The sequence below is a fragment of the Pithys albifrons genome, chromosome 6 (assembly GCF_047495875.1).
Source record: "Pithys albifrons albifrons isolate INPA30051 chromosome 6, PitAlb_v1, whole genome shotgun sequence".
Lineage (NCBI taxonomy): Eukaryota > Metazoa > Chordata > Aves > Passeriformes > Thamnophilidae > Pithys > Pithys albifrons.
The window spans coordinates 23,047,038-23,116,563 of NC_092463.1; the positions used below are offsets into that span (position 1 = coordinate 23,047,038).

The 69,526-nt window shown below is 44.6% G+C and overlaps 3 protein-coding genes across 7 annotated transcripts in view; 2 read left to right on the top strand and 1 right to left on the bottom strand.

The window, feature by feature from the left end:
• Positions 1-14,475: 14,475 nt before the first annotated feature.
• On the bottom strand, positions 14,476-23,813 carry GSTZ1 (glutathione S-transferase zeta 1). Of its 2 annotated transcripts, none has more exons than XM_071557768.1 (9): positions 23,704-23,813; positions 20,605-20,656; positions 19,961-20,028; positions 19,054-19,134; positions 18,465-18,590; positions 17,860-17,935; positions 16,936-16,988; positions 15,609-15,658; positions 14,476-14,853 (listed from the first exon to the last, which is right to left on the bottom strand). In XM_071557768.1, exons 1-9 carry the CDS (start codon positions 23,731-23,733, stop codon positions 14,727-14,729), a joined length of 663 nt encoding a protein of 220 aa, XP_071413869.1. In that variant the 5' UTR covers positions 23,734-23,813; the 3' UTR covers positions 14,476-14,726. The 2 variants fall into 2 exon arrangements, with proteins under 2 accessions (XP_071413869.1, XP_071413870.1); XM_071557769.1 differs by lacking the exon at positions 23,704-23,813 and adding an exon at positions 21,198-21,337.
• Positions 23,232-51,752, top strand: POMT2 (protein O-mannosyltransferase 2). 4 transcript variants are annotated; one of them, XR_011698015.1, is made up of 22 exons: positions 23,667-24,018; positions 24,616-24,700; positions 25,490-25,594; positions 26,737-26,845; positions 27,718-27,826; positions 29,473-29,632; positions 32,232-32,338; positions 33,269-33,351; positions 34,460-34,569; positions 36,560-36,626; positions 37,435-37,507; positions 38,966-39,044; positions 39,720-39,871; positions 41,521-41,612; positions 42,630-42,706; positions 43,821-43,892; positions 44,032-44,091; positions 44,298-44,403; positions 45,373-45,513; positions 46,084-46,198; positions 46,780-48,311; positions 48,700-51,752. XR_011698015.1 is itself a non-coding variant. In XM_071557764.1 (21 exons), the coding sequence occupies exons 2-21, from the start codon at positions 24,641-24,643 to the stop codon at positions 46,883-46,885; spliced, it is 1,983 nt and encodes a 660-aa protein (XP_071413865.1). In that variant the 5' UTR covers positions 23,232-23,337; positions 24,616-24,640; the 3' UTR covers positions 46,886-51,752. The 4 variants fall into 4 exon arrangements, 3 of the variants coding, with proteins under 3 accessions (XP_071413865.1, XP_071413864.1, XP_071413863.1); XM_071557764.1 differs by lacking the exon at positions 23,667-24,018 and adding an exon at positions 23,232-23,337 and having other exon boundaries at positions 46,780-51,752; XM_071557763.1 differs by having other exon boundaries at positions 23,660-24,018; positions 37,438-37,507; positions 46,780-51,752.
• Positions 51,753-63,135: 11,383 nt separating this feature from the next.
• Positions 63,136-69,526, top strand: part of NGB (neuroglobin) — a 6,575-nt gene continuing 184 nt past the window's right edge. The window contains exons 1-4 of the mRNA XM_071559410.1: positions 63,136-63,356; positions 64,729-64,840; positions 66,262-66,381; positions 67,543-69,526. The exon at positions 67,543-69,526 is cut by the window's right edge and continues 184 nt beyond it. Of these exons, the coding sequence (XP_071415511.1) occupies positions 63,250-63,356; positions 64,729-64,840; positions 66,262-66,381; positions 67,543-67,689 (486 nt within the window). The 5' untranslated portion in view covers positions 63,136-63,249 and the 3' untranslated portion in view covers positions 67,690-69,526. The remainder of the gene's footprint in view (positions 63,357-64,728; positions 64,841-66,261; positions 66,382-67,542) is intronic.

The following is a 69,526-nucleotide window of genomic DNA, read 5'->3' on the forward strand; positions in this document are numbered from 1 at the left end:
AAAGGATCCCCTTGCTTTCTAAACTCCTTTCTTGTGGGCAGTTTAGGTGTGGCTGTCTTCTTAGAGTCCAACTTAAGGCAGATAGAGTTGTCAAGACTACTGCTGGTGCCTGTTGCTCAAGCAGAAAAGTGGGAGGGGAAAGCACACTGTCACACTAGACACTAAACAGACGAGGATGAAAAAGACCCTTTAGTGTGACCACAGCATCAGTACTGCCCTACTCAATGATTGCTCTTGGTGCTTTGCTGTGAGATCTGCAGAGCCCTGTGTGCACTATCTGGCAGCTACTCCACTTTCTAAAGAGGATTTATTTATGATGAAGGGAACCAATATGTACATTAGTTATTCCAGAATTACTGATCCTCAACTGCACATCTTGTTGCAGGCTAGCAGGCTATCATCACTAAAACCTCTTCTCTTTATGTTGTGGTCTCCCTGTTGCTAACTCACAGTTACTTTTTTCTCCCATCTGTTGCTCATATTAATGTTTGAAATATATTTTGTCGTGTTGTAAAAAATTAGTAAGGCCTCCTTACAACCAATTTTGTTCACTCACTGACACATAAATAGTATGTCCCAGTATTCAAGCCATTAGTTAATGTTTTTTGTTAAGATAATTTGCACTGTAGATGGCCAACATACTGCTCAGTTCCTGCTTTCTGAAGAGTGGACCAACCTTTAATAAGGCTAAGGTCACTTTTTTGGAACTGTGTCCATCTACCTGGTCTCATTGACTTAAGCCAAATAGCAGCACTGAATGTGGAATGTTATCCCAATCGGTATGTGCCCAGTCGGCAATGAAGTGTGCCCACAGACAGGCCTGCTGCAGTAGAACTGAAAGCATTTGGGATGTGTTGTTCCACTGCTCAAGTTTACAAGAAGTACCCGGTATCTCTTATGACCATAAGATAATTTTAGGAATACTTCATCTGCAGGAAATGGAAGCTTCACGGTTGTACAGAATAATTCCTCCTTTTGTTTCTTTTCTTTAATTTCCACATTACACAAGTATGTTGTTTCTCAGGTATTCAGATAGCGCTAATTATCCAAGTGACAACTTCTCTTTGGAATGATAGTGTCTTTATTAATTTTCTGAGAAGTCCAATAGCTTGGCTGTGTAGCCAGTCATTAACAGCAGCCATTCCCATTCAAAAGCAAACCCATAGTTTGATACAAGACAGTCTGTAGCAAAAGAATTGTATAAAAATTAGCTGGTATAATTGTTTAGTTTTAATAATGGTAACAATCTCTTGGGTATTTTTTATGTCAGAGAAGATAATAAACTCTCCATTGTTTTCTCAGTTTTTTTGCTTTAGGTGTAATGTAGCAGCAGGAGTTTAAAATGCATGTGTTTTACTGAGGACGGAGACTTAAATTGCTTGAATCAGGGGTCACTGGTACTGATTACATTTAGTCGCATTCTTTGGAAGCCTGTAATACATGTTCTTATGAAAGGTTATTAGTGTCAGACATAGGCTTGTAGCAAATTAATGCCTGGGACCCATTTAATTCATGAACAAGTAAGACCAAAATGTGTAAAAGAGCTTAGTTGCCCAGCTTCAGGTGCTCAGGAAGCTGAGTTACTGTGCACTGAGTCTAGAAGGCAGCCACATTTGTTTCTTTGAAGCTTTACCCTGTGTGCTTGTCTCCTTGTAACTGTGTGTGCAGGTAACCTCCAACCATGGCCTGCACTCGGCCAGTTATCACAGTGATAACAGACCTGATGGGGTGGGTTTGAGGTGAACATTGTTACATATCTAGTTGCTGAGAGACTTACTCATTCTTGTGGGCAATTAGGGTAGAAAATGAATCTCTGGATGAGTTCACTTTTATCCCCACTGCTTATACCCTTCCTTCTTGTCTCACTACCCCTACTAAAGCCACTCTACAGAGAATTTATCACAAGGTGCCTTAGGAACAACGAGCATGTCTGAAGTAAGAGTCATAGGTCATTAATTCAAGGGATTTCTTCTCATTTCTCTGCCCATTTGGGTAGCAGGGAGGCATTTCCTAAGGTCAGGCAAGGAGAGGCCCTGTGGGCTGTGCCTGGAGATCTAAGGTGCTTATAGACTGCCTTGTTACTGTAATATGAATAGTCAATGGTATTGGAGTTTCCTGGCCCCATATGTTCTTTGTCTTTTAAAATCATATGCTGCTGTCAGATATCTAGGAAGACCAGAGGACTACTCCTTTTGATATTCTGATGTTCTAAACCCAAGGACCAGAGGAACACTACTCAGACATAGAAGAATGTTCCTTGTTGGCCATTCATAATTTTCTCTAAAAAGAGTGTTGGAATCCAGCATTGTGAGTGGTGTGTGGTTATGGATATTGAGACTGGATAAGAGACCAAAGCAACAAAGTTGTTTGTTTAGTTTTTTGATTTCTTCTACAAGTGTGAAAGAAAAGACTGCTTCTCCTTTTCTTGTATGTAGGAAGATATTTGATGTGGCAATGTCATGTAGATGAATGAGAACTTTCCTAACTGGCAGAATGAAAAACTGGCAACTGATTGTGTTAAATACATTGGCTAATTAGACTATGAAAGAAGCCAGTTTAGCAGGAGTCAAAATGCTAAGTCATTTATTTTAAAAAGTTGATTTGCACTAAACACAAATTAAATAAAGTTTTAGAAGGTACATAAAACTGCAAAGTTCAAATGTGTATTGCAAGGGGGAGAATTTTCTGTGGGGATATACCATATTTGCCTGGAAAGAGTCCATGACTACTTATTCTGAAACAACGGGGCTGTTGCAGCTCAAGATACAACATTAATGTCTCCAGGTGGATGGTGGATCTGACTCCTCTTGGCTTTTCTACATTCCATTCTGGGTTTTACATGATGCTTTCTCAAAAGCATCATACAAAAAATGTACCCTTTATTGGGCTGGGAGAGAGGAAGAATTTTGTGATTCATCAGTGAAGGTTATCTGTTTTAACCCCACCTGGACTGGTGAGTCAAGTCCCTTGGACTGGTAGCAGCTTGCCAGCCACAAAGGACCAGAGCTAAGGATGCCTTGGCAAGTAATGACCTTGAAGTTTAGGAGCTACATTTGGAAATTATAAATAGCTGGAGATGGTCTCCCTGCAACCTCCAGGGTGCTGTGGTGACTCTGCCCTCCTCAGAGGAAAGCAGGCTGCCCTCCACGCACAGCTCCAAGCCTCTAGCATAGTCCTTCAGTGGGGAGCTGGTCATACCTTTTTCAGACCTATGTTCTTGTGAACTGTGATGGTTGTCTGTCAGTCCTTATCTATGTGATGTGAATGTTTTTGATGTCCTGTGATTTCAAAATTGAGTGCTAACTGATTGCTTTTCATGGATTCCCAAGATGAGAGTTTTAAATAGGGAAGAGGATATTTGAACAAAATGCAGCACTGGACCTCTTGCCAAAGGGCATATATGAAGACTATATTTATAGTGTACTTTCCTTCTACACTTGGTTTGTATTGTTTATATTTGATGTGTTGTGGTTGATTTGTAATAACATATTGAAACTTATTCCCTTCAAATAAACTTTTTACTATACAACCAAGAAGTTTGTCTTCTATTTAAAACAAGTGAATATCTTGATATGAAAAACTGAACTACAGACTTTCCGATAAAACAAGAATACAATTAAACTTAGTTTTTCAAACAAAGTAGAGGCAAACACTTTGCAGTGTGCTGGACATTCTGGTTGCAAGTGGATAGAAAAATGCCCTTTTGTCAGCTGGTGATGACAGTTTCAGCCAGGAAACTTTTCATCTTGTTAAAATGATTAGCTGGGATATTTTTCTTCAAACTTCAAAAGAAATCTTAACATCTTAAAATTCTCTACAGTGCTTGAGATTGAACTGAATGCTTGAAGAACTGGAGAGGAAAAGCAAGTAGCCAAGCTTATATAATGGACAAGTATAGTTTGAATACTTTATATTCCAGTGGTTCATTAGTGGTACTTGTCACTTCCATTTGCAGAGATCCCCTACTACTTCAGCTTTCAATTTGAAGGACTAAAAAACATCACTTCAGTTACCAGATATTCCTGAAATTGTTTAGAGGAAAATGTTTGCCCTTCATAGCTCCTCATAGCTGCTTTGTTCATCAGTTTTATCATACTACAAAGATAATATTTACATGTACTGAAGCAAGCACTTTCTGTTCAAAATGAGGAATGATGCCTGCAGCCAGAGTAATCCTTTCTCACCTATCTCATTAGGAAGTTTGGCAGGACAAGTGCTGCAGAGGTTTAGTTCTCCCAGTTCTAGGGTGACATTTCCTTGGAGCACTTTTATTAAATAATTGATGGGCAGGAGCAATCATAAAGTATGTTGATCAAAGGGATGGATGATTCTGCAAAGTTAAAGATGTTTCATAGCATTTTCAGACCACCAAACAGAAATACTGCTATAGCTACTTGATTACCATGTACTTAATTACCACATATGGCCCAGAGGAAAGCTAAGAAAAATAAATGATACATTAGTTCTTCGTGCCCCACACTCTGTAATTTTTGTGGTTAGGCTGCAGCAGAAATGCTCTGATCAAGAGCGGCTCAGTGAAGGCCTTGCAGCAGACTTTGTTGGCTCTGCCAGGTAAACAACTCTTCCTTGTTTTAGCTGCACAAGGAGAATATTGTTCTTTGGCTGCTGAAGTCCTGTGATTGCTTTTAGTGGTGTTTGATTATCAATAGCAGTGTTCAGCTTATCAGAGCTACCTCTTATACAGGTGGTGTTGGATACACAGTGGAGTCTCTGTAGTAATACATACATGCACATGTAATTCCTGTCTAGGTATCTGCCAGCATCCTGCCTTCCTTTGATAGGAACCCTGACTGCAAAGCAAAATAAGCAAGGTTTGCATCTGCTCCTTTTCACGAAGGCTACAAGAAATGTGTACAGATAAGATCAGTTAGGAATTGTCCAGCAAATTATCCCACTCTGGGAAAGGAATGTGTGGTTTGGGCTCTAGAAACAGTGGTCAGGAGCACAAATCCTACGAGGAGCGGCTGAGAGAGCTGTGGTTGTTTAGCGTGGAGAAGAGGAAGTTCAGGGGAGCCCTTACTGCTTTCCACAACCCTCTGAGAGGAGGGTGTGGCCAGCTGGGGGGCTGACTCTTATCCCAGGGAACCAGTGACAAGAAGAGAGGACATGATGTTAAGCTGCATCAGGGAAGGTTCAGGTTGGACATTAGGAGGAATTTATTCACAGAATGTATGACTAGAAATTGCCCAGGCAGGTGGTGGAGTCACTGCCCCTGGAGCTGTTTTAAGGAAAGACTGGACATGGCATTTAGTGCCATGGCCTAGTTGACAGGGTGGTGTTCAGCCATAGGTTGGACTCGATGTTCTCAGAGGTCTTTTCCAGCCTGATTCTGTGATTTTGTTACGGGTATAATTTGGTACAAAGGCAACGGGTGGGCCCTGCATCGGGGGGCCAGCAGCCGGCCCTGCTCCTCTGACCTGCTCGCTAGGGCTGCCACCGGCACCGCCGTGCCCCTCTGCCTCTGCCTCTGCCTCTGCCTCTGCCCCTGCCCCTGCCCCTGCCCCTGCCCCTCTGCCCCTGCCCCTCTGCCCCTGCCCCTCTGCCCCTGCCCCGGGGCTCGGCCGCTCCCGGCGCGGCCGGGGCAGGGTGTGCCCCGCGGGTCCCTCCCCAGCTGTGCGGCCGGGGCCACCCCCCCCCGCGCCGCGGCGCTTTAATTGCCGGCCAGGGGGCCCGCCCTGCCCGCCGCGATGCTGCCCGCCCGCCGCCGGGGCTGGCCGGGGCCTCCGGGCCGCGCTCCGCAGGGCGGCCTCGCGTTCTACGTTCTGTGGGCTTTGAGGGAGCCGCCGCGGCGGCTCGGCAGGTGCGGCCCGCCCCTGTGCGGCTCCCCCGTGGCGCTCTCACGCCTTGCCTGGGCTCTAAAGCGGCCCCTGCCCGCACGGCTGCGCTGCCACAGCTCGTGGCGGCTCTCCCCAGTCTGCCGGTTATTCATTGCATCCTTAAGTAGCTTCATCTTTAAATGACACAAACCCTCTCCTTTTTGCCCTTTCCTGGCATACGTATATTTTTGGGTCTTTTCATATGTTTTTTTTTACCTTTCATTTACTCCTTGATGATTGTTGGTTTTTCCTCCACTTGCAGCCAGTCCAGCAGGATGGGTTTCCAGGCTTGGCTGCCCCTGCCATTGCCAAAGCAGCTGGTGGTGTTCAGCCTGGGAGACTGGAGCTGTTACTCTGCAGATACAAGCATCGCGGTGGATGTCCTGGTGTCCCCAGACATTGAACCACAGCGTCTGGGCATGCTGGAGCCCACGCGCAGGTCATGGCAGGAGCTGCTGGGGTCTCACAAAGGGCATCCTGGAAAAGCTTTCTGATTGCTGGAGCAGCCTGTGTCTGCTGGTGTTGTCCCAAAGCTGCTCAGGCGTGCTGGCCCTCCACCATGGTGTTTCTCTCTACTGATGCTTTCAGCTTCCTTTTCAGCACTGGATTTCTTTTGGCTTTGGGCTCTTACCATCTAGTGTTGGAGCAGGAATTTTGCCCTGGGCAGTGGCACTTGTGGGCTGAAAAACCATGGTCCCTTTTGCAGGTCTCTGGTGTGGGAAGATGGCTGGAGAATGGATATTTTCATGGCCTCATGGAAAGAGATGGACAGAGGCAACCGTGTGAGGCTTGTCCTGACTGTCAATGGACAGGTAAAAGAATTGGCATTCATCTCTCCTGCCTGGGATCCCACATATTGTCACTTTTGAGCCATGGAATTTCCTCTCCCATCCTTTTCCTTCTTTTTGCTACTTCAAGGTAGAGCTGACAAATGTGCATCTGTTAATGCATACCTGTGCTGAGCCCAAACCCTCTGTGGTGCTCCAGGCCTACCCTTTAAACATAGCTTTGCCAGAACACCTATGCTGCAGGAGACTGGCAGCAAAGAGCAGTTCACTTCCAGTTCCACTCTCTCCTGAGTCTTTGGTACTTACACAGTTGTTTTACCTTGTGCTGAAGCCCTTGGATTTAGCGTATTGCCATGCCTGGCTTTCCCTTTCTTTGTTTATTCTGTTGGTGTGGGAGATGAAATGTGGGCTATTCCATTGCAGGGAATCTGTCCCTTGGAAGATGTCTTTTTGCCCACCCTTTGTGGTTGGAGACAGTTGCTATGTCCTTTTATTTTGTCACTGTTTTCTGCCACAGCTGCTCCGAGGTGTCTGTAGCAGTACACCTTCCCACCCCTTCCTTGTCCCAGAGACCATGCAGTCACCAGTGCTTCCAGCAGATGACAGACCCATTGGCCAGGACCTGGAGGATCCTATTGTGGTATGTGTATCCTGGAGCCTTCCTCTTGGTATTTCACCCTCTCCTTAGTACCTTCTCCCTCACCAGTGGCCATTCAGTTGATGTCTAGAAGAAACACTTGGTGCTACTCTTTTAGTGAGACATGGCTAAGCAAGTTTTGGAGACAGAGGTTCACTTGTGCTAGAGAACAAGGTATTCTCCATTGAAATGCCTTTGGAAAGGTTGAAAGCAATGCTTGGTGGGATGATAGATCAGCCTGTTTCCTCCTGGTACAGAGGGCCTTTGTGCCTTTCCAGTTGCCTTGTTCAGCTGTGCCCCCCAGCCAGCAGTCTGAAAGCAGACCACAGCAGCAGGTGGTACGTGCATTGCTCAGCATCTGTTTGGCAGTGGATACTGTTGACATGCTGGCCTTCAGGATTCCATGGGAAGATGAGCCTAAAAACAAGCACTGCGTGAAACTAACCGCTGGCCCAGGAAGAGAGAATTCATAGTACCCTCAGATCTTATTCTTCAGAGCTGATTTGACTGGGACTCTTGTCACAGGTTAAGAGCCAGAGCTCAGAGGTGACTTCTAGAGCATTCAGGCCTGGGAGGAAGGATGTCCACACACAACTGAGGACACTGGTGATACCCTGTGCCCATAAGCCACCATCTGACAAAGTGGAATCCAGTGAGGCCTGGAGGAAGAGTCCTGTCCAAGGATCACCAAGAGTCTATTCCAAGAAGCCCAGGAAAGTTTTATTTGAACCCGCAGCATCTGAGAGAGATCTCGATGAAGAAGGTAAGTCTGGTAGCTTCCAGCATTGTTTTACAGGTCTTGTCTGAATGATCTGTCAATGCTGCTGGGCTGCAACTTTCCACTCCATTTTTCTGTACATCTCCAAGGCATGAGTGGCTTGTCTATCTTGGCTTGCAAATGCCGAGAATGTTCTTTATTCCAGGATCAACTGCTTGATGAATTTTTGCCTGTTAGGAAAAGGCCAGAAATAGAACATGGGATATTCTTAGTGCCAAAACTTTGTACCATGGTGTAATATGCGTATCTCTTCATACAACTACAAGTGTTTTATAAATGAAGGCAAATATCATTAGCCTTATGTTACAAAGGAGTAAACTGAGGCACAAGAAAGTTACCTAATGTGACATTCTATAATATCTCCATTAGTCTGTTTGTTCTACTAACAGCATACCACTTGGTCCACAGAAGACACTGCTTGTTTGGAAACAAAACCATAGGCTTCTGGAGTGTGAATTCAAAGTTACCTCCAGGATATGACCAAGTTTACATGTAAAAGTTTTATAATAACTCAGGGGTCCCCATGTGAAATGACTTACTGGGACTTGGCTTGCTTCTCATAAAGGCAAATATAACTCTATCCTTCCACTGCAGGCAGTGTGAGAAGGGGAAAATGAGTTTCCATCAGAGGGATAAAATGCAATGGTGACAGTATGATGGCAGTCAAAGGAAGTGTGCCTTGCCCTTACCTGTTTTTGGCATTTTTTTTGATGAGACTGTCTTCATGGTTCTTGGTCTTGCATCTTGTTTGTTGCAATGAGGTAGCTTTGTTTTGGGGGCTGGAGAAAGGAAGGTCAAAGGGCTCTTACACTGTGGAGCTGAGCACTTTCCATGATATGTCTGCTGGCTGCTTTCTTTATGAGGCCATGTCTGTGTTCCCTCTGCAGATCTGGCAGTGAAGGAGTTGCAAGGTGAGGATTTGGTTCCTGTACTGCAGTTTGTCTTTTCAATCACTTGATGATGCTATTCCTTCCTTTTAACCTCAGAAGCCTCTCATGCTTCGTCCTGTGTCCCCTCAGTGATGAAGAATAACAAGTAGGTTGTGTGTACATACTATTTCTCTCTATGCAATTGCCGTCATTGTAGGTACTTCTAGTACTGTCAGGGTCTCCAATATGATTCTCTAGCCCCTCTGAATCTCAGTAACACTTCTGGGTGCATAGGCTTTTGAGGAAAAGGGTAAGGTGTGGAATAAATTTTGATTAAAAGGTGTTATTTTAGCTTGTTCAGCCAAGTGCAGAGGCCTGGGAGAGGAAAGGAGGAGGAAGAGGGCAGCATGAAGAATATCTCTGGAAGCAGCTCCAGGGTTCTGATTCTTCTATCTTAGGCATAACAAGCTAAGCTGTCCCTGGGTAGCCCTCCCTCACAAGGAGCAACACAGGCGATAGCACAACTGGGATATTATTTCTGGGGATGGATAGTTAATGGACATCCACGTCTGTCTGAAGTGGCAGCTTTTTATGCATCTTACATCCAGCTACTCTTTGCTTGCAACGTCCCTCCTAGTACAGAAATTATCCCCCTGAGCTGACTGAAAATGTTCCTCAGGGAGCTATGTTTTTTGCCACCACAGAGGGAAGGGACTGGGGCCCTTGCCTTCCCATTTCTCCCCTCTAAGGATTCAGCTATCTTTTTGTCCCCTGCAGGGAAGGCAGTTGAGGGTGTCTCATCTCACTCTGCTCACAGCCCTGTGCTCTCTTCTCCTCAGGCAGTCCCAGCCCCCGGTGGTGCCATGCCATGTGCCTCAGTGACCTGGGCACAGCTGTTCTGATTGGTGGAGAAGGTGTCGATCAGCAGTCTTGCAAGGATGTGCTCTGGAAGCTGGAAATTGGTGGGGACTTTAAAGCTATCAAAGGCAATGGGGACAGTGGGACTCAAGGAAAACTCATGCAAATGGGAGGAGGCAACTGGGGGTCTGTGCATATGGAGTAAGCAGCAAAGGTGTCACATCTTCTAGCATGGTCACCAGGCTAAGCTGACAGCATAGAGTACCATGTGAGGCTCTGGGGGTGTATGTGAGAGACCTCTAGGAGCTAAGGTATAAGTTCTGGAAAAAGCTGGGAGACTTTTAAGGGGTAAAAGTGACAGTGCAGTTTGCAGTTTGTGTGTGGTGACTGGTGAAGTGTGAGATATAATTCCAGTGCCTTCTGTCTTTCTGCACCTCACTGGTCCTCTCTTTCACCCTGCTATTCCCCTTCATTCCTCACACAGAAACAATTCTGTATGAGTTCCCTCTAGCCATGAATCAAAGGCCAGAAGGAGATGAAGGGAGCAAGGTTTTGAGTAAAGATTTTGTGACATATTCTTTAAATCAAGTGCATTATTGAACTCCCACAGCATCTGTCTGATGTTGCTCCCACAGACAGTGATTTATGGTTTCCAGTGGGTTTCCAGCTAGAAAATGCCATGCCATCATGCTTGCATGGTCACACAGCTACCTACGACCCTGACACCAAGCGTATCTATGTCTTTGGGGGCATAAGGGAGGACAAAAACTACAGCAGCATCTACATTCTGGACACAGTCACCTGGAAGTGGCTCCTTGTGGCTGTGAGTACTGCATCTCTTCCAAGAGAAAAGCACAGGAGGGGGATGGATGGCAGGTTCTGCCTGAATATGGCAATGGATATGCCCATGTCCTTATTTCAGTGGTAGTCTTGGTCCACTGCTGCTACAGGTCAACTGAGATGCTTAGTTGGGTTTGACAGATAGAAGAAGGCTATGTTGAAATGTGCAAGCTCAACAGAAATCAGGAGCTATGCCTACAATGAATGAAGCAAGGTGAAAAAATGGTTGTGACAGGGGGAAAGCTCATGGGTGAGAGGTACTGTACAAGCAGCAGAGGGAAATGGCCTCTCATTCTATGTAGTACCATTGAGAGCAGCAGCAGAGGCTGAGGTGAAGAGCTAGTCTCAAAGCAGGGACTGCTCTGAGCACAGCAGAACTCTTGAGAAGAGGGCCCTGTCAGCAAGGTACTATCTGTCCCTTTCCTGGCTAAGGCACAAGGTAACTTTTACAGAGTAAGCCTGGATGAGATCTTTCTGTTCCATGACATCTTCTGAGGAAGCTGGTGTGGGAGATTGACTTCCTTCTCTTATCAGAGCATTCTAGTGGTGCAGAGCATGCAAACAATGCACTGTCTGCCTGTGCAGCAAAGATCTAGCTGGTGAGCCAATAAAATGGAAATCGAGACTTGCAAATTCACTGCATGTTGTGGGCCCCTTTCCTATAGGTCATGCAGCAAATAATATGCTTCTTGTAATATACATATGTTGAACTTTTTCTAGGCTAAAGGGAGGACGCCAGTGCTCACCTACCACAGTGCAACTATCTACCACAAGGAACTCTTTGTTTTTGGTGGAACTCTCCCCAAAAAGGCATCGCTGGCAGTTGGACCCTGCAGCAATGTGCTCTATGTCTTTAATCCAGAGCATGAAATTTGGTATCAGCCCATCTCAGAAGGGGAGAAGCCTCTGCCTAGGCTTGGGTGAGAGTGCTCTAATTCCAGCCCTTCAAAATAGAGCAGGAAACCTCTGTTCACCTTCCTTCCCACATCACTGTAATTTCCTACATACTAGGTGACTGTTGTCCGCTTCTTACGCCTTAAAATAGGGCTATGTTTTGAGCAATGGGACTCTCAGTACCTTCTGTCATGAATCCTGATGGGATTCTGTCCTTGGGCTGCAGTGGCTGTGGGTGGAGACAGGTGTAGACTGAAGCTCAACAGAAGAAGCCAAGGATAAAATGGAAGTTTTGGGAACTTGCTGTAGATGTTTTATTCACTTACTTCCTCTCTGCCCAGGCATTCAGCTACTCTACTGAAAAACAAGCTGCTGATTTTTGGGGGTCGGAGGACTTCTCTCTACCTCAGTGACATGCACATTCTGGATCTGGGTAAGAAAGTCTGTGCCAGTTGGCTGCCTTGGGAAGGTCCATTCTAAGACAGGGATGGGGGATGAGGCACGCTTGATGGGAAGATAGCAACAATTATAAAGTATAACTATGAAAACTCCTGACTAGACAATGGAGATGGAAAAACTATGGGATAAAAAAACAACTAAACTAAAACAAGAAAACCAAACACCTTCCTAGGTAGTAGAGAAGGGAATGGAGAAAAACAAGACTGCTTTTTTTGAAGAAGTTGGCTAATAGAGAAAGCAGGTTGCTGGTGTGACAGAGTATTGAAGTTTTTTATTGAAGTCTAGTTATGAGGCTGAGCTTTTTGGATATTTCACCTGCCTTTTCCCTGGCTGTCAGGTTTCATGGAGTACACACCAGTCCCCCTGCTCGCAGGACAGCCTTCTGCACGTTGGTAAGATCCTACTGCAGACCCAGGGTTTATCTTCTTCCTCTGTCCTTTCTCCTTGAAGCCAGGTTTAAACAGTGCTAGTGATGAAACCCAGTTGCATCTCTCTGTCTCAGTAGTCAAAATACAGTGCATGGGTCCTCTGCTGTGGAACCAGGAATTCCTATGTTGTCCTTGTTGGTGCCTATATTGTGTTGATGGATACAGACCCCTTAGTCTCCCTGGAAATCTTCCTTTTAGGCTAGGGTAACCTTTTTGCTATATGGCTAGTGCACTGTAGTGTTTGGTGTCGTCAGTACTTTTAGAGGTACTGTGCCACACAGTGAGGAAGAAATTCCTGTACCAGGGACTAATTGTTCCTAATGGGATGCCATTGCCCACTAGAACAATTACCTAAATCAGGGCAAAGCCCAGTTAGCCTGCTATCTCCCCTCCTAGAGCAAACAGGATTTTTGGTAGCTCCTTCTGCGATAATGAGGTCTGATCATGGCCTGAACTGCAGAGGCAAATGTACAGCTCTTTTAGGGTTATTCAGCAAGTCAGGGTAGAAGAGAAGCAGAAGTTAACTTCCTTTCCAAAGCCCCAGCCTCCTGATGAAGTCTGCCCACTGAGGCTACCCCAGCAAATTTTGATGTAGTCACCTTTTGGCTTTGCTTTGGTCACAGTTTTCATGCAGCTCTGGCTGTTTCAGACCAGAAGGTTCTAATCAGTGGAGGCTGCAATGCCAAGGGAGCCTTGCATGATGCCTTTGTCTTCCACTTAGGTAGGTGACTCTCCTGCCCTGTTTCCATAACTGAAAGAGACCGTGGGGCTGCGTGGTGTTTCTGAACACCTAGTCTGGTCCATTTGTTTCATCCCTTCCACTAGGAGTAGGCTTGTCAGTATTAATAGCCCCTTTCTACTTCAGATACTCTTTCGTGGAGCACATTGATCCACCATGACCTCTGCTCTGTGCCCCGAGCTGGCCACACATTGCTTGACCTGACTCCTGCCCACCTGATGGATGCAGACAAGAAGAACAAAGAGGAGCGCAACCTGCACACAGTGTTGGTCTTCGGGGGCTCCAACTGTGCAGGAACCTTTTACAACAGCACAGTCAAGATCTGTCTGGATCTAGGATAATGCTTAATACTCAGAATGAGCCTGAACAGCAAGGGCTCTTCACCAGCCTAAATACAGACATGGATGGCAATAAATGAGTCCAAGCAACGTGGCAGTCCACATATCTGTATGTAGGTGAATGCCACCTTGACACACGAGATTGTAGATTTGTGATGTTTTTCTGAAGGCTGTGGGTATTGTTCTCTTAGGGTAGCTGATATACAGTATCAGACTGGCAGAAATTCCTTCCCGTATGCCTGCCTTGGTACCTGGGCTCGGGTGCCAAAACATTCAGTGGGATCTGAACTGAGCCTGCTCAGTAATACAGACACAAGGATCTGGGTTTCCCTTCTTGCCCTACAGGTTTTTGGGCTGGAGTTCTTGAGTTGCTTTCAACCTGAAGGTGACTCACGTATCTGGTTTCATTTGGGATGAGTGGAATTGGATTTACTCCTACCAGGTAGCAAGTCCCTATAATCAAAGTACAGACATGATACTGGTTTTGAGGGAATCTGTGTGGGATTCCCTTGGGTAACAGTCTGCAGCTGAAGACTAGCAAAACACCTAGAGCAGTGCTTGAGGAAGAGAAAAGGAAGAGAACATAATTTTCAGTGTATGGGAGAGAGCTTGTTGTACCTTGCTGACTATGGTACAATCACTTAGCTTTGCTTCTAGACAGACCTTTATTATAAATTCTGCATCACTGCTGCTACATAAGGAGGGGATGCAAGTCCTCTGTCCCAGCTAGTAAATTCTCTTGGTGGCAGAGTTGCTGACTTGGCACTTTCAAGATCCATGGGACACAACAAAGGTTAGGATTAAACTGTCTTCCATCATTTGTATCCATGGCACTGATGATTATGCCATAGCTCTGAGGCACCTCCAAGGACAAGATACTGTGTATTCTGTATACTGTGGATGGTAGAAAGAAGCAGTCCCTGTAGGGAGTCCAGAATTGGCTCAATGCCTCACGGTTGTTTGTGGACACATTTCCCACCCCAAAGCCATACAAAGGGAACTTACGGTAATTATGGATACTTCTGCTTTAATCTGCTTCATGGAGATAGATTAGATAGAAAAAACTAGTAGTTGCAAGCATTCCAGTACAGGCATAGCTCCTCAAAGTTATTCAGGCTACGTCCAGGTCCTCTGTCCTTCCCACCCAGATGAAAGCAAGACAATAGTACTAGGCTTCCTGCTGGCACTGAAGTCGTACTCACACTGTAGGTCTTGTCTCCTTTGTCACTTCAGCTTACTACATTTAATGAGTATGAGGGCTTCAAGCTCGCAGCTCTGCAGGAGTATCTGGCTGCCGGGATGGGTGGCTTACTTTGAAAGCCTCTAACTCCAAGAGAGCTTTATTTATTCTGGTTATTGTGGAATATGGACCCATGTCCACTTTGAATCTGCAAAAGAAAAAGAATTGATGAAATACTAAGAGTTGGACAGCCAGTACAGCAGTGAGCAGAAGGGGAAAGCAGTATGCTATGCCTGCCCAGTACGAGAGAATCTCACAGGCATTTACAATGACAGAAAATATTGTAGGTTTTAAATAAAATGCTGGAAAAGTTAATTAGTGTCTGGAGAGGCTGTAAAGTCTCCTTCTCTAGAAATAGTCAGAACCCACCTAGATGGGATCCTGTGCCACTTGATCTAGGTGGACCTGCTTTAGCAGAGGAGTTGGACTAGATGATCTTTGCAATTCCCTTCCAAGCCCAATGATTCTGTGATTTTCACTAGGCTTTTACATAATATGTAGGACATGGTAAGGCGGCACTAGGCTTTTCCTGGGAATCATGCAGCCACTACTTGTATGGGTTTAAGGCTTTAAACAAATATAGCCAGATTAATATTTTTCTCCTGTGTGCAGCCTAAATATAAGGCAAACAGGGAGAGAATGTGGAGTGTGGGCAACCTCAGCTTTTCTATGGTCATAGATGAGGTTTCCCCAAGAGGCCTCTGAGAAGAGAGCACCGCTCCTTATTTCTAAGAGCTTCAAAAAGAGACAATATCTATTACATAGGAAAATTCATGGAGTGAAGCACCATAACTGGATAGGGCAGGCAGGAGGGATGCTTTCTGACGGGCACAAGTTGCAGCAGAATGTAAGCTCTGACAGTCCAGCACAAGGAGTAGGTGCTTCAGACTTGGCCTTAATTACCTTTCAGCATTGGCAACTTGAGGTGCTAAGCACAGATCAGCCATGGAAACCTGCAAATGTAGCAGAGAAAAGGGTTTAAGAGTCTCTCAAAGCCTGTTCCCATCACACGTCACAGTGGTACAGACTTTGAGAGAGGATAGAAATTATTTTATCAGTCAGTACAGAGGAGTTGTAATGGAAATCTAATTCTTTAATCCAGCATTAATAATGCAGCAACAGTACAAGGAAAAGAACTTCATACTAGTCACTAGTAGAAGAAGCCATCAGCCTTTAGGCCTTTTTTTAAAAAAAAGTTATTTACCAGTTGATCGCGATCACCTAACAGACACTGTGCTTCTATAGCAACTGCCTCTGAGCAAACATGTCTGCTGAATAAGTTGCAGAGGGATGTGGTGGAGAGAGAGAGGCATTTGCATGACTGGGAAAAGATGAGTAAATATTGCTTGTTTGCACTGCAGGAGTATCAAGCAGCTCCTGCCAATGTCAAGACTTGATACGTGATAGGGCCTCAGCACACAGGTTCAGGGACTTGCAACCTGAAAAGAAGATTCAAGGACAAGACTGCTAGCTGCCTATGTGGACAGAGGCAGCTGCTCCCACCCTGCTCACCAGGTCATGAAGTCCTGTGTCCCTCTCAGAGAACACATTATACCCCAACATTCATCTTGTAAGTAGCCTTTGCCACCTAGGGCTCCATAAGGCTGCTGCTAGACAATTCTCTGCATCACAGGATATTTCAGAAGCCTTCCTTTTCTTCTCAGGCTTTTATAGGAAAGATCCAATTACCTGCCAAACAGAACTACTAACTGGAAGAGGCCTGAGCTGCCTCTAGCGTGGTAAAGGTCAGAACAGCTTGTATGTGAGCTCTGTGAAATCCATCCATATTAAAACTGGACAATCAGAGCAGAAAAATTAAAGTTGGTTAAACATTTCACAGAGCAGAGGTAAGAACTGAACCCATGTTTCTTAAGTCAAGCTTTGCCCCTGTGACAGGACACTTTGAACTCTTGATCTCTAAAAGATGAAATATATATATCTCATCTGCTTCCATGTCATCTAGTAGCAGCCAGATCCCAGACAGAGCTGCAGAATCTGGCCATCATTAGGTTATAGGCAGGGACAAATAAACATCTCCATAACTCTGCCAGTCAGTATTGGCCTAAGTAGGATCCATGCAGCTGTTTTTTCTTATTGTGAAGGCACTGCATGTAACCTCAGGCACAGGATGGGTTGAGCTCTGTCTCCTCAACTCATTTTCTTTCCTCTTTTAGGGAACATACTGATGTTTTCAATTCTGTAATGTTACACAACACTCTCAGATACTCACTTCATTCCCCACACAGTAGCGTCCAGCAGTATGCTGCAGAATCTGCTCCAGTGCTGTCAAGAGAGGTGGTACAGTGGAGTGAGGCATTGGAAACTCAATTGAAAAGGACACCAAAGACTTTTTAGACTGGGAATTATGAACAAGAGCATTGTGACCCTGAGCAAAGTATGAAAAAGGACCAAGTTGGGACAGAAACCAGAAGGAACAGGAATCTTAACATAATTATAGGAGTCTTTAGGGTTCTTCAGATTTTTTGGACCTAGGGTGATTGCAGCTGGTTCAGAAAATGCACCTGTAATACTAGCAGGATAATGTAGAAATATGTGAGCGAGGAGGGGAGAAATGCAGAGGCTCAGTCAGTTTGTGTCTGTCCAGAAGTGAATATGGGCCTGTCATTGCAGCACATGGGGGGAACGGTTTTGAAGAAACAAAAAGCACCCTACTTCTCCCAAAGAGGCAAAGAAACACTCTGCTTGCTACTTGCTAGACTGTTGGAGTTTACCATCAGATTTCTGTTGTCTGATTACAAAAGTATATATATATAGATAGAGAGAGATTGATAGAACTTTAAAGCAAAAGGCACTGGAGTTTGGAAGCAGCTGGATAGAAACAAGTGCTGTGAGCCCTCATGCTTCAGAGTGAATCCGCTGCTGTGATGTGCAGGATAGCCCAAAGCTTCCCCTCTTCCATGTGCAGCAGCAGAAGTGCCCTATGGACAGCATCTTTCCTCTTAGACCCTGGAAAACTACCAGTACTAGACAAGGGACTCTGGGCAGGAAAGGCACTTTCTGCCAGCAGGGCAGGACCCCAGCACACAAGCCCAGGAAGTTCTGTTGTTCTGTTTGAAAAGGCAAGTAGGATACCAGCAGCGCAGTATTTTGTAAGGTCAGCCAAAATGCTGATCATTTTGGGTGCAGGATGTACCTTGAAAGCCAGATGCGATACAGTTATGAGCCCATTCTGTTTTTTTCTCCCCTACTTGTTTCAGGATGCTCAGGTTCTGCAAAGGCAAAGCAATCTCTAGGTTAGATGACTTCTGCTGGCTGAATCTTGCCCACTGTATCATCTGGGGACGAGAGGGAAGATGAGGAGATGCCAAGCCTGAACCCCTAGCCTGAGTTAAGTTGATTGGGCCAGCCCTGACCTCACCCTCACTGAATCATGCATCCTTCTGTATCTTTCTCTTGGCACTGTCCTTCTGTAACAGTTTCCAGGATATCCCTTTGCCTCTGCCTCTGGGTTGCTCAATTCTCTTCTTTCTAAAATGTCTTAGACCCAACAGTAAAACCATATGGGGTCAGCTGTTTCTGGAATGAGTCCTGGGGTTTTATAAGATTTTCTGTGTTGGAAATACTGCATTGTTGCCATTGGCAGATCAGGGCACAGGCTAAGCACAAATATCATCTGCTAATGCACAAGTCTCATGTTTTGCCACCCTGTTGGCTGGCAACAATTTAAAGAGACTAAGAATTTCAAAGATGGAAATCCTTTCTGATTTTTCCATTGGCATGGGTCTGACAAGGCAGTACCTGGAGTGGTTGAATGCCTGAGACAATGTGATCAGCAATCATTCTGACTTGGGCTCTCTTCTTTGGATCTTGGGGCAGGAGTCTGGGGTTAGGCCGTGTCTCTTCCAGGTAATGAATTATAGCTAGCTGCAGTGAACAAAGAGATAGTGGGAGGTTATTGGTGAGCCAAGGAAAAGTTCACATCCTGATTACCTGGGAAAGGGGAGCTGATCCAAGTGGACACAACAGCTTTTGAAAGAAATTTGTTATCAGTCCAGGGAACCTAATATCCCCTCCAATGTCTGCTTGTAACCTTGCTGGCATTTAGTCCAGCTGCAATTTTAGGCAAATCCTGGCACAGCCATCCAAGTCAGACTACAAATTGCTCAGTGAAAGGTGGAGTTAAGAACCAAAGAACTGAACTTAAATCCTTGACCAGCAGAGACTATGTTCTGTTTCTATTCCCAAATTGGACTGTTTATCATAAATGCCATCTCTTTTCCAATGCACAGATGAGAGCTCCAGGGGAAAAGATGGGGCAAAGTCATCTCCTCCAGATGGGGCAACAAGCAGGAGGGAATGGTTAACAGGGATGAGGCTTACAACTCACCGACTGAGAAAGGGTGATGCCATCAATTTTCAAGGCTGGGACTTGCTGCATTGGATTCAGTGCCTTGAATTCAGCAGAAAACTGTGGAAACAAACTTGAGTTTATTCTACAGCAATAAGAAAGTCTTCCTTTTTTCTTGCCCTAGGAGCCAGTTAGTAAACATTTTTACCCGTTTTTTCTCTCTACTGCAATAGTAGTATTTGCAGTAAGTTAGGCTGTACTATTACCCTACAGGAAGCTCTCACTGGGGCTCAGGGATCACTGCCTCCAGGGTTGGATTGCCTTATCGCTTGATAAACTATCACTGTAATGCCCAGGATGGGTGGTACTGCATCAGTGTTGGCATTACTGCTCTGGTTCTCCAACTTTGCCTTAGCCCATGCTGGCACATTGATCTGCTGGTACTGTTAGGGCACAACTCCCTCTTATTGGCCTCTGGGTCAGTTCTCAGTGAAGAGCTCTTTTGGCAAGCTACCCCTTCCTTTGGCAGGCCCTTTGCAGCCCCCTACAATATAATTTAGCATCTTTTGGACACACCCCCCTGACACACACACTTTCTGGTGCTAGTTGAATGAGGTTGAGTCTGTGTTAAAAGTGCAGTGAGCTTCTCTGAAGTCTGTGTGCTAGGTATGTTCAGTTGTATCATGGTAAGCAAGAACAAAAGATCTTCAGCCTTCTGAATTCAGTCACAGATATTTAAGAGAGGAAAAAGCCTCTCGTCTCCTGCAGTCATCTCTCTCTGACTTACATGTCAGCGAGTACTGGCTGAAAGGAACTATTAATTACAGAGAAGCAGTGAAGAATTCAGTAACTGCCTGTGAACTTTCTAGTGCTAATCCCAGATCTCCTCATGATCCCCAAGTTGGATATCATCACTTGGAAAAACCAGTGGCATCTCTCGCCTTACCTGCTGCCCTCCGTCCTTCACGAGGTTCACTGGCACCAGGTCATAGGAAATCCCTTTCAGAGCCAGTGCTAGGGAGAGCAAGGTGTAGAGCTTCAGACAGATACAATGTGACTAGTTTCACTGGTAATAGATTCAGGGAAATGTTACCATCTCATTTTGAAAAGGCCCTGTCCCTCAAGGAGGGTCCACTGAGAGTCCATTTGAGAAGACAGTGCTCTTGCAAGTGAAGGACCAAAGCACTAAAGATCAGTCCTGGCAAAACCACTGCATTTTTCAAAACAAGCTTTGCTGCACAGCCCTTCCTGACAGGCTTACAGAGGGCAGGGGGCCATGTGCCCACATGCAAAACCTTGCTGTCTCAATACAAGTAGAGATGGTTCCCAGCCCTGCTTAGCCCGCAAGACCTGGGCATACCAGAGTCTGAGGCAGGACCATGAAGCCCTCTTATCTGTTTCTCTCCATTCCACCTGCTCCAGGGAAGCTGGGGTGTTCCCTTCCCTCCCCCCAAGGAAATGCCTCTGTTCCAGGTTCATGTTTGCTGACCTCTCTCATAATAAGTGACTAATTTATCAAGTTAGTGAGGGGGAGAATACTGCAATAACACTGAGAGCAAAAATAAAAGATACCTCAGCACTGGATCTTACCGATTCGCACTCTCCAAGAGCAGGAACTTCGAAAATAGCTATAAAGTATCGGCTGAGAAGAAAAAGAGAGATAAAACTGTTATATGCTGGGAACACCAGAGTATTGTGAAAAGAATGCATGAGCAGAAGACATTTCAGGAACCATGAGACAGGAACAGCAATTTTTGGGGAACAGAGGACTCCTTTCTGGAAGTGGCTGTTCCTGATTTGGGCATACAGGTAGCATCACTGTCTCTCATGATAGCCCCATAATTATTTGGTTGCTCCTGATGTTTCCAGCAATGCATAAGTGACCTTAAAATGATGCCCTACCAAGTTTCCCTCTTTATTGCTAACTCTTCCCTCTGATGTTGCTAACTTCTATCCCATCTTAGATTTCTGAAATCAATTCCACGCTAACTGTGCCAAGCATCTGCACTGGGTGTCTGTATGGCATTATACAGCTTTTCCAGCTACACAGGAAGGGCACAGCCTCTTTCCAAACAAGAAAAGCTTCTGCTGTTTGAGAAGGCCATGAGAACAGACAGATCTCTACCTGAATTATAGCACTGAGGCAACTTTCCTGGATGCTTCCACCCTGTCCAAGCTCTCACCTTTTCAGATGCCATGGTCAATGTGTGCAGCCTACTCCAGGAAATAAAAATAACCCCTGTGATTTCCTTTTTAACTCCGCTGGGATGGGGGAAGGCTTCTCTCCTAAAATCAGTGAGGAAAGGACTATGCCCCCAAGCCTGTGACCAGGACACAAAAAACCAGCCAGTCAGATTCCATCCTGAGTCACTGCACTCATCTCCTCCCAGCCCCAATATCAAACCCATTAACTAGACTTAAGCTTGGAAGCACAATTAGCTTTTCATCCAGACACAAATAAGATAGTTAGAGCCTCTCAGGCTGTCTGCAGTTGCCAATGCAAAACTATGGCCCTGGGGAACAAAACAAGGAAACCAAAGTAAAATTTCCATTTCACTAGGAAATGACTGCTAGCTCCGGGAACAGGAGCTGCCTTTGCAGGGAGGTCCCTTAGGATGTTCCTGTAGCCCTGATCCCATCAGTACCGGCCAGTGCAGAGGGTTTTTTTACATTGCAGGCCTAGGAGAAGCTGCCACTCTGCTCTGAGGCTGCTACTCTGCTCCCAGACCACCTTTGTGTGAAATATGAAGATTGCTTTTTTGTGTAATGGTCTTTTCTTTCCACACAGGAAACTGGTACTCATGTATGTCTCTAAACAAACCTGCAATCATGTCTCTCCTTCCCTCCATAGATCCCATGGCATGCCAGCGATCTCTCTGTGTGTCTACCTCCCCAAAATGCATAGAAATTTTTCCAAAGACTGGCAGTAAGTCAGAAAAAAGCAGGGATTTGCCCAATGACACCAGGAAACCATAAAGATACTAAAGATCTCTGTGCTCCAGTCCTCTTTGTAAACTTGATTATTTTTAAAGTGGTTCAAGTAACTTTAAATGATATGCCTTTGATTAACTTACTCTAGCTAAATTTACTGGAAAATGCGTTATAAGTGAGGAGGGAAATGATGGCAGTATTGGCAACATTGTAGGGGACAAATTACCGATTTTCTTAAATTCTCTGCTTCTGGTATCAGAGTATTAGAAATCTCAGCTATGATTTTTTTCCCCCAAATATCTAGTCTGCTGGGTTGCAGGGAAAGAAACAGAAACTATGCCTTCAGAAGACAAACATACAGCATTCATACCATACTATTTTTACTTTCTTTTCCTGAGGACCTTGCTAATGATTTTTTGGCTCAGAAATTCATGTCCTTCACCACATCTGTTTTGGACTCTGGCCTCTCTGCTGGTAGAGACATTTCTTCTGCTTCTTTCAACAGTTCTTTTTTGTTTTTGCAGCCTGTGCTATCATTTGGAATAAACTGTACTAAGCTAATTGTCTTGCTCTATAATTTCAAGGCCTCCGGGGGATTTCACAAAAAGAAGAGGGAAAACAACCTGTCATTCAGCTGGGAATGGTGTCTCCAGAGGCTGGGGTCTGGATTGGTCTCTTAAGTTCATGCTATTTTGCAGGGCAGATCACAGGCAAAAACAATCAGCTAAGTAAAGACTAGAGAGAGCAGGAATGTTTTGTCCTCAACGGAGAAGTCCTAGAGTGACACTGTATCTTCCTCACAAGACCTGACCACAGGCCATGGAAGTAACAGGAAAGAACTGCCTGCATTTACAGCCCCGTGGGGTACCACTGCCATAAGCTGCACATTAGACCGGTTGGAGCTGAGAAGACAGCAGGAGGACAGCATTTGCTTCATGTTTACTAAGATCTCTGGTTTGGTTCTGTTTTCATTTCGAGCATCATTGAGGAAAGTTTGGGCTTAAATACTAGTCGAGAGTTAAAATTTGGGAAATGCATTCCACTGGTCTGGAAAATGGAAGAAACACCCCAAACTGTGTCTTGAGCTCGCAGGTTTCCACACCTGTCTACTTCAGTATGGTCCCTAGATACCACCTCTTTCGAGGCTGTATTTGGGATGCGCTTGGGAAGACAAAGTCATTCAGCTGTTTCCCAAGGCCGGTGACGCTGAACGGCCCACACACATACACTGCTTCTTGGGGCGGGTGCAGGGGGACCCTCAATATCTGAAAGCAGCTTGTATTCTGCTGGGTTCAAATGTAAAGGTACAAGCACAAAGGACAGCTTTGCTACTGGGCTCTCAGTATCTCTGCAGCAGGCCTTGCTGTTAACAGCGCACGTGGATAAACTAAGGTAAGTAAACACCACCACTGCTTTGAGAAGCATTAGTTTTCTTTAGCATGGCGTCAAATTGCTTGCCCTCCACTGAGACAAAGCCCTGGCTGCAGGCCGGGCAGCAGTTCTCCCGGGGACCGCCAGCCCGGCCTTCCCGGGTAGCCAGGGCACCAGGAGCCCACCGCGGCCGCGACCCCTGTCAGCGAATCGAGCGAACCCCTCGCCGGCCGAGGGCGGAGAGCCGCCGGCCGAGGGCGGAGAGCCGCCGCCCCTGGCCCCACTCCCTCGGGCTCTGGCGCCGCCACCGCCACCGCCTCCCGCTTCCCTCCCGCCCGGCGGGGACACTCCGCTCCGCAGGGACCGCGCAGAGCCAGCGCCGCGTACCTTGGCGGCGGCGGCGGCGGTGGGGCTCATTCCCGTCCCGGCCTCGGTTCAGGGCTCGGCGGCCCCCGAGGCTGCATCCCCGGGACTACAACCCCCGGTGTGCCCCGCGCGCCGCCCGCACTCCGTGCGCCGGATGCGCCGCTGCCGGCGCGGAGCCGCGCCCAGCGGAGCCCCGCGGATGGCGCCGCGCCAGCGGGAGCCCCGCCGGGACCGGGACCGGGACCGGGGGGGGTCGCACCCCGCCGCGCTGGCCCTTGTCACCCTCCTCAGCTTCGCCTCGCGCTTCCACCGCCTGCCGGAGCCGCCGCACGTCTGGTACGGGACGGGCGGTGCGTGCGCCCCTGCGGCCGGGCAGTGCCCGAGCCCCGGGGGCGGGTGGGTGCGTGTTCCCTTCGCCCAGGAACAGCCAGCGGCCGGCCCCGCGGGCGGGAGTGCGCCTGCATGGCCAGCCCGCGCCCCCTGCCCCTCCCCGGCCGTGCCTGCGTGGGAGGGGGCCGTGTTCATCCCGGAGCGGCGGAGGGACGGGCCCCCGCAGGGAGGTCGCAGGGCAGCGTCGCTCCCTGCCATGCCCGCTCCCGCCGCTCTCGGGACGCGCTGCACACGGACCCGGGGAGGCGATTGCCTCGGTCTGCGGGCAGCCGGCTGGCTTAACATCTCTGAGGTCAATCTGTAATCAGAAGGGCAGACTAAATATCAAACTCTTTAAAAAAGGAGCCATGAATGAAGTGCTCTCTATTATTTCCCAGTAAATGTAATCTCGTATCGAATGTATGGCAGTAACCCTATATATGATGAAAAACAGGAGTAAAAAGATTTTCCTGTTTTTTTTCTGTTCGTAGTGTCTTCAGCATTGTAACAGATTGGTTATTGTTAAGTTTTGTTTGGTTTGTGTTTTGTTATTTTTTTTCCCAGTTGGGATGAAACTCATTTTGGGAAGATGGGAAGTTACTACATTAATCGGACCTTCTTCTTTGATGTCCACCCACCTTTGGGGAAGGTAAACTGCTCTTCTGTTACATATTGTAGAAGCTACAGGAGCGGGCCAATAAAAGTCTACCTGTGACTTCTGGCCGAAGGATGTGGTAAACTCCATTATCTTTCCTGTTGTTGGCATCATAGTAATTTGCATTCTGTATCCACAGCCTCAACTCACAACTTTATGTCTTTACATAAATACTTCAAATATGGGAAAACTACAGTATTGCATATTGGCTATTTGAAAGGCTTGAAATTAAAAAATCATTGTGATACTTATGGTTTGGAGGGCATATGTAATAGCAGCCTACATTTAAAAGGAAACAAACAGCTCCTGATAACTTGTGTGACAATGAGATGCCTACCACAAAGGACCCTGAGAGCACTGATTGCTATTCTGTAAATTATGAACTTGCTATAACAACAGTGTGTAGTGCTGATGAAGGTGCACTTCTACTGCCTTGGCAAGGTTATCTTCCTTTCAGACTGAGTCTCCTCAGTGGTAGGGAGGTATGGGGGACTCCACAGAGACAGAATTCTCTCTGCTCAATCCCACACTCGATATTTCTCTTCAGCTTGCAGTCATCCTTACAGTCTGTAGCCAAAATTGTCCTGATTTTGCCTTTAGACAAAGAGCAATGTGTTTGCATACGGTATCTGTCCATAAACTCGTTTGGATGATGTGTCTGAATTAAGTAGTTGGCTTCTGGATCAGTCTTGGCTTTATAAAAATCTTACCTGTTGCTAGCTTGGGATACCTTTTCATCTGATGCAATTTCCCTGACCAGTGTTTTTCACCTTTCCTCTTCAGATGCTAATTGGACTTGCTGGCTACCTTAGTGGGTATGATGGTACCTTTCCCTTCCAAAAGCCAGGGGACCGATATGAGCAGCACAACTACATGGGAATGAGAGGGGTAAGGCTCTACAGGCTAGTGTCAAGCTGGTCTGCTTTTCTGTGCTCTTCAATACAGAGGGTTGTGTCATAAGAACAGTTCTCCTGGATCAGATCATAGGTCTGTTTAGCCTTGTACCTTGTCTTTAAGCTCCTTAGAAAAGTGTTTAGTGATTCCTTTGTGAACAAGTCTTAATGCCTGGCTGTGAGAGGCCAGGTAAGAAATTAAGGTGATTACTGAAGCCAACTCTTGCTGCTAGTTAGGGAGACTACACTCCTGAGTGGGACAGGTATCTTGCTGTTCTACCGAGCACATATTGCTGAACTTGAGCTTTTCTCGCTTCATTGTGCCTGAATACTCTGCTGGGTAACCAAGGATGTCAGAAAGCTAGGATCATCCACTGTCACCTGCAGTTTGCCACTAGCAAGGACACTGAACTGAGGAAGCTGATGTAGCCTGGGGAGGGGGGCTGGATTCAGTCTTGTATCCATCTGAAACGCTGGCTGTACTGCTATTTAGGAAGACCAGGAGCCATGTAAGACAAGCCAAAAGAAGAAATAGTGCCCAATTCTTAATATGTAGAAAGAAGAGTAAAAAAACCTAGAAAGATGTGTTTCCTTGGCTTAGTTTCCAGCAATTCATGGTTCTGGATTTTCCTGAGCCAAAGATGGGAGAAGTGCTAGAATCAGATACTGAAGAGAATAAATCCTAGCGTGGTATGGCATTCTTTTATTTTGATTTCTATTATTTCTCTTTCCACTACCCTTGGTCTCATTTGTGTAGGGGAGGTGTATCTGGTCTGCTAAAGACATAAGGTAGAGGTGTATTTAACTCTTAGATTTCATATTCTAGTATCTTGTTGAAGTAAGTGGAGTATAGTGAATGTGTAGCGCAGCTACTTGATAAATTTTTTATGACTAGTGAAGTCTGGCAAGAGAGTGACTGACTGTTGCTACTAACACCTCTATGAACAGAGCAGAGCATCTGTCCTCTGAACAGTGTCCTTGTTCAGTTTCCTTTTGTCTGATGTTCTTAGTGACTCAGCTCAGCTACTGCAACACCTGTTGTCGGTAGGTGTGCAAGATGAAGGAAGGGAGAGAGTGTGAGTGCTTGTTCACCTTATGGAGGGTTTTAACTTCTCCCATGATCATCTTGTCCTGCAGTTTTGTGCATTCCTTGGCTCCTGCCTGGTTCCCTTTGCCTACCTCACAGTGTTGGAACTGTCAAAGTCATTGCCAGCGGCCTTACTCACAGCTTTCATCCTTATTTTTGGTAGGTGTTCCTGCTACAGAAAAATTGTGTAACTTATCTGTTCAGATAATTTAATTTCTGGATTATCATGTGTTACCTAACCAGGGGATATTTGAATTAGAGAGTGAGATTCTCAAAAGCAAAGTAATTTCACTTTATAGATATATATATATATACATGAGGCTTTTTAATTGGTGGTCCTCTTGAGAATTTTACAGTCTTGTTTAGTTCACAGGTACTTCTGTTATTTGCATAACCACAGCATTGGACTACGTTTCACCTCATTGTTAAGAATTTTTATAAGATGGATGGTCAGGAATGATTTTTCCCACTATTGATGTCTCCCATATGAATTATAGGAATTATAGGAGTATTTAACAGCCTCTGCATTACTATGGAAGAGTTCACAGTAAGAAATGAGTAAAGTTCCATGTTGAATTGAGCCAAATGGAGAAATTAACATTGCAAATGGTTGACCTGAATTGAAGTTTTGTGAGGGCACACAAATATTGAGACAGGAACACTTAAAATACCCAAGTCATATTCATTTCTTATAGGGACCATTTGAAAGATGACTTCCCCTGTAGCATCCTGTGGCACCGTGGTAGTGCCTTAGGTCGATGATTGCTGTCTATAATCCTCTCCATCTGAATATGTTAGTAGCACTTTCCAAATGGTGTTGCACAGATACTGTTGTACTGCCTATTTTTTGTTTTTGTTGGTTTTTTTCTATTGTTTACTGAAGTAAAAGTTGAAATGTTCTGATCTCCTTCTGTTTCTAGAATATTTCTCCATCCCCTTGGCTTGACTACACTCAGGAAACTGACTTCCCACAATCTTGGACTCACTTTGAAACTGCAAGCATTTTGACATTGTTGTGTGGCTCTTTGCAGATACAGGCTGTATTACTTTGTCTCAGTACATTCTGCTGGATCCCATTCTGATGTTCTTCCTCATGGGAGCTGTTCTGAGTATGGTGAAGTGCAACAGCTGTGCAGATAGGTAAGATAAAGATGATAATTTTGTCAAACTGTAGGTATTCAGATAAAGTACTAGAACATGTCCACCACTGGTAGTCTGGTTGAGTGGCTGAAATGAGATTATTCCAGGAAATTTGGAGGTGAAAATGGCTGCTGGTAGAGGACAGAAATTGTTAGTATAAGGATTTGTGTAACTAGGGAGAAAGTATTGTGACTGGGGTACGCTAAGAGAGAGCCTTACACAGATTATTTTACCATGAAAGAAAATTTCAGCAGGAACTGCACATCTTGAGCATGAAGGTTAAAGCTTTTTAAAACTAAACAGGGAAAAAGCTAATAAAAGATGTAGGTCAGAGAAGGAGGACTGAAAGATAGTTGTTGTTTATTCAAGCCTTGGGTCCTTAATGGCAAAAGTAGTGTCATCTTGAACTAGTTACTTTGTTTCCAGGCTAGAGAAACGGTTTCTCTGTGACTGTAACTAATAACACTTAAAAAAATCCTGCTAAGTTAAATAGTGTAATTTTTTTGAGCTAGAGAATTTGTTATGAAAACTTGGAGGCAAATATAGACAGGGTGTTTCTGAATAAAAGTAGGCAAGCTGATGAGGATAGTCTCATCCAGACTGGGATGGGGATTTCTAGGTATTGGATATACCAAAAGGCTTCCTTGTGGCTGGGCTGCACAGAGTGGTTTCCTCACAATGCATCCAGAATTCAAAGACATAAAAACTCAGAATATGGTGTCATATATGAGGAATTTTTATTTCATGAAATGTTCAAGAACTGATCATATCAATCTTAGTGTGACTGCAGCACACGTGGCTGAAATGCAGCCTATAGCACCATGTAGGGCCACCCAAGGCCAAGCTTATCTACAACAAATACCCCAGGGTGTGCAAGTACTAAGTTACAGGGCAGCACTTGATCAACTCTGTGTACCTTGACCTGAACTTATTTTTCTTATCTTAATGTTAGTCCTGTTATCAAAGTGGTTGGTATTATGCACATTAAAAACCAGCTCTAGGTTTTGTATTGTTTAGCACGCTATGGGGATTTTGTCTGATCAAAATACAAGTGTCAAGGCATTAGGAGTTGGTAGGAAAAGGGTTTTAAATTCTGCTGTCATCTTTTCTCATCTCTGTGGTTCAATTTTAGTTCAGTTTATAATTTGTTTGCTTTTTGCTGCAGCTTTTATTTTTGCTTTGGGTAGATGATTTCCACTTTGGCCTTCCTCCTTTAGTAATGGTGGCTGCTCTTTTTTTCCTGTCCTTCCCCATATCCCTAGCGTTTTGTCAGAAGTAAGTTTATGTTTTATGGAGTAGAAGTCTTGTTTCTTTTTTCAGAACTTCCACATGTTGGGCTTTCTTCACACTGGTATTTTAGCTTATACCTGGTGTCTGTGTTTCTGTCCTTAAAGGGGAGATCTAGAATTGTCCCAACTTAAGTACTGTACCCCTTTGAAACATGCATCAAGGTTTCACAAGCCTGTATCTGAAGGCAGTATCCTTGCATGCATCTGAAATTAATGAAAAACTGTTTTTTCTATTCCTCCTGAGAAGATGGAGTGTAATTTTGTGGGATAACTGATTTGCTGTTTACTTTCATGATTGCAGATGCCCATTCATGTAAATTTAGTTTTATTTACTGACTTTCTGCACTGGTCCTGCAGGCCATTTTCTGCCTCCTGGTGGTTCTGGCTGAGTCTGACTGGTGTGAACCTTGCTGGAGCAATGGGGGTAAAGTTTGTTGGCCTCTTTGTGGTCCTCTTGGTTGGCCTGAACACAATCTATGACCTATGGGACTTGCTGGGGAACCTTAGTCTGTCACTGGTGAGTTTCAAAGACTTTACTTTAAGGATTTGTTTTGTTTGCTTTGTAACTCTCCTCGTCTTTGACAACCATGTAACTAATCAGACAGTGATACTGTGCGTGCAGCAAAAAGGGCTTCTCATTTGGATGATGATAAATAAAGAAGGTTACAATGAAAAAAGTGTTGCCATACTTTTGGAAAAAACAAACAAACTCACATTAGCAGGATGTAGTGTCATAAGAGCACAGCCAGAAGGTTGTTGCTTTTTCCTGAGAGGAACTGTTACCTTTCCAGTTGGATGATTTTTCAGTTTAAGCTAGAAATGCTCCCTGGGAATGGCTTTACCATCGTCCAAAGCAAGATGTTGTCCGACACTGTTACATGACCTTCTGAGGAGCATGTGCTACCTGACAGACAGACATGTCTTGCAGCACTTTGTATAAGTAGCATGAGCTCAGGCTCTGCTCTGTGAGAGTTGAGGGGCATAGGGCGCAGAGCAGGACTGTGCTGTCCCATCATGACTCTTGGAAATGCTCTGCAGCTTGCAGTACCCATAGCCAGTCCAGAGGATGAAGGCAGCCATACCCTCATCAATTTCACACATGTTTAGTTTTTAGAAGCTCTAAAAAATTTGCTAGTGTGTTTGAGTGCCCTGTCCTAATGTATTGCATTTTATGTTTGTGGACTGTGATAGCTACTTTTTTGAAGAAATACCATGGTGTACCATTTGCTGTCTTACAACCAGCAGGAAAACAAATTCTTCAGTCAGGTCTTTTAGAAGATGTTCAATTCTCCTCTTGTCTCAGCCTTTTCTGAAGCTTGAAAATTCTGTTTCTTTCAGTTACTCCTTTTTGTCTTGTTTGTCTCATAAACCGTGAGGGTTTTGAGGGACTTTTTCTATTCCTACTGTGTGATTTGTGTTCTTTGATTAATGTGAATCAACATGGGCTGCAAAAATGCAATGTTCCAACTCTGGAGAAGTGCTTCTTGAGCTAAGTCAGTTAATTGCATTTAATATGGAACAAATCCATCATGTCTCTGCTTTCTGCCAGCAGACAGCTGCACAGCGATTTCATTTGTGACAGCAAAAGCAGCAAAGCCCGGAGTATTAGAATATATAAAGAAATTTACTCTGGAAGGTAGATACTTTCTGAATAACTATTTCTCAAACTTGGTGCTTGATGAGAGAGGGAAAAAAAAAAGTGAGGATTAAACTCCTGAAAGCCTGAATAACTTATCTCTGCATGTGTAGGGAAGGTACTCATGATTACTTACATGCAGTATTTTTGGGACTAATCTGATTTCTAGAATTCTCATCTTAACTTAGTTCCTCTGTTCTGGATTGCTCAGTGCTGTCTTTCACATATGTTTTCCTTTTTGACTTTCCATTGAAGTCTGTAGTTAGAGAAGACCTTCTCATGAAGATTGAAGCATATTGAGGCCATTCTAAGCAGGGAATTGGAGATTAGTTCATGTGCTTCTCCAGTGCATATATGTGGTTATGTACCATCAATCATCATTTTTGCAAGTGTCCAGTGATTATTAAGTGTTCTGCTGGAGTACATGAGCTGAAAACCTCTTTCCATTGTTGACTTCCGTGAATTCTTAGTTTTGTAATGTGTTTAGCTCTTTTTCTATTACTTCAGAATTCATTGGATCTAGTACTGAGGGATGGAGAATGAGTATCTTAATGTTTGTGTGATAGTTGTCATGTTAAAAAAGTACAGAAAATAGCAAGTACATCTGCTTTCATCCACTTTGAAGTTAGTGTGGACATTAGCAAACAATTTTTGCTATTTCATTTGTTTTTTCTCCCACAGCTATTTATTAACCAACTGTGCATTTTAGATTATTTAGTCTACTACCAGCAGTGTTAGTAGGATGTGAATAAATGGTGCTTGGGCATCTGTGTACAAACCACTTTTTCAAGTGATTAAAATAAAATAATCTGCCTTCATGTTGAGGCAGCTGAAACAGGTTTTGCTTGTGACTTTTCTGTAGCTTCTGGCTAAGCAACAACAGAAGTTAACATTGTTGCTAAGCAAGGATGTGAGAACATCCCTGAAGTGTGAGAACATCCTTGGTAAACAAGGTGATTTCTGTGAGTGAAACATATCTAAATCTCGCAGAGGTCCTGGTTACATTCACATTTGCATAGAGAGACTCTCTCGGAGAACAGGCTTTCATTTTCCCTTTTGTTTAGCTTTGGCAGTTACTACTTTGGAAGCCATCTCCTTCCTGTGATTTTATGTCAAGATGTGTACCACTGATGAACAAGTTAAAGTTCTTGTTTTCAAAGTATTTTCAATGGGATCTGCCCAACCCCTTTTGCCACGATTAGGGATGCTCAGCACTTTGGAATGTTAAACTCTTCTATTGCATGTTTTGTCTTTTTTCCCCAAGACCCTGAAATTTCAAGGTACCATAAGTCCAGCTTTGGGAGATACACTGTAAGGTCTGCTTCAGCTTTTACTTCTCTCTAGACCTTTTTGAGGTAACTCTGCAGCCTGCTGAGCTTGCTTGCATGGCAAGCTCCAGCTTTAGGACCACTGCTTGTGAAGTAAGGAGAGGAATTGTTCCTGCAGCTGCACTGTTTGATCCAAGTTGTGTTTGTTACAGGTGATGTTTGGGAAACATTTCCTGGCTCGTGTACTTTGCCTCATCGTGCTCCCGCTTGCCCTCTACACGGCTATGTTTGCTGTTCATTTTACAGTATTAAATAAAAGGTATTTCACTATGTTTTCTGCAGAAGAAGAGTTGCTTGTCTTTGCTTTGAATTAAATGCTATTGATTATGTATTTCTCCACTTTCAGTGTCGGAAGCACAGCTACAAGCTGTGTCTTTGTTTCATTCCCTTCACAGACTCCTGCATTGTTCTTACAGAAAGACTCTGGCCAAGCTGGCAGTGAAACTGAATTTTAATTTGACACTTTCTGAAATGCCAAGCAAGTAAACTAACCGAACTTGTCTCCTTTTCTCCCCATCTCTTTCCTGGACCTGAAAATGTCTGAACTCCATTCCTTGTCATTTTGTAATTTAAAAAAAAGTAACTGCATTCCTGAAAAATCTTTGTCTGTGATTAAAAAAGTAAGTCTGACTGTGCCCAAAGGGAATGCTCTTCTCTGAGTGCCTAAAACCAAGGGATACTTTTTCGTATTTGAAGTGCACAAAAAGCTACTAGAATGTCCAAGTGATGTTTTCCATATACCAGCATTAAGAAATGAGGTGAATATGCCTTTCGCTCCTAAAAAAAAGAATATAAAATCAGTTGGTTTTCAGTTAAAATCAGCTGGTGTTACCATTAACCTCTTAGCAGAAATAAGACTAAAAAGCCACAGACAGAGGCTTTGTTACGTGTATCCTGACACTCTGACAGACACTCAGAGATCATTGTGATGCTTTGTGCAGTGCCAGCACATGCATTTTTGTGACCTCAAGTCCTTGCAGTTCTGGACAATTTCCTGCAAGACTGTCTCTATCTGCTATGATTCAATTAGAGATGTGTGCATCTAAGGGAGCTGCATTCATTCTTCTGCTGATGCCCCGTCTGGTTTTGTTGTTTTCTTCTGCAAAAACAATTTGCTAACACATGACAGAGGTTTGTATGCCTGTTGAGCCAGACTTAGAATTGTCACATTCTTTGCTATCTTTTGTAGTGGTCCTGGGGATGGTTTCTTCAGTTCAGCATTTCAGTCCCAGCTCATCGGGAACAATCTTCATAATGTCTCCGTTCCGGAGTGTAAGTGTCCAAATGAATAAACCACTCTGAGTGTTGTCAATGGGGATTTAAATAAAAATGGCATCTCCTGTGACTCAGTGCAGGAGAGTGCAGGGTATGCCTTCATGGTGGTGCTTGGATCCATGCTGTTCCTCTGTGCAGTTTTATGTATTGATAGAAAAGAGTAAGGCCAAGTGTAACACTATGTTCAGTGCATGGTCACTAGCTGTTTCATCATATTCCTTCAAGAGGGAAAGATGCCATTTTGAGGGATTTGACAGTTTTGTGTGCAAGCATCTTACTATTTTTTGGCTTTATATTACTTGAGACATCAAAAATATATTTGTCTTGTTCACCATAGGTTTGTAGGTATTCAGATGTCGGATTTGTTTCCAAAACATGTATAAATGAAAACTATCAGTTTGTTTGTGACCCAGTGTGTCCCTAGTCAGTGTTGTGGCTGTGTTGTATTCAACATGCACATAAGTTTAGGGGAAAGATGGCTCTGTGGTTGTTCCGTAATCTTCAGGTTGTGAGGGACTGCTGAGCCTTTAATATGGTTTAACTTTCTGACACTTCATCTTTTCTCTGGCTGTTCCCTGCTCCAGAGCTGCTACTGGGAGCGCATCGCTTTCATTCTCCTAGACTGAGTTCTTTCACTTATGTTGGGAGGCTGTGAACCCAGGATATCAGCTCCACTGTCTGATAGCTCAGCTTGCCTCCTTTCCCTCTTGTATTGCCATAGGGGTTGGTGATGGAGTGCTTCAAAGTAGTCACGTGCTTTTCAAACTTGATCATGCTTTAACTTGACCGTATACTCCTAAGGAAAGCTATCTCAAACCTCTCATTATGGAAATTACATACAAAAGCACTTCTGTTTATGTTAAAAGTCAGTGAGAAAATTTTAAGTGTTTTAGCCAAATGTTATGTATTAATTTCAGTGAACTGTGGTTGAAGATGGAAGCTAAGCTTGCAATGAGTCCTGTAGAGTAATGTGTTAAACAGAAAATGAACTTTATCAAAATGAAGCAGAAGAATGCATGTCTAATTAGAGCACTGTAGACTAGCTGGGAAAAATACTTAGAGGAGAACTGCCTTATGCCTTTTTAACTCCTTCCTTCTCATGCAGACTTGGCATATGGGTCTGTGGTCACAATGAAGAACCTTCGGATGGCCGGGGGATACCTTCACTCCCACTGGCATCTCTACCCGGAGGGCATTGGGGCTCGACAGCAGCAGGTTAGTGTGCTGTGGTGGTATTGCCTGTGACTGCAACCATCATCTTGCTTCCTTTGCATTTAGCACCAGAGGCCATTATGGCAGAGCTGTGTTTACTCTGCCTCTATCACCCTCAGTGCCACAGCTGTGCACTTGGCTTGGAAGTCTGACTACAAAGGAGGCTCGAAGGGAGCCCATCACATTGCACCAGAGGGATGACTTACAGTAACAAGGCTTTGCTGTAATGTACGATTACCCTCCATAATTGGAGGCCAAGAGGATTTCAGAATAATCTTCCATAATGAAAATTACCTCAAGAAAGGCTGTGAGACTTATGTTTAAAACAAATACATTATCTTATAGGTTTTATTGCTCTGTTTAAAAAGCAAGGGACTGGAACTGCTGTGTGTTGTTTTTAGTCCTGCCTCTGGCTTCTGTGACCTTACATGAATTCCTCTCTTTTGTGCTTTGCTTTCCTTATCTATCACCAAGGAATCTGTAAGAGTTTGCTCATTAAACTAGGTATCTGTGCATTTTTAAGGTAATGTAACCGTAATGAAACAATCTGGACTAAGGGGACTAAGGGTTTCTCATTAAGTGATTAGTGAAAGTAGAAATCAGGAATCATGTAACTATCCCTAATTAAATACTACAAAAATCAAGTGAATTTTCTATTTTTGTCCATCATCATCAAGTTTCACCAATTTTTGCAGCTTCTGCACCTTTCCCGAGATGTAGTTTGCAGCTTGTATATTAGTGTCTAAAAATTGTTCTGAGCTTCTTGAAAGAAGGTTGCCAGAGAAACACAAGTGATTGGTTTTTAACTCTGTTCTGTCTCTGCGGTGAGGAGGAAGTTTTCAGAAATTACAGCTTTGTCTCAATCTTCTTTTCCTGCTGTTCATCACAATCAAAATGTCTAGTATTCTCATGTGACATGATGTTTATAACAGTAGGTGGAGGTGTCATACTAGAACTGGTTCAAAGATAGGCAAAATTCAAGTGCAGAGCATACTTTATGGCACTAAAAGCAGAGAAGGGGAATTTGGAGAGGACACTAATGAGAGTTCCTTGAGGAAAGTGGGAAAGGATGGAGATTTTTCCCTGTGTTCCCTGCTCTGCTAGTAGGACAAGGGTAGGATTCTGGGAGACTTTTGGGGCTCTGGAGAGAAGAAGGGAATTTAGAACTTGGAGGAGATTTAGGGAGGAAAAAGTGATCTCTCTGCTTCCATGTGTCCTTCTTCTTATGATGACTTAACCTCAATATATGAGGTTCTAGCTCCAGCTATCGCTTTTCCTCCACCCTCAGACACTGCTCTGTGTTCTACCTCTCACCCACCAGCCCATCTGCTCCCACCTGAGTGGGAGACACACGTCTGGCCTGGGATCCCACAGCGCAGGGCTTGCTACTTCTGGAAGAGGAGAGTGAGCAAAAGGTGCAGTTCCTCGTGCTCTGGGGAGCAGCACCCTGGAATAAGATGGTCTCCTGTGTCCATGGTAGCATTAGGCACAGTTACTCTCTGTGAGGCTGAGCAGGCTGGCAAGGATTAGCTGTGCACCTGTAACAGTTGATTCCTGAGTGCTTCTTACCTTGCCTGGATCTTTAGGCAGAAGCATAGTTGTCACAGCCTATTGTCATAAATCTCTGCTGTCTATAAAGCCAGGGCTGCTTCCATCTTCTGGTTCTGGTCAGTAATTATTCAAGGATTTAGGTTTGGATATCCTGTTGTTGTAGGAGGAGCCACTGAAGTAGAGCGAAAAGAGCTCAAACTGTATGGTTGGAGGCTGTTACTCATGAAATGTAGTGCTTCTGAGCAGAAGGGCTGTACACTGGCGTGGTCTGGGTTAAGGAGTGGCCTGGAATGGACTTTCTCGGGGGCACTGCCAGACAAGTAATCGCAGGATTTCTGTGTTATTGGCGCACTCATTTGAGACTTGGATTTGCTGGTGAATGTGTGTCTGCTATCACCAGTTTTTTTCTTGTTTGGTGAAATAATTAATGCTGTCCTTTCAGGTCACTGCCTACGTACATAAAGATTTGAATAACCTGTGGATTATAAAGAAACATGATTCTGATACAGGTAACAAATACCAGTAAAGTGCCTTTTACAACGGCTGCTTCAGTTTTTCGCATAAATATTCTGAGTTCCCTCCATGTCAGAGTATTCTTCATGGATACGAGAGGGAGAGGAGGAATAACAGGGGGAAGCTGGATCCATCTTGATTTATATTGTGAATGTCTACTTTGGTTTTAGCTCTTCTCCAGATTGTACAGTTGAAGTAAATAAGCTTTTCTCAGCTGAAGGTTACGTTGACAATTTTTCAGCTTAGTAGGGCCACAAATAACAGCAGAGAGGAAACCAGTCTGAACTCAGAATTTTTTGCAATCTGTTATTGTGGCTGAGAGTCCTGGACAAGTTGGATCCTGGTACATTCTGGTACATTGTGTTTAACAGATTTTTGTGGATGATTGCTTGGGACAAGATAAGAGTACTGAACATGACAGTCTGTGGTTTGTACTTACATCTGTTTTTTAGAAGATTACGTAGAGTAGCTGAGGCGTGTTTGATCTGACAGAGTTTCATTTTTTTAACCTGCCACATGTGTATATAAAAATTAACAAGGACTGTCTAAACAACAAAAAATGCAAATAATCTAGATATAAAAAACCCCTACCTGCAAGCAGTGTTACAGGAGTCATTTATAGTTCATGTTCTTTGGAGTAGCCCTCAGAGCTAAAGCCTAGAGCATTGTTTTACACCTGGCTTAGAGTTGACACAAAGTTGTTTGCTTGTATTGTTTGGTTGAGGCATAAGCATTAACAAGAAACTTTCTAAGACCCTGATATGTTTGTCAGTACACTGATATGATTAGTTTGCCTTCCTTCAGCAGATCTGTCAGACCCCTCGAGCCCTGTGGAGTTTGTGAGGCATGGAGATATTATTCGTCTGGAACATAAAGAGTAAGGATGATTTCTGGGATTCAAAGGGATTGTGTGTTTGCGTAGAATTGGTGGGAGATGTGTCCTGCTGAAGGCAATATGGTTAGGCCAGCACAAGCAGGCATTTCCAGTGTGAGGTTTGTAGAGCTTTTAATCTGTGGTTTATGTTTGAAAGGTGTCTTTTAAATAGGAAACTTTTAACAGAGCCACACAACTTTTTTAGAAATATCTGTCAAGGCAGCGGAGAGATTTGTTCAGCTGTGTGAGGTGTGATACTCAGGGGTAACTTTTTTGCAGAGAAGCAGTTTTGAAACCCTCATTGGCTGTGGGCTTGTCCCAGCTCTCTCAGTTTAATAGGCAAATAAAGAGTTGGGGGTTTTTTTCAGTGTACTGCAAGTGTTCTGTTCCTGCCTACACAGGCAGTATCCACCTGCTGAAGTTCTCAACAGCACTGAGATTGCAGCAGTGAAACACTTTGAATGAAAATGTCACCTAGTACCTTCTGTCTCTGTAGGGAGTACCTAAGAGGAAGCAGGGGAACCCTAGTGACTTGATATATGGCCTTTGTCTAGTCTAATATTGCTTTGCCAAAATGCTTTGTGCTTTCACAGCCTTGATTTCTTAACCTGAAAACTTGTGAGCCAGGAAATCATGTCTGGTATTCAGTATGGCATGTGCACAAATCATTGCCTAGGTTTCCAGCATTATTATAAGATTATTTTAAAATCCCTTGAATTTGGGGGTTTGCTGTCAAATATATGATAACGCGGATGATAAAATCTTGATTAGGCAAAATGGGTTAAGTCTTGCCGAGTCTCCCAAGCGGAGGTGAAGCGGCGGTGCTGCGGCAGAGTCACGGCAGGCGGCGCTCGTGGCGCGGCGTGTCCCCTTCCCATGGGGATGCAGCGCACCGAGACATTGTCCGAGTGCCTTTGGTAGGGACTGACCGGGCTATGGCCAGGTTTCTCTGGTTGCTTCAGGCAGAAGTCCTGACAAGGCGGGTGGCTGTCTGTCTGCACCGTGCTTGTGCTAATTGTGCTAATGGGTAGCCACTGATTCCCCTTTAATGGTACAGTCTTTCTCCTCAAAAGCAAAACTGATGATCACAAAAGATTGGAATCTTGCTTTTAGTCTGTTTGTCCCACCTTTACTGTTAATTAAAAAAAACAAAACAAAACCATAGCAAAACAAAACATACCCTACAACGTCTTCTTCACTTGGAGGTGATAGGCTGTAGTTGGGGGTTGGATTTATTCATGCTGTCATGCTTTCCCATCACTGCCCAGTGTGGCATAAGCTCAGAGTTACATGGTGGAGACAGATTCACTCAGTGGTCCTCATCCTGTTAAGGCTGCATCCTGCCCTGCCCTCAGCTAGAATTCAGTGCTTAGAGCTCTGGGAGATCTCTGAATGGCTCAAACCAAAGTTCTTTTCACAAATCGACAAGGCTCAAAAGTTTGACCTTTTATTTCATTTCAGAACTTCTAGAAATCTGCATAGTCACCAGCATGAGGCTCCCCTGACAAGGAAGCATTTCCAGGTCACTGGCTATGGAATAGTAAGTGAAGGCAAGCTTGAACAAAAGCTCCTTCTTTTTGAACAGTTCATATCACGACAAGGGAATTTATTGCTGCTTTTTTTAGTTTGTTAGCCAAGGTGGTAGATCTGCCATCCTGAAGGAAAAACTGATTTAGTGTGAAATGGCTTATCTCATTTTTAAGGTCTATTTAATGTGAACAGAGACAAAAAGCAATTGAAACTTTTACTGCCAATCTAGCTTTGGCAGCATTCAACTCCAGAAATGACAATCTGAGCAACTTGATAACAGAATTTTGAATCATGAAAGTGAAATCTGCTTTGCGGGCTGAATTTCTAAATGCAAGAATCTGTTCCCTAAACCTCTTTTGTGAAGCAGCCAAATTACCCCTGTTTATGCTGTAATTCTGAGGCACAGTCAAGTATGAATTGTAAGAAAAAAAATGAAGGTTGGCAAGATAAATATGTGTTTGTGAATGGTTGCTCATGTCTTGAATGATTTCTTCCTGATGTGGAATCTCTTTTGTGAAGTCTGAGTGAGAAAGGTCTGGGCTGGTTTGTTTAGCTTTGCCACCATTAGAGATTCAGCATTTCCTATTTGCAGTGCTTCAATTCTGGCTTCTAGTTTATGGATTTTTTTGTTTCTTTTTTTCTGTTTTTGTGATTGTTTTTCTGCAATGGTATGTTTGCATGATAGAATGGAACAGGAGACTCGAATGATTTCTGGCGGATTGAAGTGGTGGGCAGACAGACTGGGAAGCTCATCAAAGTCCTACGGAGTCAGATCCGGCTAACCCATGTGGCCACAGGGTGTATATTGGGCTCTTCTGGAAAGACTCTGCCGAAATGGTAAATAGTTTGTAATCCCCCTCCACCCCTGCAAGGCCTTGAGCTGACTTGTTCCTTTACTTGATGGTACTTTTAAACTTAGCAATAACCACATTTCCTCCATTTCTTTAAAAGAATAAAAATGTAACTAGGAGGTACTAAAAATATAACCACAGGGGCAAGATGTAGCTTAGGGTTATGCAGTCTGGTACGGTAAAGGTATACAGCTCTGAAAAATAATTTCTCTTACTCAGAGATCCAAGAGTGACATGGACATAGATCTTGTCATCTGGTAGGTCAAGGAGGGGATGACAGACGTGTTCTTTAAGTCCTATTTTATCCTTAGGGTTCACAAAAATTGCTAGAAACTGGGGCAGTTCCTGCTGTTCTTTATCATAATCTTCAAAATTGCTTTTTATTGGTGTTAATTTGTCTTGTGGTTGGAAGACCTTTTTTGCATGCAGCATCTGAAATGAGGACAATGGTTCCAAGCTGCTCCCAGCAGGGGTTAGGACTTTGTATGTTCTTGAATTGTATATCTTCATCACTAAAATTACATGCATACGGAGACATACAGATTAAAGGCAAGCCCTATCTGCAAAGCTGTACTGTGTGGGATGCTAATATGGATCTGGAAGCAGCAGGCTGTGTAGTCATGTTGCTACTGTTTCCAGAGCTGCCTCCCTTACTGCTAGTTTAGTTTTGCTTCACTGTTAATAGTAAATTGGATTCCAAGGAATCCTGTGAATGCTGTATCATGGTGAGCACAGGCAGATACCTCTGGTCAGGAATGCAAGTGTCAGTTAGACTTCACCATAAAAGGGGGCTCATATGTAAATAGTGTGTTTGGTTTAAAAAAAAAAAGTCAGTCTTTGTCAAGAGCATTCAAAAAAGGTGATTTGGGGTTTTTTTCCATTAATACAAACTTACTCTGTGAGTGGAAGTTATTGCCACAAAATATTCATGATATTAAGAGCTAAGGGGAATAAAATAATTGTTAACTGCAAATAAGGATGATTAGAGTATATTGAACTTTTTTTTGTTTTAAGGGTAGTAATCACTGTCCTTCAGAGTAAGGTAATTAATTAATGGATTAATTAATTGATTAATTAATTGATTAGTCAAGTCTGCTAAGTGGTGATTGATAGAAAATTCCTTGTTAATCTATCACATTACTATAGGGCTTGATGCACTTTTTCCCAGAGTCTTTGATGTGACCTGCTAAAAACAGGATGACAGACTAAAGAACAGTTATTGGTATCCCCTAAGGTAACTCTTTTGTTCTGTAATACGGTCATTGTAGGCATGGATTGATTCAAATTAATGATGATGATTTTCTTCTGCAGGGGCTACAAGGGTTGAATTGAAGTAGCTCCTAGTTGCCAATGTGCATCATTTTCAAAAATCCCACCTATGGACCTAGGTTTTTTTAGACATCCAAAGTTAGAAATGTGGTTCAAATATTCAGTAGAATTTTGATGTTGGCTGCATTGCAAATCTATTTTGGTTTCTACATGGTTCCTAGAGCATGTAAAAATGCACCTGCTGAGTTTGTGTGATATGGTAGGTGTTAGGGAGAAGTATAAAGCTAACTGGGGAAAAAACAGACATGAACTGGAAATACTGAGTGTTCTTGTGGGGTAGTGGTTAACTGTTCTACTGTTCCTCAGGGGCTGGGAACAAGTGGAAGTCACCTGCACACCATACCTGAAGGAGACTCCCAATTCCCTCTGGAACTTTGAAGATCATATTAACCCTAAGTGTAAGTAATTTACTTAATTTTAGTTTGAGAGTGCATCTTGGCCTGCTGTTAAATGAAGGGCTGAACTATCACATGGCAATAACTGGCATTCAGCATTTGGAGGTTGTGTGTTGTCTCCCAGCTTAAGTGCAAACTTCCTGAACTTGGACCACGCAGAGGTGCAGAGCCCTTTTCTCTTTCACTGTACTGCAAGCTGGTGATAATGCTTGAAATGTAGTGGAAGTATAAAGACATCTTAAGGATTTTGAGTTTTGTGGGCAGCATTGCAATACAGGCTGTTATTTTTAACATTTTTTGTTTAACTGAGAGTTATTGATGTAAGTATGTCATACATGTTTCAATGATTTTTTAAAACTAGGATCCACCATGTTTTGGTGTGTTTTTTTCCTTTGCTTACTAGGGGCATGCTAAATCATGACTTTGCAGTGCCATCAAGAAATGAATAGTGTGTGACAGAGATACAAGTTTGCCAATAATGATGGATGGGCCTTGCAGCCTCCCCCAGTTCAATGTTTCACAGTCTCATCTGGCCTGAGTTATTCAACACAACTTTCATTGCATGAATTGCAGGTGTTTTGAGCTGAGTTCTGACTTATTAAAAAACTTACTGTTCTTCATCCTTTGAGAGCAACTTTATGCAAACCAAAGGAGAGAAATCCTGGGCTCTTGACTTGGTAGAATTTCTTCTTCTGTTGTTATGCATTTTACATTCCCACACTTATTTACAGAGAAACAGCAGCCTATGAAGAGTATGTCTCTAGTTTCAGCCAGAAATACAAACCTGTTTATTTCATGAAGCTCCTAGAAGTAAAGGAGGAAATATAGGAGTACATAAATTATAAAATTCCCTGGAGGATACTTTTGACTGCAAGCCTTTGTGTGTAGAATATGAATGAATTGCACAGAGAATTAAAAGAGGTTCTGGAAGCAGCAGGAGATAATTTAGTTTATTGCGAAAGATGCAAACAAATGTAAGCCACACAGATGTCTTACCTATTTTTCTCTCTTTTTCTGAAGTGCCCAATATCAGCCTGGATGTTTTGAAACCTTCTTTTGTAGAAATTCTGCTAGAATCCCACATGATTATGATCCAGGTAGGATATCATTAATTCTAGATTATAATTTTCTTCTTCCTCTCTCTTGCATCAAAAAAATAGCACTTTCTGAGAGATCTGGGTGATGGCATCAAGCTAGGGCAGAATTTACATGCCCAAGCAACCTACTTGAATTTATACTTATAAAAAGGGATGGTCTTGAAGCTAAGTCTTTCAAGTCCAAGTTTGGAAGCACTGGACTTAATGCCTGGCTCTGCTGTTGGTGTGATCTGGCTACAGTCTAGTTATGTAACACTTTCCCTACCTTGCTGGAAGGTTTTAAAGTTAAATTAGTCTTGTGAAGCAGGAGGATATTACAGTGGTCAAAGTCAGGAAAATTAGCTAAACAGGCACTTAAAGAATAAGTGTTTGGATTGAAAATGGAAAACTTGTGATTTTTTTTAAAGTTCATCAAGGTGCTGTGATTTCTGGTTTCTTCTTTATCTCTGAATATTTAAAAAAAAGGAGCAGATTTAATATTTTCAAGGTGGGCTGCTCTTGCAGCCTTTTCTCTGTGATTATTCTTTGTGCTCTTGGCCACAGCACTTCTGCTTCTGAAGAATGAGAAGTTACTCTTTTGAAAAAGGAGTCTCAGCTTTTCTTTGCTACTGTTTGTAAAGCTCTTCTCAGATTTTTAAGACAAAGACAGTAGTCAAGCAAATTATTATTAATGCTTGTAAAGTGTTACTGTAAAGTGTTTCCATGGCAACCAGTGATACCATGTCTCAGGTAAGGAAGCACCTGCATGAGTTTCCATGGAAATAATCTTTCTGAGGCGCTTTTTTTTCTGTAGTGGAGGGAAACCTGTCACAGTAGTCTCTTAATGAACAAAGATCTTGCTTATGCATCATATGTCCTCAGTGACAGAAAAGCTGGAGAAATGAGAAAATCCTGCTCTTCTGGTACCCAGAGAACATTTTCACTTGCACAATAGTATTAAAATATTCATTGTCCTCATTGTGGCCTGCTGTGGGAGATGATGTGTTTACCTAGGTCAGAAAAGAGCTTTCACTCAGGAAGAGTATTGATGTATGTTTGTGTACACAGACATTTCTGGACAGACATTGAAGCATAACTGTCTGCTTATGTAAATTTTGTGTTGACTTACCTGTAGTCAAACAATGGCCTCAAACCAAAGGACAATGAAGTTACATCAAAACCTTGGCACTGGCCTATCAACTACCAGGTATGTTGATCAGTCCACCTTCCTTTCTATTTTCAAGTGCTTTTGCAGTGCCTCTAGAAGCATAGCACCTCTTAATTGCATTGAAGATGCAATTGGACTGACGAATGTCTATTTACTCCCTTCTGATCTCTCTCCTCAGGGCCTGCGTTTTTCTGGTGTCAATGAGACAGATTATCGTGTGTATTTGCTGGGAAACCCAGTAAGTTGGAGTGGGAGGTTCCAAGCCAATGTCTTTAGCAAATTTGGGCTAAGTCTTGGTTCTGCCAGTGACAGTGTTTCTCTTCCTTCTCCTCCTTTCGGACTGTCTCTCTTATTGTACTCTTAATGTTTGCATGAAACTTTCTATTTCCTCTCACATGCACATGTCCACCATAAACTCCCAAATCTTTCTTTTTTCCTCTGTAGGTGATTTGGTGGCTAAATCTGGTCACTATTGGATTATATTTTCTGATAACAATTTGCACTGCAGTGGCATTGAAGAGAGGTGTCCAACTGACATCTGAACTCAAAGGTAACATCAGTTTTCTTTTTCATATTTGCCTTTTCCAGGCATCTTTAAGAGTGAGTGGATGGCAGGACTTTGTGTGTCAAGGGTGGGAAACCACCGAGCTTGGATTATTGAGCAATATTCACGAGGAAAAGAGTGAGAACTTCATATATTAAATAGTTTAATAGTGATCAGCACAGATCTTCAACAGAAATACTACAAGGCTACTGGTATTGGCAAGGGATACAGGCCAGCTGGATCAGTGTCCTGCTGTGAAGCTGTACATGTTCTCTGTACTACTGTAGTGTGCACAGTGTTTTAAACACGAAATGTTTCCTCATGTTAATGCAAAGCAAATGACAAATGTGAGATATCATGATTGGTTTTTATGTCCACTACCAAGGTTGTAGAGCTTTTCACAAACCCTAATAAGTGATACTTTGTCTATTCCAGTTTACATCAAGGGTTGCTTCATTTCGTAGATCTGCTTGTGGGAAGTGAATTCTAAAATGTGTTGGGAAACTACTCAATTATAGAATAAGTTATTGGTTAAGCTGTGTGTAGACACCATAGCTCTCAGTCCCTTCCCCAGGCTCTGAAAGCTAGGCAATATTTCTTTCCAGGCAAAGTGGTCTTCTGGATGGCTCATAGTGCAGGCAGAATAAAAACCCTCAGTAACTGGAATAATATAATTAGTCTAATATATATCCTGAGAAACTACACATTTGGTGTTAACATACAGCATGATCAATCTCCTGCCAGTCCCTTGAGATTTATGTCTTTGTGTATCTTTTCTGGCAACTGTTTTCCTGAAAAGTGTTTGTATGTTTATAAAGAATGCAGTTAGGATTTTGCAGAGGCTTGAAGCAATTTCAGACCAGTATATGACTTCTTGCAAAGATCATTCCTGTTGAATTTACTTGGTGTGTTAAGGTTTGAAAATAGGAACTGTAGCTGAGTTTTTCTCTGCTGGTCTGTATATTTGTGTTCCAGAACTGTCCAGAGTCGTGCTACGTGGTGGAGGGCAGATCACACTAGGTTGGCTCCTTCATTACCTCCCTTTTTTTATGATGGGACGAGTTCTCTACTTTCACCACTACTTTCCTGCCATGCTTTTTTCCAGCATGTTGACAGGTAAATACTAGAGTCTAGGAGAAGACAAGGTGGGGAAACAGATGAACTTCAGCGAAATTTAATGTTTGCAGACTGAAAAGTTTATTATTTTTATGGGCTTTCTGCTTGCTTGTGTGAAGTGCTTGAAAACATTGACTAATTCAAAATGTTTTTCACCAAGCAGCTTGCAGTGCCAAATTCCCTTTTTTTTTCTGCCACTCCAGAGTCATGTCCAGTGCTTAGGGCATTCAAATTTAGAGATGGGATTCCTATTCTCTGCTCTTTCACTGTATATATATGCTTTTGTACAACTTACTGCCCTTTGTTTGTTTTCCCCATTTTTCTGTCATGTATATTTATAATTTGGTCTTGGTAGTTTTTCCTATGATTTTGTACCAACTTAGTTAGGATCTGAGGCTGAGATGTCTTTTACATTTATTCAAATAGAAAGGTGGGAGAAAAAGAGCCTTCTGCTGGGTAAATGAATTTAAAAATTGATATGCTCTTGTGGTGTTAACGCAGCTTCATCTATGCCCAGTCTATGAATGTAGCATCTCGGTTCTTCTTCTGACTCCTACCTCTTCCTTCTAGGAATCACCTGGGATGCACTACTGAAGTTCTGTGCTGGGTTCTTGTCACCCAGCACTACAGCTAGGAAAGTTTATGGAGGGGGGATCCTGGCACTGGTTCTGCTCATCCTGTACAGGTGAGTGGTAAAAGCTGAACTTTTCATGAATGTGTGACGGTTACTATCTCAATGGAAACTTTACTGGCTGTTTATTATCCTTAGCCTTTGTCTCTGTCTCACTTCTCTGCTGAATTTGTCAGACATCCTCAAGCCCAATCTTAAACCTTCAAATTCAATTAGATTCAGCATCTGTGTCCCAGTAATACTTTATAGAATATTTTTCCATTGCAGGTAATCTTCCTTTTATCCCAGCACCAAACGTGGTGGCTTTCTTGTCCTCCAATCCCAAAATCCAGTGCTTTCTGATTCTAGTCCCAGTGATGGTACCCTGTTCCTCAAGTACAGGCAAATTTTTCATTGGTATAGGTTTTATCAGCTGGCTTTTCTCCAGAGCTCTTTTTTAAGAGAAAATACCATGTATGATAAAACTATGTGCTACGTATGTATTGTGTTCAGCAGAGATTAGAAGGTCCCCAGTGGAGCTTACAGCAGACCAAAGACAAGGGTTCCATAAAACATCTGTATGGACTAATCTGCTGCAAAGTTCTTGAGACAGAAAACTGTGCAGTACTTGATGGGCATTTGGTTTCTCTCCACAGCTTCTACCTCTTCCATCCTCTGTCCTATGGGATGGTAGGACCCCTGGCCTCCAACCCTAGCAGCCCCATGGCAGGACTCCGGTGGATGGACTCCTGGGACTTCTAGAAGCAGCAAAAGAAGCCTGGGAGCAGTGAATGAGAAGCATGAGATCTGCTGCATGTCAGGCTGATTCTGGTGCTTTGAAGATGTATGATTGTAAAGTGCCCTCTCTGGAGAACTCTGGGTATGGGTAGCTCTGTTGCTTTGGCATTTGTTTGCACTGCCTGCATTGGAAGATGCAGAGGTTGAGACTCATGTCTTGAATCCTTAGGCTACATTCATGGACAACTGGCTGCTTAAATGTCAGTTCTTCTGAGCAATATATACCAGTCAAAACAGCAGTGGCATTCCAGCAGTCAGAGCAGTAGAAGCTGGAAGGCTGTCTGTGGTTGCGTGTACACCTCTGTGTGTGTGTGTCTTTCTTGTAATTTAATCACCATTACAGTTTGAAAGCCAGACAATGTCTGAGAATTTAGGACTTTTGTGATGATTAACAGCCTTTCTTACGGCCAGGTTTTTGAAAGCTTTCCCTAAGTATCTGGGGATCTCCATTCTTCCCTACCCTGGCTGTGCAGTTTTTTTGTTCTGACCCTGAATTTTTAGAATTTGACTGAAAGGGGTCTGCTCAAAATCTGAGCCACTGTGCCTTGCTTGTCTCTCAGGCCCTCTGCAGACAGAGGTGGAAATTGTTTAACCTTATATACTGCCTTGCTTCCTGGTGACCTTTGATCATTTATAACAGTCACCTAAGCAGGCCTGTTTCCGGAGCCAGACTGTTCCAGCTCAACACTTTGTACCTTCTTTGCAGTTCTATCTGACACTGACAAGGAAATTACAGTGGAAATGGCAGGTGATTTATTTTCAGCCCCAGTAAGCTGTGGAGACCAGCATGGGGGTGTACTAGAGACTGAAATGATAGCTTGGAAATTTTACAGGCAGCTGTCATTCAGCTTTTGATCCCAGCTATTTCAGTGCCAGTACATGTGCTTTTAGGGGAAGGCTTCATCTTAATGAATGTGGCATCTGCAAAACCAGCTGCTGGTGCCAAGGTGTCTGCTCACTGTATTCCCATGTTGAAAAAGTTGCCTCTCACAGATTGCTGAACATCAAATTACTGCATTGAAGGAAATGTGAGGCCAGGCAAAAATTCTTTGTCTGTTAAGTGTCAGGAGCTGTTGAATATTGAATCCACCCCTTCAAGAAAACTGAATTCTGTTTATCAGGTGCCTTTGTCCTGTGTTAGTTCTGTTTTTGTAGATGTTCCTTTTATTCCGTCTTCTACTCTTCACTCATTTTCAATTTCTTACCACAGTTCAAGATGCTACCTCAGAGCATCCAACATGAATGACACTTAGACCCCAGCTGTGTTCCTATCTCAAGAAGTAATATTTGAAAGACTCTTTTGTGTATGTTTCAGTGAACTCAAGCCTTCCGTTTCAGAGGTCTTGCTCTGCTTCACAGCCTTGCATCAAAATTACAGGTAGAGCAGCAGGTGGGTATGTCTGCCTTTAAATATGAATTGTGCATTTATTTCTCTTACCAAATCTTGAATTCTATTGTATTTCCTACCACAGAGAAGAGCTGCATTAGCATAGTTGTTCTGTAGGGGGACTAGTCTCCAGTCAGACTTGCTCTTATTCCTCTTCAATAAAGATCCATAACATTGTTGAGTAAGGCAGCTGCCTGCTATTGTGAGGCTCTGGCTTGGTATGACACATCTCTCCAGAAGTGGACTCCTATAGATACTAACTCAGATGGGATGGTCCTGTGCTTTTGATTCTAAAGGTTTTGAGTTAATCACCTGCTGGTCATACATGGTGGGAAGTCATTGCACTAATTAGCTATTGGGTTTGATGATGGTTTTCCACTTGTTATTGCAGGAAGTGCTCCTGCCTGCATGAACCAAGTGTTCACAGAGGTGATACACAGGCAAGAAGCATGAGGGAGAAGGCTGCCAACTTCTTAAGATCCTGCTTGATCTGACAGCAGCTGTGAACTGTTAACTGTTGGCAATGTGGAAGGCAGACAGTGCAGTGCTGCCTTTGTAGCAATGGTATTCAGCATCTTCTACTCTTGGTGAGACTATTAATACTTTGCTATCCTGAATATGAGCTTTCCCTAGGGTAGTTCCATTGCCATGGGGAGGATTTGCCAGAGGTGATAAAAGTCATGATTTAAAGGCAGAATTTTTTTCAGCACATACAATCACACACTTCCCCTTAGCATTAACAACAAAATACCCCTAAGAAACGTGAGCGTTTTAGAATAACAGTTTCTAAAACTCTTTATTCTGTGGGAATGCAAAAATTGAGTCAGTAACCTTGATTTCTTCAGTTATGAAGGAGTTGGCTTTGTAGAACTTGCCTGAGGAAGATCAAACAGTCTGTTCCTTGACCAGGGCCCCTCCATCCTTTGTTACTAATAATCTTCTGGATGTGGATTGACGGCTGAGTGCTAAAGGTGGCAAATGTCATGCTCCCATCCCACCTTTCTATGCACAAGCCTAGCTTCTGTTTCAATAACAGACAAAGGTTTATTTCTCTTTAGGACTGTCATTTCAGAAATTCTCTGAGAGCACTTGATTGACATTGAGACTAATCTGTTTCTTAGGACTGGTAAGGGGATGAAGGCATACAGTGAAAAACAATCTAGCTATTCCACAAGAGGGAGCAACTTTCAGCAGAACTTTTTTGTTTGTTTTTAATCTACAGTTAAAAGGATTGAAAGGTCTGCAATGAAGTCCAGAGGGCAGATGTTTCCCCTGTACCCTGTGCACACCGAGGGTTGGGTTTTCAAGTAAATGTAGATTGATGTAGCTCTGTATTCTTTCAGGAGGAAAATACCGAAAAATTATTTTTTTAAAGAATTTGACCTTCAATATTTGCTGCTTAAAACTTGTCAGGCCATAGATGGAACATAATAGTAACTGATATTTTGTGAAGTCAATAAAATACAATAATTGGTATTCCCTTACAGAATCTGCCTTAAAACGTTTGAGTGGTACAAACACGAGACAGTGGGTGCAGGGCACTCTTTGCTTTCTGGATGGATTTGGGCTGCTTCAGTTCTGCTTGTCCAGTAGTGCCTGTGGAATGAGTTCAGGTTCACTTTGAGGACTGCTTATTAGTCTTCTTCACCAGTCAGGTGGAAAATGGCTAATGGTGCTTTCTGGGGCCAGAAGATGCAGTTCTCTGAAGCAGCTGCTCCCTTTGAACTTTGCTAGACAGGACTACTTTTATCACTGACAAAGTATTTCATCAAACTCTATCCATGGATTCAAATCACAAAAAGCTGCAGTCTGCCATGTTCCCTGCTTCAAATTCTTTTTATGTGTATATTCTATTTTCAACTCTTTTCTACAGTCTTTGAAGAATCATTAGAGGGCCACCAGGCTCCTCTAATGTTATCCTAGGCAATCCATCCATCTTAAAAGGTTTCTGTTAACAGTAACTTCAGGACATCAATACACACACATCTCTTCCAGCAGCAGGTGCTGGCCTGTTTCCAGGAACTGCACTACTCATGATGAGACAGGGATGTGACTGTGAGGAGGATTTGAATGGAGATTTCTGTGTCAAGGTTGCCCTTGGCCCAGGTGGAGGACTTTGTGTCACCACTGCTTACCATCATTGTTCACAGCCCTGGGGGTGTGAGAGCCACCACCACTTTCTTGTCTGTGTAGAGTTTTCTTTTTGCATTTTGATTGGAAACATTGATTGATGCACAAAGGGCATTGACAGGATCTGGCTTTTTATTTCTTCCTCCTTCTGCTTCTTCAAGTATGCCCAAAGTACAGGACACATCTTTGCTTCCTCCAGTTTTTAGGCAGTGCATCCATTTCATACAGATGCCTGAACAAGGGGTAGGACAGGACATCTTGTAGTATCCTAAGTGGATGAATACTTGTCATCTGAGCCCAAAACCAGAACCTTGTTATGGAAATGAAAATAAATGTGTTACTTGACAGTTCCCTCCTGTTCCTCCTGAATTTCTCTGAGGATCATTTTCAAGGGACTTGAGAGCAAACTGTTAATGTAGAAACACAGGCATTTACCTGAAATTCTCCACTGCCATGCTTAGCAACTTCCCTTCCATGCTGTGCCTGAGTGACTTACCCTCTGCATAGGCACTCTGTACACAAGCATTCTTTGCTCCTCTCCGGATCCTTCTGGCAATGTGAAAATCTCCTTAGCAGTGTCCTGTGTGTCTGCCAGCTGGGAAATTTAGGTAAGATTTTTTTTTAGCCCTTTACAGCAACTGACCCCACATTTGTCATGAAAGCAAAAGTGTGTGGATTGTTGGAACATAAGGCTCTCTTTCCTGCTGGGAAAGGAAGACTGGGGATGAGAACAACACTCCGTAGTATATTTGCTGTCTTTGGTGGGGGACTGTGGACGGCAAGCAGTCAGGACTGAAAATTGTCTCTGTCTTCTTTAAAGTACTGAGACCTTGGTTGCACGGTCAGTTGTGATTTGCTTCATTTTTAAACATTTTTTATGCTCTTTACTGTCAAGGGCTATGCTTGTCCTAAATAATATCTGAGGTGGTGACATATTAGCACAGATACCACTGCTGTTGAATTTGTAATTTTTTCTAAAACTTTGTCCAGTAAGGTTACTGTGTTTTACAAGAGGTACTGTTTAGAGCCGTCCTTGGAGAACTTGCCCCTGGCTGAGCAAGAGTTTGGAGCAGCAGTGAGAGGGGCTCTTTTGTAATTCTGTCCTGTATCCTGAACCGTTATTACTAATGCTGTCTCTGTGTGTGGGCATCTGTTAATGAACTGAATGTCTTCTAACTACAGTGCAATTACTGTATCATAGTGTGGATGGGAGAATGTTCCCTTGGGCTATAAATATGTTTTGTATAGGTGATAATCGAAAATGAGGTAGAATTTGGAATTTAATTTTGTAATAAATTCTTCTTTGAAGCATTCTCTTTGTGTCTAGTTCATAAGGTGTGTTTTTTCCCCCTTTCCTGTCTTCTTCACATACATGCTCAAAGTAGCAACATGAACTTTAAATGGACCCATTGAAGGGTTTGATCTAGGATAGTGATGATCTACATCAGTTTTTAGCACACAAGTGGAGCTGGACTGCAATTCAAGGAAATCAGATTTTACTGCACCCAAGCAAGTGCTGGTAAGGGCAGCAGGAAGTGAAACTGGTATATTTGGATGAGAATAAAGTGTGTGTGTCTGAAACAGGTTTACTTCTCCCTATTAAAGACATGTTACATTGTAAATATGTATATGTCAGGTTTAGTGGGTATTTTATCAAGCTTCTGGTAGGTTACCTATGAAAACTTCATTTGACAGATGGAGCATTTTATTCAAGAATCCAGCATTTTTTAAAATTTTGTGTTCTGTCTGTAGTGTCCATAACATTAGACGGGTGCAAAGTTTTGTACAAATGAGGCCCTTGCTGTGAACTAAATATGAGAATGCATAAAATCAGACCCTGACTCTACACCGGGCTGTAGTGAGAGGCCAGCACATGCTTTTGAGTACAGTGTAATAAGGAGTTGCTTTGTGTGGAACTAGATGGGGAAAACCAAAATACAGCCACCTTATCTGGGGCTACACATTGATGCCCAGATCAGTGCTGGAGAAGCACCAACTGCTCTGTTTAGTCGTGTTCCAAGGGCTGCGAAAGTAAAGTCAGGACAGCTAGAAACTGGACTGTGTCCTGTACAGGGTGATACAATAGGCTATTAAATGGCTTCTGAAAAGCCTATTGACATCTTGTATTGCTTCACACAGTGCAAGTTGGTCTTTGGATATTGTCTGATCAGGGCTATTGTTCTGGAAGGAAGGACTGTTGGATACAGAAGCTGAGCTACAGTGTAGGGAGACAAATGAAAGGAAAAATAATGTATTGTTTGGAAAAAGCTGATAATATCTGAAGTAAAACTTCTCACTGCTCTCTAAACGAAGAATGGCTTCTTTCTGCAGGTAAGTGATCTCATATGGGTGTACACTGATTCTGATTTGGTTTTGATTTAAACCTGCCAGATTTCTAGGTTTCTAAATTTCAGCTGTCACCTTGTTATGTTCCTCAGCAAGAATGAGGCTTTTTTACAACCTGGTGTTTTAATATAGATTTTGTGTTCTGTCTTCAAGCTGCTTTCTTAATCTTCACTTTTCTAACCAAATAGAAACTTTCAATGCAAGTTGCTTCCTCTGGCCCTCAATTTCCCATGCCCCCTTCTCATTTTCTTTGATTTACCCATGTGATTTCTCAAACTGTACACTGTCTTCCAGCATCAGTCTCCCCAGTTCCATATGCTGAAATAAATCTTCATTACACCTACCACTGCTGCCTGGTTTACATCCAAGGACTGTGGTTGTACACTTTAGAGTTGTTTTCTAATATACCCTCACTAACTCTGTAACTCTGGCCCATGTAATGCATGCTCTGGAAATAGAAAGTTTGTGCTTTATCAGAATGGGTGTATTCTAACAAGGGTCATGATTTCTCAAAGTTGCTTTGTCCATTTTTACCCTTCTTGCAGTCATTGCTTTATCTCTGGATTTCATCCGAAATGCCAGTCATCCTGCTGTCATGCAGCTGACAAAAGGTAGTCTTCAGTCTTCATTCACCTACCAGGGTTTTTTTCACCATGAGGTAGTTATGAAGTACCTGGGCCATTGACCAGAATGGGAGTTTAGATTACTTGCCCTTATGAAAGCATCTGTGTTGGATCAGCTGAGTCCCACCCTGACAGCGTGCTGATCCCTTGCAATGCTTTAGGGACACCTATTTGGTTACAAGGTGGAGAATGGAACTAGCTGAGAAGTGGGGAGAATTGTTTAAGGTGAGAATGTGAACATGTACATCTTAACTTGCACCAGAAACTGTGTGGCCAGCAGGACCAGGGCAGTGATTGTCCCCCTGTACTCAGCATGGTGAGGTCATACCTTGAATTCTGTGTTCACTTTTTGGGTCCCTCGCGATAAGAAAGACATTGAGGTGCTGGGGTGTATCCAGAGAAAGGCAGCAGAGCCGGTGAAAGCTCTGGAGCACAATCTTATGAGGAGTGGTTGAGGGAGCTGAGGTTGTTCATCCTGGGGAAAAGGATGCTCACAGGAGACAATATTGCTCTCTACAACCACCTGAAAGAAATTTGTAGACAGGTGGGGGTAGGTCTCTTCTCTTAAGTAACAAGGGACAGGACAAGAGGAAATGGCCTCAAGTTGTACCAGGGCAGGTTTAGGTTGGATATTAGGAAAAGTTTCTTCCCTGAGATGGTGGTCAGGCATTGGAACAGGTTGCTCAGGGAAGTGGTGGAATTACCATCCCTTGAAGTGTTCAAAAAACATGTAAAGTGGCACTTGGGGACATGGTTTAGTGGTGAACCCAGCACTGCTGGATTAACACTTGGACTCAATGATCTTAGATATCTTTTTCAACCTTAACAATTCTTTGATTCTATTATCTTTATTTAAGATTTATGAACGGTGTCAGGACAGCCAAATATGTGCAGTTTAAGTGCAGCTTCAGTAGAGCTGAAGAAAGTGAGTTTAAACAATTTTATAACTTTCAGGCAAAATCCCATTGGAAGCAAATCTGAGGAGCATTATTTAAATAAAAGTCATTAAGAGCATAAGCACCAACTATTCCAGTGCAAGGCAAGGCCAGGAATAGCCAAAGAAGCCAAAGATGAGAAGCTGAGTAAGAAGTTATTAATTAACTTCAAATACAAAAGAGAAGCATTCAGAAAGTAAGAACACAAGTTACTAAACCCTGCTATGAGAGAGTCATGTGGAGGGCAAAAGCAAAAAGGCTGCTTGTCAAGATGACAAAGAGGAATATCAAAGTTAATGAAAAACTGTCAGGACACAGGTAGTAAGAGATGCATCAGGAATTAGATCACTACTTGGCAGAGATGGAAAGGCATGAACTGATGGGTCACTCTGAAAAGTTGTACACCAGTCTTCTAACACTTTTGTAATAAACACCCTACTGGGTTATTTTTCTCTCTGCTGGGTTTTGTCAGGCCATTTAGTTTTTTCTGTTTTGTCTTTTGGAGTATTACATTTTATACTCCAAGTCTCCTGAAATACTTTTGGTTTGGGTATTATAAAAAATAAAATTAACAATAAGTAGGTTGAAGATACCCTCAGGACTCAATCTGCGCCTGCTGATTTTAAGTCTCTATTGCTAATAGTTGCTGTTTAATATCCTATTTAGTTACTAATAGATTGGAAAGTGCTTTGTGATACGGCATAAGTACATAATTGTCCTCAAAACAGAACCACAATATTTATTCAATGATTAGTCTTCTGATTCTGGAGTTTGCACATGCAAAATTCCACACTGAACTGGAGAATTATTTTTGATGAAGCCCCACAACTGGAATACTTTAAATAGGTGAGGAGGAGAAGACCTCAAGGAAGAAAGGATCTCACACATGGAAGGATTAACACATGAGTGGTGCTTCAAGACCAGATGGCTGAGTGCAAAGCTGAAGAGTGGGAATGGTGGCAAAGTCCTCCCATGAAGGAACGGGTGCAATGAAATACAAAATCATTGTTTTAATAAGATCATATAAAAAATGCTGTTCATGGAGTCAGCTGCTGTAGGTTAAATGTTTATAGGAGATGGCCTAGTTGATAGTGTCAATGCAAGGAGGGAGAGAACAGAGTTGAGATCAGAGAGAAAACAATCAATGATGATCAGGGATCAGCACCAGCGGTGCTTCTGAAACAAGACTAATCCAGTGGGGAAACTACAAAGGAAAGTTCACAGGGAGTAAAGCATCCTTTCACCAAGCTTTTGCCATGATGTTTCAGCAGCTGAAGGATGATCTAGTCCAGAAGCATAAGGACAAAGGGAGGAAGATCCAAGACCATGTGCACAGTCCTTAGGTAGGGCAGATGCCAGATAACTGTGCTAACACAATATTGTCAATCATATGAGCTAGAGCATCATGTTGAAGTAATGAGGCTGGAGAGGTTTGGAACCACCAGCTTGGAATGCATGCACATCTATAGTTGTCTTGTGACCAAATTCATCTTGTGTGTCAACAGTGACATGGTTGATACACTCATTGAACTCACTTTGGTAGAATGAATTACAAAAGACAGAGGTCAGTCTGTTGGTGGTGGATTGTCACTGTGCTAGAAAGCACAAGGTGAATAACACCTGGAGTAAGGTGTGAGCATCTCTAAATGCCAGATCTGGTCCAACAACGTGGCATGTTTTCTCCTTTGACTTCTCTCACCACTTCATGCCCTGTCATTCTTATATTGTTTTCACCTGCCTGTACAAATATCCCCTAGCTAGGAGATTAAAGATAAACCTGGGGATGTCTCATAGAAAATTGAAGTCAAAAGAAGTTTTCATTTTATTCTGCTAATGAATCCTCTCCCACACATTGTTCCTTCTCCCTCTGTGTTATGGGTTTAGCCAGATGGGCCTAAACTTAGGTTTTAAAGTTCAGCTAGGCCTAGGATTGTCAGCTGATTTAAGCTGGGCTGAGCTAGCTAACAGCTGACTTCTTCCAGCCAATAATAGTGTATTCCATACCATACTACATCATCTCAAAGAGTGTAAAACCCAGTGTGTGGGTGTGGCTTAGTCAGTTGCTTCACAGCTGTGGTCCCAGCAAGACACTCTGCCGTCTCAGGAGGGATGAGGAGGCCCAAGCCCGGAGCCCAGCTTACCATCATGTTATCTTAGGGAAGTAAAATGTTTGTTCTTAGCTTTTCTCTCTGCTTAAGTCTGTCTCTGAAGAATTGACTTCTCTAGAATGATTTGTAGTTAAGATGGTAGAATTTGTGTTTACTGGGAGGTGGGAAATTATTTCTTGTTATACATAACTTGTGTAAGTGTGTGTTATATTGTAGTTTCTTCTTAATTTCTCTTTTCTGCATAAGACATGTAGTTAGTTTCCGCATAAACCTGGTTTGAGGGTTTTTCCTTTCCTCTCCCTCTTCTTTTCCCCTTAGCTGGTTGGGGGGAGGAGTAACCCTTTCACTCTGTCCTGGCCAGTTGGCGTTTTGCCAGCTCAACCCAAGACAGATAAATGGTGCATTGGCCGTGAAATGAAGGACACTAGCAAGTGTCCCAGAAGGTTGGCAGGGCTCCTGGGAGCATTGCTATAGAAACATTCCTTGATACCTGCATTGCTTGAGTACATCTAATATAAACAATGTTCTCATCCCTTGTACTGACTGTTTTTGTGAGTTCAGACAGCTCAACTCGTACCTGCTGTGAATGCAGCCACTGCAAGGAGAAGCCTTACAGCCAAAGCAAGCTGTCTGTCTCTCCTGTCTCACCTCAACAGAGAGCAAACCCCAAGCGTGAGTCACATGGTGACCTGTCGTCCTGCCTGTGTGACCAGGGGAAAGACATGAGGAGGTGGGACAGTGCATCTACTTCTGTGCTTGAAGTCCAGGTATGGAAATCAAAACGTAAGAAAGCCGGTAAAAAAGCTGTCCACATGTTGAAGCAGAGATCCCAGAACAGAACCAAGAACAGCAATTAAGCCACCCTGCCTCCAGCCAAGAGGAAGAGAAGAACAACCAAGTCTACCGGACATTGCTGAACCAGAAAACTAGCCAAGACTGTACCTCTACACTGACTTGTAGATGACAGCCAGTGCCCATCTGAGGGTGGCTGGACCAATAGAAGAAGATTAATTGAAGCATAGAGAGGCCCATGTGGGCTGTTGGTGTGTGGCAGGACACTGCTGCTTGAGTAGAATCTGTAAAGATTCATCATTTGGATGCTCATGTGCCCAAATGCTGAGCTAATGAAGGAACATCACACCTGGACTAGCATAAGGGAGAATTGTTCCTGGCTCAGTGGGCACAGGATGCCTCGGGCCACCTGTAGGTGGACGAGGCCGAGGGGTGGATTTAACCATGGACATTATTTCCCAGGTTATCCACTATTGTGAAACCCTTGAGAAGGGGTTAGTGACCCCAGTGTGGGGATGGAGACCCCTGAAAAAGGGAATGGTGACCCCTGAAAAGGGGATGGAGATCCCAGTGTGGGGACAGAAACCCCTAAGAAGGGGATGGAGACCCCTGAGAAGGGGATAGTGACCCTAGTGTGGGGATAGAAACCCCTGAGAAGGGGATGGAGACCCCAGTGTGGGGATGGTAACCCCAGTGTGGGGTGGTGACCCCCGAGAAAGGGGATGGGATAATCCCAATGTGCACCTCAAGGACATTTAACCTTGAGAAAAAAGGTAACATGCATTTTGAGTTGTGTGTTGCAGGACATAAACCATCAGATGAAGAAGAGCTGAGCTGAACTGGTGTTGGTGTCCAATGATGAACTGTTTTTTCCTGCCTAAAGTACCTACCCCATCCTAATGGACTATTGCCTACAATATGGAGGGGTGGAAGACGGCCCTGGAAAGAACAAAGACTGTTCAAGTATGGGAATAGATAGATCTGAGTGATGTAATATGGTATGGAATAAGGGGTGGAATATGTTATGGGTTTAGCCAGATGGGCCTAAACTTAGGTTTTAAAGTTCAGCTAGGCCTAGGATTGTCAGCTGATTTAAGCTGGGCTTATCTAGCTAACAGCTGACTTCTTCCAGCCAATAATAGTGTATTCCATACCATACTACATCATCTCAAAGAGTGTAAAACCCAGTGTGTGGGTGTGGCTTAGTCAGTTGCTTCACAGCTGTGGTCCCAGCAAGACACTCTGCCGTCTCAGGAGGGATGGGGAGGCCTAAGCCCGGAGCCCAGCTTACCATCATGTTATCTTAGGGAAGTAAAATGTTTGTTCTTAGCTTTTCTCTCTGCTTAAGTCTGTCTCTGAAGAATTGACTTCTCTAGAATGATTTGTGGTTAAGATGGTAGAATTTGTGTTTACTGGGAGGTGGGAAATTATTTCTTGTTATACATAACTTGTGTAAGTGTGTGTTATATTGTAGTTTCTTCCTAATTTCTCTTTTCTGTATAAGACATGTAGTTAGTTTCCACATAAACCTGGTTTGAGGGTTTTTCCTTTCCTCTCCCTCTTCTTTTCCCCTTAGCTGGTTGGGGGGAGGAGGAACCCTTTCACTCTGTCCTGGACAGTTGGCGTTTTGCCAGCTCAACCCAGGACACTCTGTCTATCCCCTCTTGCCTTAGCCCAGATACCCAGGGCTGGTAGTGTTGCCCTGCTCTCTCCACAGTCATGGTGGCAGCCAACAAGCTCTGCAGTTCGCCTTAATCATTTTATGGGTAAGATTATTCACTCCTCCATCGCTTTTGATTCTTTTTATGCAACTGTATTTTTTGCTTTGCTACTGAGCTGTGATGCACCGTGGCCTGAGGGGGTAGCTTGAGAAGGCTGCAGGGAACATTGCATGACTTCTGCTCCCACCTGAGGATGGGGATGGGAGTCTGGGAAAAAGAGGAGCTGTCATGGTCTGTGGTTTTAAGACTGGGGACAAGGGGAAAGAAAAGGATTAGCCAGGCTCAGAGGTCTGTATCCAAAGTGAACAGGGAGCCTGAGGCAGCTAGATCAGAGTGTCATTATTCATGAAGATTCACAGACGTTGAATTGGAAATGAGCAGAAGCTCAAAGGGGGATATGGGTTTGTTAGCAGCAGCTGGGATGAAAACTGACAGTGCCACAGCAGCACGTGCAAAGCAGTCGTCCCTGGGCCAGGTAGATAGGGCCTCCCTGGGTAGGGAGGGCTGTTCCCTGCTGTGAACCCTGACTTCTGGGTTGGGGACTGGCATTTGTGAGGTTATTCCTAGTTCTCTCACACTGTTTTATGAGATTGGACAAGTTTCTTTCCATGTGGGTAAATGGAGACAGAGAACAACTAAAACCTACACTTGGTAAGTGATGGTTCTCTAATCAAAAGGGGCTGTAGATTACGATTATGAGACCCACTGCAAACTAAAACCATTATAAATTTGTGTTCTCCTAAAGCACAAGAGTGTTATCATCCTCTTTGTGTGTCAGTGAATTTCTCCAGAAACCTCCCTCCCTTTCTCCAATATATCTACAAATGATGTTGGAGCAGAATGTGCTGCTGACCTGGTTGTTCTTCACTCATGAGAGTCCAAGGGATGGTCTTGTAGAAATCCAAGAACAGCTCAGAAAAGAGCTGAGCTGCCAAGTTAGGTATATGGAGCCAAGGGAAGCATCACAGGAAACCCTCAGACCATGGAAACGTTTGCTGTGCTCAGTGTTTTGCATAGATTTTCATGCTTGAAGGCTCACAGAAAGAAGGAAGGTTTCCTTGTTTGTTTTAACTTGTACTTTAAATCCTTTCTGGACTCCACTTGTTCTCTCAGCACCTCAGTGCTGTGACAGCAAGAGGAACTCCTCTGACAGCCATGTAGCTGCAACAGAGAAGCTGCTTTGCACACACAGGGAAGAGCACTGTGTCTTCCAAACACTAGCTCTTCTAAGTCATATGAATAGTGGTTCAGATGTTTCTTACGCCTGAGCTAACCCTTTGACATCAAGTCCCTCCTTGCACCTCTTTCCTCGTGTGCTGGAAGACCCATGCTGTCACAGAGGAAAAAAATCCTGGTTTTATTAAGGGAGGGAACATGTCCCAGTGCCAAAAGGCAGTAAACGGATGGATTCACTGTTCAGAGAGTCAGGGAAGGTGGGGAAACAGCTCCTGAGTGTATCCTGGCCAGAAGGAACTGTTGCTGGGCTGGTAGGGAAGAAATTAAGAGTTCTTAATTATGACATTGCTGAGTGTCATACCAGTATGGGATATGGGTGCCAACAGATGGGTGAGGGTATGGCCAGCCCATTGCCCCTTTCATCAGCTGAAGCACCCGTATTTCTCATGGAAGGAAGGCATGTCTTGCTCCGCACTCTTGTTGCTGCCATTATGTCTGGTCTATTCTGACACTTGTGCCTTGTCTGTGAGCGCTCAGCGTGCAGCCACCATCTGCAGCACAGAGGGGAGGTGCAGGGGGAAAGGCTTCAGGCAAGATTTCACCATTTTCTCTTGCTATCATGGCTTCACTGCTTTTGTCTGAGACACTCTTGCCATCAGGAACAATGGCTGAACCTGTACTTTGTTGATTTGATATGGTGCCTATGCAGATGTGAGGAAAGGTGTCGTACATCCCAACTAATCTTCAGGAACCAATTGCTTTTAAGTACAGCAGCTTGTTTTTGTGGTATTTCTCTTCCTCCCCTATCAGCCAGGTCTGAACATATTCAAAATGCTGCTAGGCAAATACTCATCCTTGGTTGCTGCTTTGACTGCACATATGTGTTTCAACTCTGCTTCTCAGTATCCTGTGGCCTGGGATGACTCTCCATGCTCCTTTCCAGTGTCCTGGCAGCACACCACTGCCTGTCTGTTATTCTACCCTTTCTTGTTAGCAGGGCCAGGCTGAACTGTCAGCCTCTGGTGTAGCTCCACATCTGTATGGTTGTGACAACTGGCTAAAATGTCAGAGTGCCTTGTGCAGATGACACAGGATTACACTTCATGCTCTTTGCTGGTGTGCTTGATCAGCTGCAAGATAGCTAAAGGTTAGTGTTGGCACTACTGGACTTGTGTTTGCCACCCTGCTCAGATTAACCCGGTATTTCCCACTGCTCTCCTAGCTGCCCTTTCTGGCTCCTTGCATCTTTGGTGTTTACCATTGCAGTGATTTATCACCAGTCCCCAGTGGGCACATTCATTTTGCAACCACAGGGCTAAGACACTTTTTCTAGAGGTAGCTTGTCCTGGACCAGAAGATGGTGGCCAACAGCAGGAAGCACTGCAGGCTGGCAGGTTGCATGTTCCAACCCCCCAGAACATGAAATGGCCCTGCATCTTGTGACTTTTCTTTATTATTGAGTACTTTCAATTTAGCTCCTGATCTCTAAGAATATAGATGTCTAGAGATTGTATATCTTTTGGGAGGTTCTTAACTAGTATGAAAGGTAAAATACTGTATTTCTAACAGAAGTCATGATTTAACAGAAGCCATTTGCATTTTTCCAGGGCCTAGAATCTTGGACATTAATTGAATATTTTCTAGCAATGGCATTTAACACGTAGTATGCCTGGAACATCATTTGTTTTCTGGCTTAGTAGTAGTGTGACTCCTTAGTCCCATCTGACAGTTCAATTTTTTGTAGGTTTATTGGGCTCTTCCTTCAAGAGCTGAGCTTTAGGACAGAGCTCTTCAGCTTCCTCTAACACTTGTGGAGCTTTTTGTATGCTGCATCTTGTCTGGTCTGCACTGAGAAAGTGAGGTCTTGAAATCCTGAGAAAACAGGTAATTTATTCTGGCACTTGCAGAACTGTCTCAGGTGGCTTCCTGTTGTCACTGCAGTCAGTGCTGTCGCTCCAGCTCTATAGGAGAAAGGCCCCTGGGAGACAAGCTGGGGATGTGAATGTAGCACTGTGCCTTTGAACTTCTCCCAGGGATTATTTTCAGTACTTCCACAAGAAGAGTCTTCTTTCTGCCTACACTGAGTCAATGTGCTCTTGGGTTATGTCAGAGACTGCTGTCTTCTCTCCTAAGTCTGATGTACAGAACCAGAACTTGTAATGAGATTAGCACAAATTGTTATTTAGGTGCAGACTGCGATGGTTTCAGTAATGCCTGTGCCTTCATATTGTTTACATCCTTCTGAACACCTTAACTTTCTTGACTTCTGTTGTGCGGCTCAAAACCTCATTTGCTCTTTTGGCTTTGTTTCCTCTGCACTGCCTAAATCCTGAGGCCAAATTAAGCAGTGTCTGAACAATAAAGAGAATCTATGTATCCTGAACACAATTGACAACGATGATACATCTTCTGATCTGTTATTAGCAGCTTTATCTGGTTCAGCTGGCTTAATTAGCCATAAATTAAACATGTAGCTTGCAGTGTCTAGACTGCATCTGCCTGTGAAGATAGCAGGTGGCTGCGTGGCATCGAGTCTCAGTGGAAGTGGCCAAGAGCAATAGGATGCTGTGGAGCATCGCTGAGGTGTTCTCCCCCCCCCCCCCCCCCAGCAAAGTTTTGATCAGAGGGAGCTGTGCTGTATGGTGAGGGAAGGTGTCCGGGTGCCCGTGGTCCCCTCGCTGGCACTGCTGCTTCTCTTGTAAAATCAGGCAGATGGGAAATGTCAACCGTGAATGAGTTGAACTTTGTGCTCTGCTTTGCGGGCCCCGGAGAGGAAGGTTTGGGGAATTTGAGTTTCTTTTTTCTTCTTTCCTTCCCCCGAGTGGGAAATACTCGTTGAGGTCTTCCTTCCCTGGCCGGGGCAGCCGCGGGTGGAGCAGAGGGGTCCCCGGGCACGGCGGTGCCGGCAGGGCAGGGCAGGGCAGGGCAGGGCCAAGGCAGGGACGGGGCAGGGCAGGGGCGGGCGGAGCGTGGGTGCCGCCGGGGCGGGGGGCGCGGGGGCAGCGGCGCTTCCCCGGCGGAGCGAGTGCGAGCGGCTGCCGCTCTCCGACCCCTCCGCCCGCGGAGCCCGCGGTGTCAGCGCCTCGGGCGGCGAGAGGCACGGCCCCGCCATGGAGAGCGGGATGCCGCTGACGGGCGGGCAGCGAGCGCTGATCCGGGAGAGCTGGCAGCGGCTGAGCGGCAGCCCCGTGCAGCACGGCCTCGTCCTCTTCACCAGGTGAGCACGGCGGCCATGCGGCCACTGGCACCGCGGTCCCGCCCCGACCGCCCCGGGCGCGAGGGATGGACGGGCTCCGCTTCTTGGAGAGACATGCTTCCCTGTGCTTGGCGATGGCTCCCAGACAGTTCATTTCCCGTCTCTCCCCGCTCCCGGGGCTGGTGATTCGCGGCGAGCAGCGCGGGGCCGAAGTCCCTCCGCCGCCCAGCCGCGGGTGTCGCGGGACAGGGCTGGGCTGGGCTCCACTCCACGCTGCTCCCCCGCCTTTCCCACCCGCCGCGAGTGAGAACTTTGTCACGCGGAGACGGAGGGTGAGAGAGAAGCGGCGGGCAGGTTTGGTGTGTTTCTGCCCACTGATCCCCTGCACTGTCACCGCGACTTCTGCTGCTTGAAGGGCTGTTTGTCCCTTCGGCTCTGGGGAGTGTATGGAAGGGGACGCCTGATCGTTCCCTGGCCGGGGAAACTGCTGTGCAGCCGCAGGCACAGACTGGCCGCCGGGGCGGGATTCAGTCTCACTGCAGGCGAGATGGTATGCCAGGGACAATGGCTCATGCTCAGCTTCTTGTGTCTGCTAAGCAGATTAATATATCAATTACGTGAAGAGAAAAAGGAAAAAAATTAACGAAAAGTCGTTTAAAAGGACATTTGGAGAGTTGATGAGCATCTTCCGGAACGAGTGGGATCCAAACCTCCCAGAGGAAGACTAGCACAGCGCCAGCAATGTGGGGGGAGAGGGATGCAGTAGTTTAATGTGCAGGATGAGGAGAAGAGAGACTTTCTTGCCTGAATTTTCTGTGGCCTATTGGGTCTACCTGGGTGGCTGCTGTTGAGACCCATATGTGCCTGGCACACACTGGCAGGGAGGATGGGGCAATGGTGAGGGGGAGGAACGGGAGCTGGAGGTGGTGTTGGAGAGTGGGCCATTAGGTGAGTTTGTACATGCCTCCCTTGCTCCAGACAGCTGCTGGAGTTTGGAGGCCTCCCCTGATTTGAGAGCTTTTGGGCTCAAGGGATTCAAAAAGGGGGAATGGGAAGAGTTGAGACAACCACCAAGACTCTGGGGAGAAGGGCTAGGCTGGGAGGAACTCCTGTGAGCTGGGACTGGTCCTCAGGTGCCATAAATATGTATCTCAGTGCTGGGGTTATGGACTAAGGAATTAGAAAGATTTTTGTCTATACGTAACCTGGATTGCCCCAGACTAAAACTTTTCAGAACTTTTGGATCCTTTACAAGTGGGTAGGGATCAGTAGGTGGGAAAGGAGGCAGAAGGGGTCTGTGGGTGTGCTGCTGCTGGGATTGTTCCTGGGATGAGTGGGACTTCAAATAGACCTGAGGAAATGAGAAGATGGGGGTTCTTTCTTGCTGTTGCAGGTTGTTTGACTTGGATCCTGACCTGTTGCCCCTTTTTCAGTACAACTGCAAGCAGTTTGCCAGCCCTCAGGAGTGCCTCTCAGCCCCTGAGTTCCTGGATCACATCAGGAAGGTGAGAGAGTGGCTGTGGCCTGGCTGGACCACAGCCTCTGTGGAGGAATGGCTTGGGACAGTGGTGTGTCTGACCAGGCAATGCATGGGAAGTCTCCTTCTGAGATGGTAACTGGGCGGGGGGGGGTTACTCATGCTAGCAGAAGGCACTATTGCCAGGACAAAGTGTCCTACAACAGTGGGGACGGGATGAGAATGTGGGTTGTGGTGGCTAAGAAACATCATGCTGATTTCTATGCCCTCATGAGAGTGGATTGCATTCTGTGAAAGCTGGAAGCCTCCTTCTACCTAAGTGAGGCTCCCCTGGACCCACTGCTGTGGAGAGACTGTTGGTGCAGCTGCAGAGCCAGAAGGTCCACAGCATCTCCCAGAGAACCTGAGAGGGTGCTGCAGAACACACTCACCTCCCTGCAAAACAGAGAGGAGCAATGCTGAGGAGAGGCTCATGCATGAACAGAATTACACCCAGTGAAATAGAGGCCATTTGCTGAGCCCTGAAGAGAAGCCATGCTGGGGCAGAGCACAGCCTTGGCTTGCAGATGCCTTCATAAACTACCTGGCTCCATCTTTAAGTCAGTTTGGTGTCTTGCTTGCCTGTCTTTACTCCTTGTAAGAGGCTGTTTCAGGAGTGTGCTCCTCTGATAGCTGCAAGCATTTGTTATTTTCCAGCCTCTGCTTGTTGTCAAAGTTAAGTCCATTTTTACTTCTCCTACTATTGCTTTGAGCAGAAACAGCTATTTGCTCTTGTTGTAGATACATTCCCTGTTGAAATTATAGGCCACGATTCTATGATCTCTTGGCTTTGCCAATATAACCTTGTCTTTAATCTCTTCTTCTAATTTGGTATGTCTGTTCCCTTCATCCTTCATTAAATTTCTCTGTCCTGTTTCCGTTTGACTCTTGATGCTCCTGGGAGACCATGGTGGTATGTGCTTTACCAGACCAGGTCAAGAGACCTGGCTGTACTATCCATCCGATCTCTTCAAAATACCTTGGCTGATCTTAGAATTGGAGTGGTGTTGTTCACAATTGCACCATCTTGGTAACTCCTGGTTGGAAACTCTAGTCCTGGCAGCTTCCGGGGTTTCCATGCAGTTGTCCTGGGGTCTTAACAGTTGTAATGACTGCAGCAGCATTAGGCCTTAGTATGCAGCTGCCCTGCTATAGCGTGGTTTACCCTCTCTGGGACAGGGTGGTCAGCTGTACTGCTTGCTGTGCAGCTCTGGCAGTGCCCCGTGGAAGGTGTGTGCTGCTGCCAGCATGCCTCACTGACTGGACACACGGACCACAGCAGAGCAAAGGAAAGCTCAGAGAGCATCTGCTGGGCTGGGAGCAGGTCAGACTGGCAAGTGTGAAATCGAGGGGTCAGACTCTTTGTTCTTCTTGCTGTTAATGTCATTCTGCCTTTCTGCTCTGCACCAGGTGATGCTGGTGATCGATGCCGCTGTGAGCCACCTGGAGAACTTGTCCTACCTGGAAGAATATCTCTGCAACCTTGGCAAGAAGCACCAGGCAGTTGGTGTGAAGATTGAGTCTTTCTCGGTGAGGTGTCCTCTCTTGTCCTGCTGTGGCTGTGTTTGTGCGCCCCTGCCTGCAGCCCTTGTCTGTCCCCATCCTTTTTCTGGGTTCATTTGTCTGGAGAGAAAGCTTGTGGCTCAGGGCATCCCATCTGAGGTGTTGATACCTATGTAGTGACATTGGCCCAATGAGGGAAACCCTTGAGCTCCCTTTGTTTTCTGCCCTCCCCCAGTAAGCCCAGGGAGAAAGGACAGATGGGAGCAAGGCATTTCCACTGTTTGAAGGGGACCATGGTTTGGGGAACTGCAATCTACCCTGCAACACAGGGCTTCAGGGTCAGCCTTTGCCCTGGATCTCTGCATCAAATGTTCTGGGCAAACCTCACCACATCTGGAAAAGGGAGCATCCACCTCTCAGTGTCTGCACTGGGATGGAGTTGCTACATCTCAGCCCCTTCTTCCTCCATGGCAGTAAGACCCAAACATCTTCCATATTAAACCCTTGTTTACTTCTCTCCTGCCATCAAACATGGACAGAAATTCTGGATAATTCAACAGAGAAGAGCAGGTTGAAGAAAAGGTTTCTAACAACACATGGCTCACTCCTGTTACTGCTAGCGTTTTTGTCCTCTTCAGATGGAGCAGGGTCCCATTGGTTTGGGGTAGTGATCCCCACCAGCCCTGCTCTCAGTGTGTGGGTGCCCCTGCATGGGGTTGCAATGTGAAGAGCAGTGAGTGCCCTTTGCAGAAGCCTTAGAGGCATGAAGGCAGGCCCTAATCATCCAGCCTGGGATCTGACCCACTCTCCTGAGATCAGGACATTGCTCAGTTCTGCTGCTCAACTGCTATGCCAAAGGGTGAGGCCTGCATCTGGGAGCCTTGGAGCATTGGATGTGTAACTTTCTTCCATCTTCCCTGATGCTGAATGTACAATGTCAGCCCTTGTACCCTGTCTTGCACTCCCCAGTCACCCGGTGTGTGGGAAGAGGGTCAGAATAGGGCAGGGGAAGGGGATGACATGCTGGCTCTGGGCCCCCTGTGAGCAGCCAGGGATGGGAAGCCTGGTACTGCTTGTGGAGGAGGAGCAGGTGCCCTGCAATGGGAGAAGTCAAAAAAGGTGGTGAAGTGAGACAAGGAATTGCATGCTATCTGCTGGTGCTGAACTTGACACCTCTCTGGTTTGCAGGCTGTCGGCGAGTCCTTGCTGTACATGCTGGAGAAATGCCTTGGCAGTGCCTTCAGCCCAGAGGTGCAGGAGGCTTGGAGCAAACTCTACAGTGCTGTGGTAACCGCCATGCGACGTGGTTGGGACACCCTCCCAGAAGGGGACTAGGTCTTTCCAGCTGTCCCCATCCCTGACCATGCAGCGGTCCTCCTGAGCACAGGGAGCACTTATGCCACTCTGCCTCTCCCCACCTCTGTCTCTGTGCACCAGCCCATTGCTGTCTCCACTAGTCACGTGTGCTTTGGGGTTCTCACAGTGATTTGACCTTGCTTCAACATGAGCACATCTCTGCCTTTGCTAAGGGCTGGTGGAGTACGTCCCTGCAATGAAGCCTGGGAGTGCTGCAGCACAGGTGTGCACCCTGTCCCGAGCTCCTTCAGGCTAGTTGGAGCACCAACACTCATGTACCTACTCTGGTTTTCAGCAGGCTAATCTTTCCTCCGTTGGCTACCCACCCTAGTTAGGTGACAGCTGGCATAGGCCTCGTGGGCTTATTTGCCCGATATCCTATTTGCAGTGCTTGTACTTGCCAGGTCTGGCACTGCTCACTCCTCCTGCACTGCTGTGCCTGATTCAGCTCTGGCGGTGATGGATTGGCTCCCTCCAGGAGCAGGGGCAGCAGAGGTGGGGGCTGGTCACACTGTGTGGCTGTCCTCAAACCTTGCAGGGAGCTTTCCCCCTTCACCAACACATCTCTACCAGATGGTTAATCCTGGTGCTCTGTTCAGCTTTGCCTCTGCCCTGGATGGGATCCATGGCTTTTCCCTGTGTCAGGTTGTCCACAACTCGGTAGGTTTCCTAGGGATGATTCAAGCAGTGGTGTCACATTGTTCCCAAGGTGAAGCTGCTTTGGCAGGTCTGGGCTGCCAGCTGAAAGGCTTTGTGTTGGTTTGGCCAGTTGGTTTAACCTTAGAGCCATCTGAAATGCAGCAGCAGTATCTGTTTACTGCTTTGTGTTGAGGAGAATAAAGTAAATAGGAGGCAAAGATGTCTTAAAATAAAAATGAAGGTTGCAATCATGTCATGGCAACAGCTTCCAGAAATTCTGGCTCTTGGCCAGAGGAAGCATAGCTGGAATCTTTCTGCTGATGCTGTCCGAACCTGGAGCATTTCCCAGCTGCACACAGTGTCCATGTGCAGAGTTCCTCACCCTCATAGGAATGAAAAGATAGTGTCTGCCAGAAGAAATCCCAGAAAATGGCTGAGAAGAAGCACCTGAGGGCTAAGGAGGGAGCTGAGCTTGAGCACTTAGAGGAAGAGTTCATCTTTATGTGGAAGTCTGTGGAAGAGACAGAAGCATGTTTCTAGCAATCACTAGCCCCAGAGCAAGGACATGGAGCAAATATTCAGTTACAGGCAGAACCCTTTTTTGCTGCTTCTTCAGGACAGGAGGAGCCTGGTGTTGAGGGCTGATATAGTCCTGTTCTGGAGACATACTCCTCCAGTACTCTGATGTCCTCCACTCTGGGGTAGGGGAAGACTGCCTGCTGCGTGTAGCTGTGGTCTCCTAAGCACATGCCATGGAGGGGACAATGGGGTGCCCTCTGAGATAGGGCTCAGATTTCCTGCCACCAGACCTGATGGTAGCCATAGGCTTCCAGCAATCAAAGAGCCCTCCAGCTGTGTTTGGTAGGAAAGCTGAGAGGTGTTGTGGATCAGGCAGCGAACCCCATGTTTGTCCTCCCCATTGTACCATGTTCTGTCCTACAGTATGGTGGTGTGCATGCTGGCCCATGGCTCTCTCCATCTGCTGGGTAGAAGTCCTTATTCTTGCACCCAGCAGTGAGGGATGAGGAGCTGAGGCTGGAGGGAGGCACCACCTGTGACAGCATGATATAGGGCAGGAGGGCTTGGGAATGGGGGAGTCCTCTTTGCAACCCTGTTCTGGGGCATTTCCCCTCAGCATCATGGGAGTGGGACACCTTCTGGCTCTGTGAGACAAGCA

Coding starts and splice junctions, on each gene's coding strand:
- GSTZ1 (XM_071557768.1), bottom strand. CDS start 23,733: ATGAGCCCCACCGCCGCCGCCGCCGCCAAG. Junction 19,135..19,960: donor TGAAGGACGGAGGGCAGCAG/GTAAGGCGAGAG, acceptor TTGTTTCCACAG/TTTTCTGCTGAATTCAAGGC. Junction 14,854..15,608: donor CAAGTTGCCAATGCTGAAAG/GTAATTAAGGCC, acceptor TTTCTTTTGCAG/ATTCAAAGTGGACATGGGTC.
- POMT2 (XM_071557762.1), top strand. CDS start 23,837: ATGCGCCGCTGCCGGCGCGGAGCCGCGCCCAGCGGAGCCCCGCGGATG. Junction 37,508..38,965: donor ATTCGTCTGGAACATAAAGA/GTAAGGATGATT, acceptor ATTTCATTTCAG/AACTTCTAGAAATCTGCATA. Junction 45,514..46,083: donor TTTTTCCAGCATGTTGACAG/GTAAATACTAGA, acceptor TCTTCCTTCTAG/GAATCACCTGGGATGCACTA.